This window comes from Nicotiana tomentosiformis, chromosome 3 (assembly GCF_000390325.3).
Source record: "Nicotiana tomentosiformis chromosome 3, ASM39032v3, whole genome shotgun sequence".
Taxonomy (NCBI): domain Eukaryota; kingdom Viridiplantae; phylum Streptophyta; class Magnoliopsida; order Solanales; family Solanaceae; genus Nicotiana; species Nicotiana tomentosiformis.
In genome coordinates, this window is record NC_090814.1 from 55,002,819 (window position 1) to 55,074,907 (window position 72,089).

A 72,089-nucleotide genomic window follows, 5' to 3' on the forward strand; every position below is an offset into this window, starting at 1 on the left:
ATTGTGATATGATATTGACGCGCATGCGGCGGTATAAGGCTTGGAGTTGATGTGCATACGGCGGTATAAGGTGGGACTTATGTGAGTGTTGCTTGTAGGAGAACTATGTGAAGCCACACGGTGTCATAAGGTGGGATAAAGTGCGTGTAGCTATTTCGGGAAAACTATTTTCAAAACCTATTTCAAATGTAAGGCTCACGCGGCGATATAAGGAAAGATTGTGATTGAAATTGAGAAATGTAAATACGAAGTGGTACCTCGATTTTGATTTTGTTACACACGAGATGATACCTCATTGTGATTCTTGTTATTTATTTCATGTTGTAAAGTGTTTTTGGTGGGAATATATCTTGTTGTTTCATTCTTTATTGTTCTAGCAGTTGTTGTTCGTACATGATTATTGTAGCTCCTTTAGTTGCTTCTTTTATGCTATTGTTGATTTCTGGTACTAATTCATTCTATCATCTTGTTCTGTATGAGTTGTTTCTTCACTTTCCATTACATATCTATATTACATTTTCATACTATCTATTTTATATCCTAATAGGTGTCTTGACCTAGACTCATCACTACTCTACTGAGGTTAGGCTCGATACTTACTGGGTACCGTTGTGGTGTACTCATACTACATTTTTGCACATTTGTTTTGTACAGATTCAGGTACGTCTGCTCGTGCCGGTCATTAGAGTTTGTTTGTAGCTGCTGCTTGGAAGACTTCAAGGTATACCTGCTCCACGTTCGCAGGACTCGGAGTCACCTTTCTTATTTTACTTCCTATTGTGTTTCTTTCAGATAGTGATGTATTAGATATTCTAGAATTATTCTATAGAGCTTATGAATCAGTTTCACCGATTTTGGGGAGCGTACTGTCGAGATTATGTTTTGATTCGGAAGGTTATATCTGTATCCATGTTGTTTTAGGATGTTGATAAATTATTTCTGCCAAGTTATTATTATTTGTTAGGCTTACCTAATCGTAGACTAGGTTCCATCACGATATCCTATGGAGGGAAATTGGGGTCGTGACATGTTGGTATCAGAGCTCTAGGTTCATAGGTGTTACGAGTCATAAACAGGTTTAGTAGAGTCTTGCGGATCGGTACGGAGACGTCTGTACTTATTCGAGAGGCTACATAACTGTTAGTAAAACTTCACTTCTTTGATTCCTTATCTTGCAAATTGATTGATTTTAAAAACTAAATCTTTGACTTTCTATTCTCTCACAGATGGTGAGGACACACATTGCTGGATCCAACGATAAAACACACACGCCCCCTGCTAGAGCCGCGAGAGTCCAGGGCCGGGACAAAGGTAAAAGAGGGGCACATGGTGCAGCCAAATCACCTTCCCGAGCTGCGACAGAGGAGCCACCAGTAGCTCCAGTGGGGGACAGACACCCGAGGTGCCTATTGCCACCCAAGCACTTCAGGAGACCCTCGTGTAGCTCCTGAGCATGTTCGGTACCTTAGCTTAGGTGGGGTTGAACCCACTTGCACTAGCCACATCTCAGGATGGGGGAAGAGCATAGACTCCCACGGCCTGTACCTCAGAGCAGCGGGTCTAGGTTGATCAGGTTCTAGAGGTTATACCGATATAGCCTGTTGCTCCGGTTCAGCCCGTGGTTAGGGCAGCAGCATCTGAGGAGGAGTAGCTTTAGGCTTGAGAGGTTCAAGAAGTACCACCCTCCTACTTTCAGTGGTTTGGCTTCAGAGGATGCACATGATATTCTTGAGGAGTGCCACCTTATCCTCCGCACTATGGGTATTGTGAAGACGAGTGGAGTTGCTTTTACTACGTTCCAGCTAAAGGGAGCGACATAACAGTGGTGGAGAGCGTACGAGGTGGGTAGCCCAACTGAGGCAGCTTCACTTACATGGGATCGGTTTTCAGAGTTTTTCTTGAGAGAGTTTGTTCCTCAGACCCTTCGGGATGCTTGGCGCTCGAAGTTTGAGCAGTTGCGCTAGGGTGCTATGACAGTGTCGGAGTATGCTATTTGATTCAGTGATTTGTCTGGGCATGCACCTGCTTTGGTTTCTACAATCAGAGAGTGAGTCCGTCGATTCATCGATGGGCTCAACTATGGTATTAGATTCATAATGGCTAGGGAGTTCGAGTCAGATACTCCGTATCAGCAAGTTGTTGAGATTGCTCATAGGTTGGAGGGTATGCGGGGTCGTGAGAGAGATGATAGAGAGGCCAAGAGGCCTCGTGGTCAAGCTGCAGCTACAACCCATCATGGTAGGGGTTATGTGATCCATCTAGTTCATTCAGCACTTCCAGCTTCTGGTGGTGCTCCGGTTGTTTTGAGGTCTCAGGTTGCACACTTTGCTCAACCACATTCTAGTGCACCTCTTGCATGGGGTGCCTTCAGCGGTTAGTCCAGCCAACCAGGCCCGAGCCAGTCCCAGCTGCCACGCCCATCGAGAGCTTTCTTGGAGTGTGGCAATACCCATCACATGGTCAGAGACTGTCCCAGACTCAGGAGGGATGCACCCTCTCACACTACTCAGGCTCCACGGATTCAGTTAGATCCACAGTTTTCTCAGGCCATGATTGTTGCCCCTGCCCCAGTTGCCGCTCCACCCACTCAGCCAGCTAGGGGTGGGGGACGGGTGGGTATAGGTCGCCCTAGAGGTGGAGGCTAGGCCAGATTCTATGATTTTTCGGGTAGGACAGAGGCAGCTGCTTCAGACTCAGTCATTACATGTATGGTTCCGGTTTGCCATAGAGATGTATCACTTGATTCCTTGAGCTATCATGTTTATGTGTCTATACCTGTGGGAGATTCTATTATTGTGGATCGTGTGCATCGGTCGTGTTTATTTGTTTTTGGTGGTTTTGAGACCAGAGTTGATCTATTATTACATAGTATGGTAGACTTTGATGTTATCTTGGGCATGGACTAGTTGTCGCCCTATCATGTTATTCTAGATTGTCACACCAAGACTGTGATGCTGGCTATGCCAAGTTTACCACGGTTAGAGTGGAGGGGTGCATTAGATTATGTTCCTAGCCAGGTTGTGTCATTTCTAATGGCTCAGTAGATAGTTGAGAAGGGGCGTGATGCTTATCTAGCCTTTGTGAAGGATGTCAGTGCTGATACTCCTACCGTTGAGTCAGTTTCGGTAGTGAGAGACTTTCCATATGTATTTCCAGCAGATCTTCCGGGCATGCCTGTCACGCCCCAAACCCGAGGAGCGCGATCGGACGAAAATGTGTTCATGTCTATAATACCAATTCATTTCCAATAGTTTCATCATTTTAAAGTCTCGAATGGACAAGTAATACAACCACAACATAACATAGTTTGTCTTTCCCCAGCACTAATACACAACCCACACTATGTCTACGGAGCCTCTATAGATAAATATGAGTACAATGATAATTCCGTCAACAAGGCCCCGACTATACCTCAAATAGAATATATAAAGAACAAAAGATACATGACCCCGGGATGAAGTGGGGCTCACCAAGTCAGCTGGGAAGAAGGTGTACTGCTATCACTGATCAATATCTCCTGCTGTGGAACCACCTGTATCCATTTAAAGATGCAGCGCCCCAGAAAAAAAGGACGTTAGTACCGTCGAATAGTACTAGTATGAAAACTAAACACCAATTTAAGAATTCAGAAATACAAGATGAATATGATGAACCAGTGCGGCAATAGAATAATATAGATAACCGTTTAAACCATAGCAAGCTTATTAAAAGCTATCAATAACATTTATAGGATTTAAGATGAGATCCTCTGTAACCATCTTCACTCAAAGCGGCCCCACCGCCTCACTCGATGTATGCAGGTGGAGGTGTACGCACAATACCATAACTCTAATCAAGCGGCCCTGCCGCCTCACACCAATGTATGCGGGTGGATGTATAACCACAGTACCAAGAACCTACACAAAGCAGCTATGCCGCCTCACCCCAATGTATGCGGGTGGAAATGTATCAACGATACCAATACCAACACAAAGCGACTATGCCACCTCACCCCAATGTATGCGGGTGGTGGTGCCACAACAATACCAAAACTATACACAAAGCAGTCGTACCGCCTCACCCCCAATGTAAGCGGGTGAAGGTGCAGTCCCACAATATCGTAATCCCTACACAAAGCGGTCATGCCTCCTCACCCCAAAATATATGCGGGTGGAGGTGTATCAAAATCAGAATCTCTATACCATAATCCCCACACAATGCGGTCATGCCGCCTCGCCCCAATGTATGCGGGTGGAGGTGTATCGCAATCACAATCTCTACACAACTTGGCATAATAACTTTCACATAAATCACGACTAGAAATTATAACATGTGGATATGTAATCCATAGTTTGGGACACATCCTCAATTTATAATTCAATATTATAAGAGCATTTGAAACATGAATTGAACATATATCTTCATCACAAAACTTATCGGAATACTCGATTTATAATCAACATCTCGGAACTTACAAGGATAATGGGAATTCCAATTCTTAAAGAAGAGTTTAGCCAACATACCTCAATTGAACTTCCTTAAACTCTAAAATGTTCTGGAATTCTTAGCAATTTCAATCTATTTTAGAAATATAACAAATTGAACCACAATTAGGAAGATGATTATGGTTCTAGCTCATTTGAGCATTTTGTCAATCACTAGGTGTGCATTAAGGTTTCAAGGCCCTTTTATGGAGGATTCCATCATCCCACAACCCAATCTTTACCATTCTTAGCTCAACAATATTCCTACACCCTTTTATAACACATGCATGTAAGATAAACAACTCTCATGCCCAAAGATTGTCTTGCTAATTACCCATTTTCAGATGATTTCGAAACTAGGATTTAGGGTGTAGAATCTTACCTCTAGGATGAAGACCTAGTGAGCTTCCCTTCTTAATCTTCCAAATCTTGAGCAAGAATTGAAGAACAATTATTGAAGAATCACCTTCTCACACTAGGGCACTCTCGCTCACTCTAAAATGTCAGATTATAGTTCAAAAATGACCCAAAGAGTGTTTTTAACGAAGTAGGGTCCGATTTTAAAAATTCAAAAATGAAGCTCCGGAACAAGGTATGTGATCGCATAACCGATATGCGGACCGCATATCGGTCGCATAATTGGTTACAAAATAGCCAAAAGAGTTGTCTGTGTATGCGGTCACTATGCGGTCTGCATAACTGTTATGCGGTCGCATAATGCATCGCATAACAGTTATGTGGTCGCATAGTCGGCCACATAGTTGCTTCCAACTGACCCAATTAACTGCCTCACTCTACGGCCATTATGCGGTCCGTAGAGTGGTTCTGCGGTCGCATAATGGACCGCAAAAATACACTTTTCTGCCAAAAATTTTCCTTTACTTTCTGGTGCATTGTTCAACCCAAAACGTCTGAGCCGCGGTGAGCTTTATACAATATTCAAATACGTAAGCCTAGTCCAGCACCATGAAACATTATTGTCTTTGCAAATTTTACCGCGCTTTACACTTAAGTACTTTAAAATTTTCCGCGCCCGACAGGGATATCGATTTTGGTATTGACTTGTTGCCAGGCACTCAACCTATTTCTATTCCACCATATCGTATGGCCCCCCCCGAAGCTAAGGAGTTAAAGGAGCAGTTGCAAGAGTTGCTTGATAAGGGATTCATTCGGCCTAGTGTGTTATCGTGGGGTGCTCCAGTCTTGTTTGTGAAGAAGAAGGATGGTTCTATGCACATGTGTATTGATTATCGTCGGTTGAACAAGGTTATAGTGAAGAACAAGTATCTATTGCCATGCATTGATGACCTATTTGATCAGCTACAGGGTGCCAGAGTGTTCTCCAAGATTTATTTGCAGTCAGGTTATCATCAATTGAAGATTCGGGATTCGAATATTCCGAAGACTGCCTTTAGGACTCGGTATGGCCACTACGAGTTCCTCGTGATGTCATTTGGGCTGAACAATGCCCCAGCAACATTTATGCACCTGATAAACAGCGTATTCCATCCTTATCTTGATTCATTCATCATTGTGTTTATTGACGACATCTTGGTGTACTCCCGCAGTTAGGAAGATCATGAGCAGCACTTGAGGATCATGCTCTAGACCTTAAGAGAGAAGAAGTTATATGCAAAGTTCTCAAAGTGTGAATTCTGGCTTAATTCAGTGGAGTTTTTAGGTCATGTGGTGTCGAGTGAGGGGATAAAAGTAGATCCAAAGAAGATTGAAGTGGTGTAGAGTTGGCCCAGACCGTCTTCAGCCACTGAGATCCGGAGTTTCCTTGGGTTGTCTAGGTATTATCATCATTTTGTAGAGGGTTTCTCATCTATTGCTGCACCTTTGACCAGATTGACCCAGAAGGGTGCACCATTCAGATGGACCGAGGAGTGTGAGGCGAGCTTTCAAAAGCTCAAGATTCCTTTGACTACAGCCCTAGTGTTGGTGTTGTCTGCGGGCTCGGGGTATTATACTGTGTACTGTGATGCGTCACGTGTTGGCCTTGGCACGGTGTTGATGCAAAGCGGTAGGGTGATTTCCTACGCGTTTTGACAACTGAAGACCTATGAGAAGAATTCTCCAGTCCACAACTTGGAGTTGGCAGCCATTGTTCATGCATTGAAGATCTGGCGGCATTATTTGTATGGTGTTCCTTGTGAGGTCTTACCAACCATCGGAGTCTACGGCATCTGTTCAAATAGAAAGATCTTAACATTCGACAGTGGAGGTAGTTGGAGTTACTTAAGGACTATGATATAACCATTCTATATCATCCCGGGAAGGACAATATGGTAGCTGATGCCTTGAATCAAAAGGTGGAGAATTTGGGGTAGTTTAGCATATCTACCAGTAGCAGAGAGGCCATTTGCATTGGAGGTTCAGGCCTTAGCCAACCAGTTTGTTAGATTGAATGTTTCGAAGCCTAGTCGAGTTCTTGCCTGTGTGATTTCTTGGTCCTCTCTATATGACCATATCAGAGAGCGTCAGTATGATGACCCCTATTTTCTTGTCCTCAAGGACACGATTCAACTTGGCGATGCCAATGAGGTTACTATTTGGGATGACAGTGTGTTACGGATGTTAGGCTGGTTATGTGTGCCCAATGTGGATGGTTTACATGAGTTGATTCTCCATGAGGCCCACAGTTCACGGAACTCCATTCATCTGTATGCCGCTAAGATGTATCAGGACTTGAGGCAGCACTATTGGTGGAGGAGGATGAATAAAGACATAGTGGAGTATGTAGCTAGATGCCTAAATTGTCAGGAGGTAAAGTATGAGCATCAGCGACCGAGTGGTTTACTTCAGCGGCTTGAGATTCCTAAGTGGAAATAGAGCGTGTCACTATGGATTTTGTTGTTGGGCTCCCACGGACTCAGAAGAAGTTTGACGCGGTATGGGTGATTGTGGACAGGTTGACCAAGTCAGTTCATTTCATTCCGGTAGTGACTACCTATTCTTCAAAGCAGTTGGCTCAGATTTATATCAGCGAGATTGTCCGACTTCATGGCATACCGGTATCCATCATCTCTGACCAGGGTACTAGTTCACTTCGCATTTCTGGAAGGCTGTATAGCGTGAGCTAGGCACACGGGTTGAGTTGAGTACAGCATTTCAACCTCAGATGGACGAGCAGTCCGAGCACAATTCAGATATTGGAGGATATGCTTCGGGCCTGTTTTATGGATTTCGGGGGCGCTTGGGATCAGTTATTGCCACTTGCAAAGTTTTCCTACAACAACAGCTACCAGTTGAGTATTCAGATGGCTCCGTATGAGGCTCTATATGGGAGACGGTGTCGTTCTCCAGTTGGGTGGTTTGAGCCGGGAGAGGCTAAGTTAGTAGGCACGGATCTAGTTCGAGATGCTTTGGAGAAGGTCAAGATGATCCAGGATTGGCTTCACACAGCCCAATCTAGACAGAAGAGTTATGCGAATCGGAAGGTTCGCGATGTTGCATTCATGGTTGGAGAGCGAGTCTTGCTTCGGGTTTCACCCATGAAGGGTGAGATTCGGGAAGAAGGGTAAGTTGAGCCCTAGGTATATCGAACCTTTTGAGATCCTTGAGAGGATTGGGGAGGTGGCCTACAAGCTTGTTTTTCCACCTAGTTTATCTGCAGTTCATCTACTCTTCCATGTCTGTATGCTCCAGAAGTATTATTTTGATCCGTCTCATGTTCTAGACTTCAGCACAGTCCAACTGTACGAGGATTTGACTTATATTGAGGAGCATGTGGCTATCTTGGACCGACAGGTCTGGAAGTTGAGATCAAAGGATATTGCTTCAGTGAGGTTTCAATGGAGGGGTCATCCAGTCGAGGAGGCAACTTGGGAGATCGAGAACAGCATGCAGAGTTGTTATCCTCATCTTTTCACCGCTTCAGGTATGTCCTTATGCACGTTCAAGGACGAACGTTTGTTTTAGGAGGGGGAGAATGTACGACCCGATTGTTCGTTTTGTGTAATTGCTCCCCATTTCCCCTTTTCATGCTTCACATATGTGTGTTTATACTTTTATTACTTGCGGGATTGGTTAGTTTCGTTCCGGGAAGCTTTCGGGTTGATTTGGACCCTTGATTCTTGACTTAGAGTTTAAATTTAAAAATTTTAACCAAACTTTGACTTTTGTGAAAGCGACCCCAGAACTGTATTTTTATGACTCTGATAGCTTCGTATCGTGATTTCAGACTTGGGCGTATGCCCGAAATTGATTTTGGAAGTCCGTAGGTTGATTTGTGTTGATTTTGCGAATTTTGGCAATTTAGAGTTAAAAAGTTTGACCGTGGGTGGACTTTTAGCTATCGAGCTCTAAATTTGATTTTGGGACTTGGTATTTAGAACTTGTCTGCAAAATTTGGTGTCGTTTGGAGTTGATTTGATAGGATTTGGATGCTTAGTTGTAATTCTAGAGGTTTTTGAAAATTTTCTTGAATTTCATACATTTTAAAGTTCAAATCGTATTGTTAGATATTTTTAGACTTGATCGCGCGAGCGAGTTCATATGATATTTTTAGACTTGTATGGCTATTTGGTTTGAAGCCCCGAGGGCTCGGATGAGTTTTGGATATGTTCTAGAGTGTTTTGTACTAAAAATTCAAGAAACTTGGTGTCTGGTGCTCTGGTGTCGTAATTGCAAACACCATGGTCGCATTTGCGATCTTAGCAAGGGGCCTCAGGTGTCGCAATTGCAATGCCAGGCTCACAATTGTGAAGTGGTCTGGAAATTGGGTAGTTCACAATTGCGACAAAATTGTTGCAAATGCGAAGGCAGCGGGGGTCGCAAATGCGATCCCATCTTCGCATTTGCGAAGAGCTTCCCAAGCCTTCGGTGCCGCATTTGCAAGGCTTTCTTCGCAATTGTGAGGGTTCGCAATTGCGAACCCATATCGTATTTGCGATAACTACAGCTGAACATAAGGGATGAAGTCGGGATTTATCTCTCATTCTCTCATTTTTGAACCCTAGACTTGGTAGGAGGCGGTTTGGAAAGGGAATTTTCACCTACAAAACCTTGGGTAGGTGATTCTAATCTATTTCTGATCATATTCCATTAACATATCTTAAATTTAAACATCAAAATCATGTGAATCAAAGTGAAAATTTGTGAAACCTTGTCAAGTTTTTGAAAAATAAGAAATAGAGTTTTGAGAGTTGATTTGGACTCGGATTTTGAAACTAATCACATATATGAACTCCTAGGGTCATGGGTAGATAGTATCTACCATTGGACCCGGGTTTTGACCGGACAAGCCCCGGATTGACTTTTATTGACTTTTTGAGAAAAGTGTAAAGATCTTAACTTTATCTATTGGAATTGAATTCCCCTAGCATTGTTTGATGTTATTGAGTCAATTTTGGTTAGATTTGAGCCGTGTCGAGGCGGATTTTAAGGGAAAAACTATTTGCAAGTGTTGAATTGGCCTAGTTGAGGTAAGTGTATTGCCTAACTTCGTGTGGGGGAACAACCCCTTAGGATTGGTATTGTTTGATTCAATTGTGCTACGTGAAATCCGTGTACGCAAGGTGACGAGTGGGTGCACGGGTTGTACGTGGTATTTGACCGGTTTAGGCTACTTAGACTATTTCCATGCTTTAATTAAAATGCCATATCATGTTCTAAATTCTCATAGTCAATTTATCCTTAATTGTGTTAGACTATCCTTACATGCCTTAATTGACTTGTTCAGTACTTGTTCTATATTCTACTTACCAAATTGCTCCCATGTTTTAGTTGAACTTGTTGCCTTTTTATTGTTACATTCTATCTCTTCGTTGTTAATTATCATTATTTGAAGTTATTGTTCGTGTTATCTCTTTCCTTATTGATTTTCGTTACTTGAAGTAATTGTTCATGTTATACATTTACTTGTTGATTTCTATTATTTGAGACTCATTGTTAAGTGTTATCTCTTTTATTGTGAGTTAATCCTATCTAATATCGTGGTTATACATTATTTCTCTCATTGTTGAGTTATTTGGTGTTGAAGTTGTGAAAGTCGTTAATACGTTGAGACGATGTTGGTTATTGTTGAAACATCTATCTTATTGGGCATTTTTCATTCATTGTTATTGTTGATATTCTTTTATACGTGGTGGTGAAGCCATGGGCTATTGTTGTAGAAATATTGATATTGTTATTGTTGGCAAGTTGTGATATACGGGCACTTGTGGTGCAAATTGTTATTGTGATATGATAATAACGCCCATGCGGCGATATAAGGCTTGGGGTTGATGTGCATGCGGCGGTATAAGGTGGGACTTATGTGCGCATTACTTGTAGGGGGACTACATGAAGCCACGCTGCGTCATAAGGTTGGCTAAAGTGCGTGTAGTTATTTCGGAAAAACTGTTTTCAAAACCTATTTCAAATGTAAGGCTTACACAGCGGTATAAGGAAAGATTGTGATTGAAATTGACAAATGTGAATATGAGGCGGTACCTCGGTTGTGATTTTTATTATACGTAGCGGTACCTTAGTTTTGATTTTATTATATACGAGGCAGTACCTCGTTATGATTCTTTTTATTTATTTCATGTTGCAAAGTATTTTTGGTGGGAATGTATCTTGTTGTTTCATTCTTTATTGTTCTAGTAGTTGTTGTTTGTACATGATCATTGTATCCCCTTTTGTTGCTTCTTTATGCTATTTCTATTGTTGATTTTCGGTACTAGTTCATGCTATCATCTTGTTCCGTATCAGTTATTTCTTCACTTTTTATTACATATCTATATTACATTTTCTTACTGTCTATTTTATATCTTAGTAGGTATCTTGACCTGGCCTCGTCACTACTCTACTAAGGTTAGGCTCGATACTTACTGGGTACCGTTGTGGTGTACTCATACTATGCTTGTATATTTTTTGTGCAGATCCAAGTACGTATGCTCGTGTCGGTCGTTAGAGGTGGTTTGTAGCTGCTGCTTGGGAGACTTCAAGGTATACTTGTTCGACGTCCGCAGGCCTCGGAGTCACCTTTCCTATTTTACTTCCTATTGTATTTCTTTCAGACAGTGATGTATTAGATATTCTAGAATTATTCTATTGAGCTTATGACTCAGTTTCACCGGTTTTGGGGAGCGTACTGTCTAGATTATGTTTTTGATTCGGAAGGTTATATCAGTATTCAACTTGTTTTAGGATGTTGATTAATTATTTCTACCAAGTTATTATTATTTGTTAGGCTTACCTAGTTGTAGAGACTAGGCGCCATCACGACATCCTACGGAGAAAAATTGAGGTCGTGACATGTACATAAGTCCGGCTGGTTTCGAATTTTGTAATTACCAAATCGAACTAATTGTGTCGAATTTTTAATTTTAAAGACAAAACCACATTGACAAAAGTCGGATTTTTCAATCTCGGATTTTCGATTTTTTCGGATTTTTTTCCGGTAAAGTCTTCATAACACAAAACATATAACTTTTGCTCCAAATATTTTTTAATCTTAGTAAGATACAACTATATAAGGTGTTTCCCAAGAAAATAATACAAAGTATGAGATAAAATAAAACTTATTGCTAATTAATAAGCCATAATAAAAATAAACATAATCTGAAAATACTAAGTCATACTAAAATAAGCACGACTAATAAATACTATTAATTAAATGACTAAACACTAAAGAAGAAAAAATAGGTCATGCATTTTTACCTAAATCATTGCAAAACTAAAAAAATAGATATCCAACACATTGTCATCCCTCGTGTTGAATTGAATATCTTTTGTTAGCATTAGTATTGATTTATTTTTAGTTTGGGCTTTATTTGAGTTATCAATATTTATGGGCTATAAAACTTATTGGAGCATTCAAAAGTTCTAATTTAAAACTTGAAATAACACGTTAAAAGATAAAACTATAAAAAAAATTAAAAATATTTATAAATTACATTACAATAAATATATTTTTTATTAAATATATTTAAATTTTCATTACATGTAATGTTAGTTTGGTTTGGTTTGGTTTCGATTTGACTTTTTTTAGTTAAAACCAAACCAATTATCGTCAGATTTATTTTCAACTCCAAACCAAATCAAACCCAACTATAGTTAGGTTTTTTTTTCGATTTGATTTGAATTATCGATTTGGTGCGGTTTGCCGGTTTCTTTTGTACGCCCCTACTTTTATCATATCAAGCGATACGTAAAAAAAAAAAAAAAAATAGCAAAGGTTGAGCGAAACCTTATTAGCATTCAACTTTTCATGATTTTTAAATGATGTAACTTATATACACTGAAACCTTATTTTTGCATGGACACTTATATGGCGTTAGGAATGGCTCTTACTTTCACATTATAGCACATTTTATGATGATCAATTCGTCATTATCGTTCACATGACATTTGGGTGGTCTTTGATGATTAATTATAAATGTTCAGCAACTCGTTGCGGGTTTATGAGATGAGTGTCGGGCACATCTCTATTTTGACAACAAAAGGATTAAAATAATAGAGGTAAGAATAATACCGTAAATCACAAAGGAGGTTAATATTACGAGACAAAACTTGAGGGATCTTTGAAATAGTGTTCTAACAATAGGAGTATTATCTATCCCAACAAAAAAAAGGGTCATTTTAGAAAGAAAAGAAGAGGAAAAAAGGGAAATATTGGATTTCTCTCGAAGAAAAATCTGCTGTTTGAGATTACATATCAGTCCCCCGACATTTTGAGTTCCAACTTCCAAGTTAAAATGAAAACAAAAACAAAAAATAGAAGAAGAGAGTTTTAAGGTTTTCCTACACTAGATGCAAGGATCTGCCAGAAAATATATACTCTATTATTTACAATAGATAGCTCGACTGTTAACCCACAACCAAAAAAAAAAAAAAAAAAAGCACAAATGGAGGAAGGAAGAAGATAGCCGAGTAACGTTGAGAATTCAATTACTTAAAACATGATTAAGGTTTTAAAAGCTGAAATAAGGAAATAATTCAGACCTATATCTTACTAAATTTGTAGTAGTTGCTAAAGTTTGATGTCACACTTTAAAACATTAATCAATTTGTGAATACCCATAATTAATTTTTTATTTGAAAAATTCCCTTGGCCCGTGCACCCCCAGCACCCCGACAACAAGAATGTGGCAATAATTTTTGCCTTTTGCTTTCTTAAAACAACCCATCAAGGTTAAGGTTCTGTCCTATAGAAAGAAAAACGAATCAAAGAAGTCATTAATAATCAAGATAATCAATTGATGGTTTGTGTTTAAAAGATGACCAACCAATACTTTTTAGGTCAGATTTAAAAGAGCAACTGACACTAATAGAGTAGAGCATCCAAACTAGATATCTTAGCTTTTTCAACGCATAAAATCGCTGGAAGATGCTTCAGTTGAAGCATTGATCAAAAGAACCCAAACAATGAAAAGAAAAAGAAAAGAAGCCGATGATGTACATCTCTCCAACTGTCAGATTCCAACTGACCATAATACTCCATGTTTTAGCCATTTAATTCGTGATGGTAAAGTTTTAATGACACATTACACATGGGTCTAATAGGAAGCCTAGGTGATAGGTTATTCTTGAATATATGTTTATGTTTTACTTCAATATCACACGAGAGCGGTGATTTGTGTAGTTTCCAATTTTTCGCATGCACAGATTATAGAAAGATCTGGTTCTTCTACGTGTTCCTTACACTACAGTTGCGGAATAGTAAATGCAGAAAGTAAATAACACAAGTATTTTTACATGAAAAATACCCGGCTCAAAAGGTGAAAAACCCGCGATACTACCCAATATGATTTTTCTCAAACACTTCACTACAACTCTAAGCCAACAACAAAGTTTACAACCTCTTGCAAACCTAAGAATTAACTCTAACCCTTGTACCAACCAGCCACAGGCTGTTGCGACTACTTCAAGTTAACTCTAACTTGAAAGATACAACTCCAGTTTATAACCTCTTGCAAACCTAAGGATTAACTCTAACCTTTGTAGCAACACGCCACAGGCTGTTGCGACTACTTCAAGTTAACTCTAACTTGAATAATACAACTCAGGTATCTAGTACAATTTACTTCTAAGGAAGTTGAAAGGTACAATTCAAAATGCCTACTACACTTTAAACTAGAAATAAAGAAAGACACATATAATTGTTTATGGAACTGATTCTTCAATTTGGTTCGTGTACCTTCAGGATCACACTCTTGAATCTCACAGGAATTGCACACAAAATACCTTGCTATCTTGATCTCAATTCGTGCTCTCACTTCTGTATGTGTGTGTCGCCTGTAAAAGAAAATAAAACTGATATTTATAGAGTTAGTAGAATAAGGGTTAGCTAGAGTTCTAATGCTTTACTCTTCCTTGGTGGAATAGTTCTAGTCAACTTCAACTTCTAATTATTCCCTTATCTTGGATAGAGTTCTCTGTAAGGAGTCATGCTCCTTGTCAAATATCCAAACTTTATGTTTAGGGATTATCAGAAATAACCACTTATACTTATCCCTTTCATATGCATGCCTTTTGTTTGATTATGTCTGTCACCTGTGTACACTGTCTATGGACCTGGTTCATGCATGTGCTCCTTTGTCAATCATCAAAACCAAAATCGCTCAGGTCAACAAATTTTCCCTTTTTGGTGATGACAGACTTTGTGCTTTTCAAAAGCATGGAACCTGTTTCAACTCACCTCAACATCAAATACAATGTCAGAACACTTTCTATTTAAAGTCATAAATCATCAATGACCAGGTTCATTAGATTATAAACATCATAGTCCAAAGCAAAAACACACCTTATCTTCCCCATTTTAGCATCATCGAAAACTTGCATAATTAAGTTAAGTAACCAGATTTTAACAAATATCACTCATGGCCATTGGGGCTACTTCAAATGCAATCATGGATTCAATTTTTTCTTTTTCAATCTAAGGATATTAGCTATCTAAGAAATATCAACAAACAATTAGAGCAAAAGCAGTGAATTTCATTGATTGATAAGATCCTACCACAAGGCAAAAGAAGAAATAAAAACATAGAACCATGAGCAAAAAGTAGAGAAATCCCATTTGGGTCACTGGTTACAACTGAGCAAGGAAGGATTTAGGACTGGGAAGGACCAGGTTCTTGGTTCTTGGCTTGAAGCAACCTCAGTGTATCTTGAGAATACTATCATTCTTCTCCTTTTACTTAGCAAGCTCACACTTGAGAGAGTCTCTCTCAGCCTCTACTTCAGCCAATCGTTTCTTCAACCTTTCAATCTCAGCATCCTTAGTCATTTTCTTCCACTATTTGTGTCACGACCCAAAATCTCATCCATCGTGATGGCGCCTATCTCAATACTAAGCAAGATGGCAATCTCAATAAACCACCATATCTGTTAAGTTTAAAAACATAATATCTAAATTTAGCGGAAGAAAAACTCACAAATACATATATAAACACTCCCAAAACCTGGTGTCACTGAGTACATGAGCATCTAATATGAATACAAGTCTAGAAATATGGTCTATAATAGTCTAAGACAAAATACAGTAAACAAAGAGATAGGAAAGAAGAGGCAAGGTCTGCGAAACATGACAGCTACCTCTAAATCTCCAGAAAAATCAACTACGCGAAAGAATCAACACCCGCTATGCCTGAAAATACCTGGATCTACACACGAAGTGCAGGGTGTAGTATGAGTACAACCAACTCAGTAAGTAACAATAATAAATAAGGAATTGAAGATAGTGACGAGCTACATAGTTATAGTTCACTTTCAGTAATTTCAGCAAAGAATAGACATGCTTTCAAATCCAGCAGTTTAAGTCAAATCAATTTTATACCGTTCATGTTCATGTAATCCGGATATAGAATCTTTTAGAGAATTTCACAACAATGACAGATAGCAAGTAAATGCAATAACAAATGAAAAGTAAGTACAGCCTCTCAGGGCAACAGTCACTCGACTCGTCACAACAGCTCAACTACTCGTCTCTCAGGCCTCAGCACTCACACTCAATGGGTACCCACGTTCACTGGGGTGTACAGACTCCGGAGGGGCTCCTACAACCCAAGCGTTATAATCTGCACGGACAACTCACGTGTCATAGTATAAATATCTGGATCCGCATAGACAACTCACGTGTTGCACGGACAACTCACGTGCTATAGTATAATATCTGGGATCTGCACGGACAACTCACGTGCTATAATATCCCGCACGGACAACTCACGTGCTACACAGACAACTCACATGCTATAATATAATATCTCATAATCAGGCCCTCGGCCTCACTCAGTCATAAATCTCTCCAGTATCTCGGGCTCTCAATAATCATGAAATCAGCCCAAACAACAATGATATGATGCATCAATAATGAACAATATAGAGACTGGGATAAAATAAATAAGTAAACTGTGACTGAGTACAAACATCAATTACGCAGGTAGTTCAACATGTACACGACCTTTGTGGGTCCTAACAGCACCAACATATAGCCTAAACATGGTTTCTAACATGACTTACAGTCAAATTTCCACAACACACATAGAGAGCACATAGCTAACAATAAGTTATTCAACTTTACAGTTTTCACAGGACGGACCAAGTCACAATCCCCTCGATGCATGCCCATACACCCATCACCAAGCATGTGCGTCACCTCCAAAATAATCACATGATACAAAGTCTCTCAGGACCAGATTTATAACTGTTACTTACCTCAATCCGAGAAATTCTTTATTCCAATAAGCCTTTGCCTCGCGAATTGGCCACCAAACGCCTCGAATCTAGCCATAAATAATTCGATTCAGTCAATAAAATTTATTGGAATTAATCCATATGAAAATATAATTTTTCCAATAAAATCTGAAATTTAACTCAAAAATCGCCCGCGGGGCCCACGTCTCGGAACCCGACAAAATTTACAAAATCTGAAAGCCCATTCAACCACGAGTCTAACCATACTAATTTTACCAAAATCCGACCTCAACTCGACCCGCAAATCATCAAATCTTATTTCCAAATCTCTAAGTTCAAATCTCTGATTTACACCTCAAAAATATGTAATCTAGTCAGATTATTCGATGATAATTCAATATTATGGAGTAGAAATGATTACAAGGGACTTACCTTAAATTTTCCCATGATTTCTCGCTCAAATATCGCCTCAACCCGTGTTTGGAATGTCCAAAAATGAGAAAATCACGGAACCCTCTGTTTTTGTACATTGTCCAGAGGTTCCGCACCTGCGGCCTCTTTAATTGCTGCTGCGCGACCGCTTCTGTGGATTTTCCTCGCTTCTGTGATCACCCACGCGTAGGTGCATGTCCGTACCTGCGAGATGCCTTCCGCATCTACGCTCCACAGTCACCAGCTCAGCCTCTGCTTCTGCGCATCTCAGCTAGCACCTGCGAGATCGCTTGTGCGAGTTTCCTGTCCGCTTCTGCAAACTTTGCGCACCTGCGATGTCCATTGTGCATCTGCGTGGTCGCACCTGCGAGCCAAGTTTCGCAGGTGCGATTGCAACAGAAGGAAGAAACTTCATATTTCTTCTAAGTCCGGATTTGATCCGTTAACCATCCGAAACTCACCCGAGCCCCCTAGGACCTCAACCAAATATACCAACAAGTTCTTAAACATCATACGAACTTAGTCGAACCTTCAAATCACATCCAACAACACTAAAAATACGAATTACACATAGATTCAAGCCTAATGAACTTTAAAACTTTCAATTTCTACAAACGACGTCGGAACCCATCAAATCACGTCCGATTGACCTCAAATTTTGCACACAAGTCATAAATGACATAACGGACCTATTAAAATTTTTAGAATTGGATTTCGACCCCGATATCAAAAAGTCAACTCCTCTATCAAACTTCCCAAAGTTCAACTTTAGCCATTTCAAGCCTAATTCCACTACGGACCTCCAAATAATTTTCCGGACACGCTCCTAAGTCCAAAATCACCATACCGAGCTATAAGAATCATCAAAATTAAATTTTGAGATCGTTTACTCATAAGTCAATATCCGATTAACTTTTCCAACTTAAGCTTTCCATTATGAGACTAAGTATCTCAATTTATTTCGAAATCTTTTCGGACCCGAACCAACTAACCTGATAAGTCATAAATTAACTGTAAGTCATAAATTGAGTAGTAAATGGGGGAATGGGTCTATAATACCCAAAATAACCGGCCGAGTCATTACAATTTGAGCCTCCTTGCTCAGGCACAATTGAGCCCTCTGCCTCAGCCGTTGTTTCTCGAGAATTCTCTTGAGAAGTCTTTCTCTTTTTGGCACTAGGTGTGGGTACTTTAAAATCCTCATTTCATCTTCAAGAACCAGGCTCATCTCCTCAATTTGAACTATTTCACTTGGCTTAGCAGCCTTTTCTTTTCTTTTCCAAGAGACTTTCTTGGCACTCTCAGCTAAGGCCCTTTATACATTGGCCTCACTCTACTTCTTTTGGCTCCTTGTAGTTCTTCCTCTTGTAGTAGGAGTTGCTACAGGGATAGAAGGAGCACTCTTTCTCTTAGTGCCACCCATGCCCTTTTCCTGCAGTCTTTCCAACTTTGCTCTTCCTTTTTTGATTGTAACTATTTGACACCTCTTGCAGCACATCATGACTCTTGTCTGTTTAAGAAAGAGAAGGAACGGGTTCATGAAACCATTTCCTTAACCTAACCAGCCCAGCCCATCCCATTTGTTACTCTTCTATCACCAGAACTATCACTTATGTCCTGTGATTCTATCCCCATACTTTCATTCATAGTCTCCTCATTATCACTAATCTCTTCACTCCAGACCATCATTGCACCTGTCTCCTCATTTAATCCATAACCAATGGGTGAATCAAGTCTAACCATTTGTTCTTTCACCCTTCCCCTCGCATCAGCCTCAACACCCTCGCTCTCTTTTCATTTTTAATTTTCATTTTTACCACCAATATCTTCAGTAACAACATTTCCCTTTTCAATACCAGTCATAGACCCAACCAGAACAAACCGATTCTTAAGATTTTCTGCAATTCAGAACCAAACTCAGAGGTGGAAAACTTAGAGGTTACCTGTCAGTTTAAGAAGAAACTAGTTCTTCCCCCTCAGTCGCACACCAGAAAGACTCATCAAAATTTTGTGATTCTTCTACTTAACTGGCTTGTAGCTTCTCATTCACTTCTTGGCTTGTTCTTTGCTTGCTACAGTTTTATGTGCAGTCATTTTGATATGCCTTTTCTTGGAGGTTTGGCTGGTTGAAAGTGTGAGTGAAGATTCTTTGGGTGGTGAGGAAGGTTTTCATAATTTTTGGGATTCTCATGAGTGTTTTCCATTTGATCAGTTCAGAAACTTGAGAGAAATGGAGAGAGTTTTGAGGTTTTAGAGATTTTTATCTTTCGAAAAAATTTGAGATAAGAGGGTAAGGTCGGATCAATTTAAAGATGGAAAAGGTTGAGTGTGTAACAAAAGCCTTTTGGAGGTTAGAAGTCTTTTCATCTTGGGATTTTCAGTTTGAAAAGGTGTCGGACTCTTCCCCAAAAATCTCGGCAATTATGGCACGTGGGGCTCTTGGTGAAACCGGTTCATTTGTAAATGATTGGTTCAAAAGTAGTTGGGGATAAAGTGGGACTCTTTTCTGATCATAACATTTGTAGTTATTTTAAATTATGCGGAGTGTAGAATACATACCTTAGAAGCTCGATAAATCAGGTTCTTCACTGAAAGTTATCTTGTGTAAGATTGATGTTTTCCAAGAAAATAAGATTGATGTAATATCATTAGACATCAGTGAGACATTTTAGCACATGACACAAGAGTATACTAATAAAAGTATGAGACTGAGCAATATCTAATCTGATTATTTACAAAATTCACAAATTATCTAACCAATCATTGAGTTAGAATCAGTTTCTTTTAGGTGATCTTAATCATCCCTAATTCTAACTTGTTCCTTTCAAAGTTATCTTTACTCAAATACTTTTGCTTATAAGTAGCACGAAATTCTACAGTGATCAAACCCTTTGCAAAGTTATCCCTTAGAAAATGATGCCCAACATCTATGTATTAGTTCTTTTGTGATGGACCGGGTTCTTGGTCATACTAATTGCACTTGTATTGTCATAAAAGATAGGGATACATTCTACATCAATTCCAAAGTCTGTTAATAGATGTTTAATCCATAACAATTGAGCACAACATGAAGCATCAACCACATACTCAGCTTCAGCTGTAGACAAAGCCACAGAAATTGCTTTTGGTGGCCCAAGACACAAGACATGAGCCAAGAAAGTGAGCCATACCTGAAGTTATCTTTCTATCCATAAGAAAACATGCATAATTAACATCAGCATATCCCACTAAATCAAAATTACTACTTTTTGGATACCATAGGCAAAGGTAAGTGGTGCCTTTTAGGTATCTTAAGATTCTCTTAACAGCCTTCAAGTGAGACTCCTTTGGATTTGCCTGAAATCTAGCACAAAGGCCTACACTGAAAATAATGTAAGGTCTACTGGAGCAAAAGTTGCATTATAGTCTATGCCCTCCTCTAGACTATATCCTTGAATCATCAATCTTGCCTTATTCCTTGAAACTGTTCCATCTTCATCAAGTTTGTTTCTAAAAGCCCATTTAGTGCCAGTTATTGATCTGTCCTTGGGTCTTGGTACTAGATGCCAAACTTGACTTCTTTCAAATTGGTTGAGTTCATCTTGCATTGGATTCACCAAGTCTGCATCCTGCAAAGTGTCAAACAATTTTAAGTTCAATAAGAGATAAAAAGCATACAAAACACAGATGTTCTCCAAAGAAGATCTGGTTTTGATTTCAGAGGTTGGATTAGTGATTATGTTCCCAATAGAATGAGAACTTTGATACTTGTAAGGTTTTACAACCAGGTGGTTTCCCTTAAATGTTCCTTCGGTGTTTTGTTGCTGAGGAACATGTTCATGGATAGGTTCCCTCGAGGTTTGAGGATAAGTTTCTCTTTGTTCAGCTCCCCCTGCCAGGTTGCCCTGGGTGGAAGGACCTGTTCCATCACACGTTCCTTCCTCTTGTGCATCTTTAGGCTGGGCTGTAGTTTCAGTTGAGTTTCTTACCAGCCCAATTGCTTCATCATCCTGTTCCTGCCTCTCAAAAAGAATGTTAGTTGCATCAAAAACAACATGTACACTTTTTTCTACACACATAATTCTTTTGTTATAGATCTTATAAGCTTTACTATGTGAAGAATATCCCAATAATACTCCCTCATCACTTCTGGGATCAAATTTTACCTAGGGAGACTTTTTCATTATTGTACGTAAATCACTTGTATCCAAATGTTCTAAGGTGGGATATATTTGGCTTTCTCCCTTTAAGTAACTCATAGGGAGTCTTTTCAATAAGAGATCTAGTCATGCACCTATTTATGATGTAGCATGCAGTGTTCATAGCTTATGCGCAAAAGCTATGAGGCAATTTACTAGCAAGTAGCATAGTCCTAGCTATTTCCTCCAATGTCCTATTCTTTCTTTTAACTACTCCATTTTGTTACGGAGTTCTAGGATAAGAAAAATTATGATCTATGCCATGCTCATCACAAAATTCAGAAAATTTAGTGTTCTCAAATTCAGTACCATGATCAGACCTAATTGATGCAAGTTGATTACCTAGTTATTTTTGAGTTTTTCTAATAAACGAAGTGAGCATGTCAAATGCTTCATCTTTAGATGTTAAAAACAGTGTCCAAGTAAACCTAGAGTAATCATCAACAAGCACCATAATATATCTCTTACCACCTCTGCTTAGTGTCCTCATTGGTCCTTACAGATCTATATGGACCAGTTCCATCAACCTGGTAGTACTTACCATTTTTTTGCTTTTAAAAGATGATCTTACATGCTTCCCCCTTGTACAAGCCTCACAAACTTTATCCTCCTTGAACTTAATGTTAGACAGCCCTATCACCAAGTCTTTGGAGACTAGTTTGTTGAGTTGGCTTAGACTTGCATGTCCAAGTCTCTTGTGCCAAAGGAGGGGATCACTATCCATGACACTCAAGCAAGTGAGTTCGTTATCTAAGAGTGTGGACAGATCCACCATATATATTGTTCACTCTTCTTCCCTGCAAGACTTTCTTTCCATTTCAACCTCCTTTAAAGTCCTCAAGTGAAAGGAACTGGTTCTTGCTTCCTGTCATGTGCTTTGAGCAGCTACTATCCATGTACCATATTTGGTTGCTCCCCTTCATTTGGACCTGCAATAGGAAATCAGGGGGTAGTCTTAGGAACCCAAACTAGTTTGGGTCCCTTTTTATAGGCAAAAGGATATATCAAATTCGTTTTAGCCCAACTTGGCAGCCAATTTTTCCTTAGAACAAATTTTTTGTTCTTTTGATCTGCCTTTTCTTTTGCAGTGCAATCACTCTTATAGTGACCAGTGTTACCATAGTGAGTGCAAATCTTATTCTCAGAAAGTGTTAGGTATTTATTTTTGGGATCCCATTTGGGTGCAGAATTCCCAAAGCCAAGTCTATTTCTATTGCTACTACGGTATTTTTGTAGCCATGAAAGTGCATCAGAGGACCTGTTCCATTTACATGTTCTATCAAGCTCATATTTAACCTTATTGAAGTCCTCATTCAAAAATCCTATCAGTTCATCCCTTTTGTATAGCTTATCTTTTACCTTTCCTAAATCTTTTACCTTTCCTAGTGTGAGTTGTGTGACACTAGCTATTTCTTTACCTGTTCCTAACTTCAATTTCAAATTATCAGATCTAAGTTCTAAGATAGTTGTGTCAAGTTCATGAACCTGGTTCTTCAAAATAATATTTTCTTTTTTAGTTTCACAAGCCCTAATTTCCAGGTTTTTGCTCTTTGCTTTTAAAAAGTTACACTCTTTTGACAACTGTTCTTTTTCAGAACATATATTCTTAGATTCATCAATTAAAGTTAGCAATAGTTTTGACAGTCTATCTTTATAAAGGAATTTAATTTTATCCTTTAGGTCAAGAAAACTTATCTCAGATTCTTTATCAAATTCATCTTCATACTCTCTGATTGCCATAAGAGCTCGTTCAGCATTATCATCATCAATGTCCTCATCTGAACTATCTTTCCCAGTAGCAACCATTGATTTGGATGGTCTTTTGTTGTAGTTCTTCTTGTCATGAACCTGTTCCTTCTTTCAGAGTTCTCCTTTTTCCACTTGACTTCCCATATATGACAGTTTTTGATCATGTGGTTCTTTTTACCACATTTGAAGCATCCATTAGTCATCTGCAAGTTATCTCTTCTCCTCTCCTTCCACAAAGAATAGTAGTGATCATTGAATAGTGATGGCCTAGTGTTGGATTGCTCTTTACAGTTTTCAGGTAGTGCACTCATCTTGATCTTTTCCTAAGGTGTTAGCCTCTTCAAGGATAACCTGCTCTGATACCAATTGATGCTTTGTACTTCAATATCATACAAGAGGGGGGGATGATTTGTGTGGTGTCTAATTTTTTCATGTGCACAGATTATAGAAGGACTTGGTTCTTCTATGTGTTCCTTACACTACAATTGCGGAATAGTAAATGCAAAAAGTAAAGGACACAAGTATTTTTACGTGAAAAATACCCGACTCAAAAGATGAAAAAATCACGACCTACTACCCAGTAAGATTTTTTCCAAACACTTCACTTCAACTCTGAGCCAACAACAAAGTTTACAACCTCTTCCAAATCTAAGGATTAACTCTAACCCTTGTAGCAACCAACCACAGGTTGTTGCGACTACTTCAAGTTAACTCTAACTTGAAAGATACAACTCCAGTTTACAACCTCTTGCAAACCTAAGGATTAACTCTAACCCTTGTAGCAACACGCCACAGGCTGTTGCGACTATTTCAAGTTAATTCTAACTTGAATAATACAACTCGGGTACCTAGTACAATTTGCTTCTAAGAAAGTTGAAAGATACAACTCAAAACGCCTACTACACTTTGAACTAGAAATAAAGAAAGACACATAAAACTGTTTATGGAACTGGTTCTTCAATCTGGTTCGTGTAGCTTCAGGATCACACTCTTGAATCTCACAGGAATTGCGCACAAAATGCCTTGCTATTTTGCTCTCAATGCGTGCTTTCACTTCTGTATGTATGTGTCGCCTGTAAAAGAGAACAAGACTGATATTTATAGAGTTAGTAAGGGTTAACTAAAGTTCTAATGTTTTACTCTTCCTTGGTGGAAGAGTTCTAGTCAACTTCAATTTCTAACTATTCCCTTATCTTAGACAGAGTTCTCTTCAAGTAAAGAGTCTTGCTCCTTAGCAAATATGCAACCTTTCCGTTCAGAGATTATTAGAAATAGCCACTTATACTTATCTCTTTCACGTGTATGCCTTTTGCTTGATTATGTCTGTCACCTATGTACATTGTCCATGGACCTGGTTCATGCATGTGTTCCTTTGTCAATCATCAAAACCAAAATCGCTCAGGTCAACATATGTTCAAATCAATAGGTGGGACATGGAGTAACAAAATTTTTATTGGCATGGTCCAAAATAAAATGTGAGATTCTGTTTTCAAAGTTAAATGATAATTTTCTTATTCATGCATCAATAGAGCAAAGAAATATATAAGTTTAATATACAAGTCAAATGAAGAAATGATCATTCCAAGAGATTTGAGGTATTAAAATCTTGGGAAAACTAATTAACAGATGACTATATCTATTCTTATTTCTTCTAATAAAAATATAAACTCTATCCAGATAGTTTTAATTATGCGGTCATATTAGATTAACTTTTTGACCCTTTTCCCAGACACAAAGACAATGATTGAGAATGTAAATTACCTAATCTTGGACAATATTTGGGATCTCTTCTTGTGGGAAAATTTTGAAAAAAAGTATGTGGAAGTTGATCATTTTTGTTTGCATAGTTTTAGCTGTCTTTGGAGATTTATGAGTGATTTTCTGAGTGGGAGTTTTTTTTATTGTTTTTGAAAACATTATATGAAAAATATTCTCGAGGAACAACCTTAAAAACTTTGAGATTTTTCTTTATTGGCCAAAACTTATTCAAAAACGAACAAGCATAAACTGGTGCCACATCACAATTCACTCTGCCTTAATCACTTGAGTATCCATCCTTACTTCAGCATAGGTTGAAGCCTCTATCTACTATTATATCCTTTTTTGAAATAACAACTACAATAACAACAAGAAGTTAAGTGTAGTTCCACAAGATCCTTTATGAAATCCAATGACTTATTTTCGCAAGTTTGGAAGATAAATTTCATGGAAAACCACCAAATATTCAGTTAAATGTGAAGCTGTTTTAAAGATTTTTTTTGAATAAAAAATTATTTGTGCAAATTAAGGCATTTTTTCTATCAACAACACTTATGTATAAAGGGTTACATTGGTAGTGTGGATAGTAACTTCTCGTTAACTTCCCCTTTCACTTTTACAAGAGAAGAAAAAAAGAGTAGAATGGCCTAGTGCTACCCAATTAAGAGATCCAAATACCAAATAATATATTTAAAGCTCCCACCACAAAATATTTGAGACCGTTAATTTTTTTGGAGGGTGATTCTTTGAGTAAAATAACCTATCTTGACTTTTGATATGGCCAATGGCATGGATGAGATTCGTATTAATTCCCTACTTCTTTAGGTACGTTATAACTAACATAATGCTTAGTGCTTACCAAAAAGCATAATACGATTAATTATATTAATCAACTTGCTAAGTAACGAACAAAGGTTGGGAAAATATTCTCTTGAAAAGTAAAGGACCGTTATTAGTTGCATGGTCCAAAGTAACAAACACTTTTGTGGTTGACTTGTTATTAGCTACTAGTAATCTTGTGGGCAAGGCCGTTTTCTAGTTAGATAGTTTTCATATTGCTATTGCTGGTGTGTTGTTGAGTTGTAATCATACATTGGATTTGATCCAAGATGCATTGAAGCGTAGCCATGATTTGAAATTTATCGATTATGAATTTTTCATTCAATTTACATCTCATTTTAGTTATTGAGTTCATAATTAAACAAAAATATATACATATTTTGCTAATAAAAATATTAATTCTAAGCAAAAGCTACTAAATTCTTTCAAATATGTACCTAATACTCTGGCTCGGCCGCATATGCTTCTAAGATGACTTCATCTTGCTTTTTATGCTTCTCATTCAAGGAAGTTGTTTCTTATTGTACAAAGTCTTTTGAAAATATTAGAAGAAAAAAAAAAGTCTTTTGAAAATCAATATAGTAATTTCGTTTTGCTGAAGAATTGTTGAAAGGTATCTAGCCCTAGCTTTATAACCTTAAATTGCTTATTTTTCTTCTTCCTTTTTTTTTCTTTTTTTCTTTTAGGGTGTGTGACTGTGTGTGGTTACATGACATTTTGAATCCCAATTACAGGGAAAATGTATAAGTAGGAATAAGCCTACTAACCCAATCAATCTCCTGCCTCTTTCAGAAAAAGGAAAAAGTTGGAGGTGACACGCTTCAAAAAATGTTTTCTTCCAAAGTTAAAGAATATTTTAGTGAAGCTCCTGATAATCCTTCCAATTTAAAATGGACAATTAAACACGTGTTGGGACTATATACTAGTACTACCATAGAGTCTCTTACGCAAAGGCTAATATAGACTCGTTGCGCATAATTTTGTAAATACCGGATTATCGTACCGAAACCGAAAATTTTGGTATTCGGTATTCGATATTTTGATATTCCGTATGGTATTTGGTTTAAGTTTAAAAAAATAATTAGTATTTGATATTTAAAAATAAAATACCGAAATACCGATACCGTACCGAAATATATATTATATTACATAATACACATTTTATTAATTATAACATAAATATAAAAAATCTAAAATTTTACTTTCCTTTATTCTCTAAGTTCATCAATTAACTCTAAGCAAGTAACAAGACATTTCTCTAAGTTTTCTCTCGCTAGGTTGGTATTTGTTGGTTTTGGATAAAACTTTTGTTAACAAACATTTTTAGTTTTGTACTTTTGAGTACTTTAATTAAGAATATTACCGTCTATGACTCTATGCACTAGTTAGTATTCAAACCGAATAAACTGAAGTTACCGAACCGAATAAACCGAAACTGAAAGGAGAAAAACCGAACCATACCGAATTTAATTAGGTACGGTATTGGTATAGCATTTTACGAAACCGAATACCAAAAATATAGAACCGAAATATTTAAATACCGTACCGTACCACCGACGAACACCCCTAACTGATTTACTAATTACTACTATATCCAAATTCAATACATACCTAAAAGATAAGTTTTAAAGAAATAACAAATTAGGGTCCAAAATTAAATAAAAAAGGCTTAGAAAGTATAGGAGTAGTATTCCCTTGATTTTATTTGTTGTCACCTTTTTCTTTTTAGTTTGTTCCAGTAAAAATTAGTATCTCTTGATATTGGTAAAGTCTGTATTTAAACTTCTCATTTTATCCTAGTAACTGATAACGAAATATCATAATATGTTTAATACCTAAATTTTTAATAGTACTTTTCCAACAAATGCGAAATTGACTAAAGAAGTTAGAGAAAGAAAATTACAAGACAATTGTATACATGAAGGTACATTAGAATTATGAGAATTAATAAATTAAGAAAAAGAGTAATAGATAGTAATAAATTTGTTTAGACGTTATTCTACTGAAGTATTCGACCTACTTTGATTCCTTAATTAAGTTTTCTTTCTCACCCCTTATATATTTTTCTTTAGTATAATTCATTCATACTTTTTCGCTTTTTCTAAAGTGTGGATCAAACGATACCAAGTTACCATTCATATATTGACAATGATCCATAAAAAAAAGTGGCAGGATCGGAACCTCAATCTGTGGCCGGCCTACCCTTGACTTGCTACGTTGGATGGTCAAATTAGCATCCCTCCCCCTAGCCCCACCACCCCCATCCCCTAGACCCGAGCTATCACCCCTCCTCCACCCTTACCTATTTTGTCTCCCAAATTTTTTTCTAAATTATATTAATCAAACATTTGAAAATTAGTACTACCTCCGTTCCAGTTTATTATGTGAACCTATTTCCTTTTTTATCCGTTCCAAAAAAAAAAAAAAATCTCTTTCTAAATTTGAAAACAATTTAACTCAAACTTAAACATACCCTTGACTTGCTATGTTGGATGGTCAAATTAGCATCCCTCATTATCTCTACTCGAAACAGATAGCCGCCCACCACCCCTAGCCCCACCAACCCCATCCCCTAGACCCGAGCTATCACCCCTCCCCCACCCTTACCTATTTTGTCTCCCAAATATTTATCTAAATTATATTAATCAAACACCCGAAAATTAGTACTAACTCCGTTCCAATTTATTATGTGAACCTATTTCCTTTTTGATCTGTTTCAAAAAGAATGATCACTTTTTAAATTTGAAAATAATTTAACTTAAACTTACAATTCTAAACTTTTATAACCACACAAATACTTTGCGCCTCTTTTTGAATTGTTTAGGACTACAAAATTTAAAAGTTTTTATTTTTTCTTAAATTCCGTGCCCGGTCAAACAGGTTCACATAAATTGGAACAGAGGGAATATATAGTAAAAACGCCACTTATTTTCAAATTTCAGGAAAATACCAAACACACCCTAATTGTGTGCCATTACCAATGACAATTGACAAGTCGTAACTTTCTTTCTTTTTTGACAATTTACTTAACCATAAAGGGAGGTGAGGAAACCAAATTGTGAAACAGGAAGAAGAAATTCTCCAGAATATTGACGAGGAGACAAATATATTCTTCTTGAAGCTACAGTCAGTAGCACCCCCACCAATTCTCTGAGCCGTTCAAAATCGGAACTATCAGTTCACTTTTTCTCCTTTCCATCACATATCCGCCTCAGCAGATTCTCCAATTCCATTACTCTTTCATTTCTTTCCCTCAAGCCAAGAATCTCTCATATTCTTAAACTCTCTTAGCTTTTTCAACAATGATGCCATTGTTCTTCTCTCTCCCTCTTTCTCTTGCTATTCCTTTTCAAGGGAAATCTTTGTGTATACATACTACTATAATTCATCTGCCTTCATGCCATGTCTTCTTCAAGTGTCAATCAGCCTTTCACATTTGGTATATGTTTCACTACTTCTTAATTGGGCTCGAAGCTATATAAATTATAGTGTAATCCTTTTTTGAGTATTTGGGATGGTTGATTTGTTGTGTGGGTCTGAGAAGATCACTGTGTTGTTTCTTGAATCGCAGGAAGGAAGTCAAGGTTTATGAGATGGCTGAGTAAGCTTTTCAAGGGTGGCTCAGCCAATATGAGTGTGCCAGCTGGACGACCACAGTTTCTTGGAGGGGAGGACAACATGGTTAGGCGATCACTGGTAACCTTCTTGTGTTTTACTTTTCTTGTACTCCTAATTAATTAACTAGCTGGAACAAATGTTTTGGATTGAGGATTACTAAAAAGCAAAAAATCTTCTTCATTCAGAATTGCGCATACTTGAGAATCAAAATAGTTAGTTTGGTAAAGAGCCTATGTGTATTTAATGGCAAATGCGGTCAAACAGAATGCTGGTTTTATATTTAAGTCTAGCCATGATAGGGTGTAGTATAATTCCATTTGCGTTTAAAGACATTCCCCATATAATCAATTAGCTAGCGTACTGAGATATCGTAAGTGCTTGAGAATCAAAAGAGTTGTTTGGAGTATTTCTATGTTGAACTTTCATATCTTCTTTGATGGAATGGTTTGCTAATGCACTATAAAAGATAACAGGACGATCACTCTAGGACCAGTAAAGAGAAAGAGGAACTAGACCGATCAATTGCACGCTCTCTAGCCAAAGATTCGAAGAGACCAAATGGTATTTATTTATATTTATATTTTACAAGCCTGTGGATCAGAGCATGTTCTATTCTTTTATTTGAGTGTGTTGCTCTTTTTCTCAGGACAGAGACGGGGGACTGGCAAAGATGAAGACCTAGCAAGATCACTCCATGATAACCTTAACTCCTCCTCACATGCTCCCTCACACACCCCTTGGGATTACAATGCCAGAGGTTGTAGGTAATTGTTTTATGTTTACAAGATTGAGATTTTGATTTTTGCATTTTATCTTTTGAGATTTGAGTACAATTAGCTCTTGATAATCAAATATATCTTGAGAGATGAGAAACTTGGAAACTAAAAAAAGCATGATATTTTTTAGTTTTAAAACCTTTCAACCTTACCCAAAATGTCTTAACTGTTTTCTATTTTTATTTTATTTACTCCATCTCCTCTCAAAACGAATGACAGGGTTCAAAGTATGATGGCTAAAGTCTCTAATTCTTCATATGAAACAGGATATGGATTCATTAATATTTTTATACATAAACTCTAAATACGTAGAAATTACAAAAAAAAAAAAAAAGGGCAGCCCGGTACACTAAGCTCCCGTTATGCGCGGGGTCCGGAGAAGGGCCGGACCACAAGGGTCTATAAATTACAATTTATGTAATTGAATTATTTAGGAAATGTTTGACAAGTTCTACTTAAAAATTGGTTGCGTGACACCTCAATATTAATAGTGCATATATTTGGAGAGAAAAATCTTTTTCCGGGTATTTGGAGTGATCATAGTTGACATTAGATTTATTTTATGATTAAAATATACTTGCTCATTCAAATTTTTTAATAATATTCAAAATATAGTGCACAATCACTTTTTTTTTCTTTCTAATAATTTATAATCAAAATAAAAAAACTTACTCATTCAAAACGTTTAAAATTCAAAATATAGTGCACAATCTATTATCTTTTTTCTAATAATTTATAAACCAAAATTTTTTCCTAAAATTGGTAAACATTATTTCATTGGAATTAGTGATTTGGTAACTTGCAATGACAATACAAATCAATTATTGTGCCTGAATCCGAAGCTAGTTGAGTCGGTTATATGAATACTCTATATTAATTCTCGTTCATTTAGATCCATTTTATTCCGATATTCAATAATTTATGTTTTAAGACAAATTAGGGGTTCTCTAACAGTAAAGGTTCTTTATATATCACATTTATCCTTACTCAGAGACACAAATCTTTAAACAAACTAAAAAAGACTTTTTGCAGTTTTGGCAAACACCGTCTCTAATGGAAATGTACCGATATGATTAAGCATTAATTCAACTAGTTGGTATCGCCTATATGGATCTTTTGCTTCATTGTCTTATGTTCCTCGCTAAATTCGTCAGAATTTTGAGAGATTGTAAATCTTTCGAGACAATTTCCCTACATTTGGTTTTAGGTCTACCTTGCCACTTAGAACAATATTGCTTTCATGAAATTTCATTAAATGTTAGAAATTAATCAACATTGACCATGCTTGTTTATCCTAGTTATGAAAAGCTAACCAACACAATATAATACAAGAGGAGGTCACTTGATGCATGCTATTTGCTGAGGACATTGTGCAAATTGACGAAAATAATGAGGGTGTCAACAACATCTTGAACTATGGAGAACCACTTTAGAGAGCGAGGATTTATAAGTAGAAGTAAGAACGAATATATGCACTGCAAGTTTAGCCAATAAAAGAAGAGTGAAATAGGTGAAATTTGCGGGGATCGCAATGCCTAACTGCAAACATTTCAGATATTTAGACTCGTTGTTTAGGAGACTGAAATGATAGATAAAGATTTTATAAATAAAATCAAAGTCGTATGGTTGCAATGGGGGAAGTGGTACAAGGGTGTTATGTGATAGAAGGATGCCTACCAAAGTGAAATATAAGTTTTACAAAATATTTATAAGACCAACAATATTATATTGGAATGATATTTGGGCACCACTTATACATGGACTAAAGCACCAACCACCAAGGTCCACTAGCTTTACATAGTGGAAAACTTCAGCCATGAAAGACAAATATGTGTTTATTTGTCTTTCATGTCTGAATTTTTCCACTATGTAAAGTTAGTGGACTTTAATGGTTAGTGTTTTAGTAGTTCATGTCAAAATAAGTGGTCATTGTTGGTGCATTTTAAAGTGTCTCATTAGTTGTGCTTTTTGACTTTTAGGTAGTACATCAGTTGAGCTTTTAGCTCACATTTTTTAATTGTATTAGTGTCGGTCCAATCAAATTGGATCAGTGTCAGAAGGATTCTGCCTCTCTACAACTAATAAGGCTTATTTGTTGTAGAGAGGAAGAATTCTCTTATCCTTGTAAAATATAGTGTGCTGAAATAACATATTTTTTTTCTAACTTTTCTCTTGCTTCTTTCTTCTATTATGGGAGATTGATTCTTAATTGAGTATAGAATATTAAAAATCACTGTAGGCGTGATTACCATAGTTTAAAGATTCTTGTTGGATAAAGACCAGACAAATTGTTGGCAAGGTGTGCCGTGTTAATGCTAGGCTAGGCAAACCTTCTAAAGAAAATTCTTTAGCTATCAGTTCAATAGAAATTCGCCTTCTCAGTTTTTGGTATTCTGCCACCTCGGTATTACACTCACCAATTGGTATCAGAGCCTAATACTTTTCATTTATATTTGCATAATATTGGCATGAGATAATATAAATGGATTAACATGGTCAATGAGTAGTGAGGACTCATATAGCCAACCCTAACTTGTTTGGGACTGAGGCCTAGTGGTGTTAGAGATTTATTAGCTTGTGCAATATTAGTTAGTAAGGTTTACTAACTTTATCAGTTATGTTCTACAATGTGAATCAATTTACATCAATCCAAAAGTCAGCTATATGAATTCTTTATATTCGTTAAAGATGATTTTTAGAATTTGACTATTTTTTATGCTGACCGTCAACATAACATACTGTAGTTGATTCATCTGTTCCTGACCAAGCAAAGCAGCTTTTGTGTCCACTGATAATGAAGCAAGAGATAAGATAAAATACAGAAATAATTGCTTCTTCTTCACTTATGGTGAATTTATTACATAAGATGCTGAACATCCTTTGTTTTGGTAAATTCTTTTGCCATCAGATCCAAGTAATTAATCAGAAAAGGTTGATCAATGTTCTGTCAGATGTTTGCTCAAATAGAGGACTGTGACGTGCTAAATGCCAGCACATGAAATATTCAAGCAATTCCTTGAGTCTTTGGTGAAATATACATAATTCAAACTTCAGGTGATGATTGGATCTGTTTGTACTTTACAAGTACATGTATGCATATAAGTCAAAAACCTGGTACTTAAGTGGAGAAGGGTAGAGAGGTGGACACATTATCCAACTGAGTTTCAAACCGTGTGCCACTGGCACTCGGGAATTTCTCGGTTATAAAGAAAAATGTACATGTATGTTATACAAAGAAAGCGACGGTGTATATTTTATCTTTGTTTTGGAGTACTGAAAATCCCAATTCCTTACTCTGGTAATAAACTGCTACTTGCATAACCAAACATGTAGATATCTCAGGGTGAGATAAGTTGATACATACGTACACTTGTCTTGAGGACGAACACTATATGATGTTATAACTATTTCTTCACTATGAAAGAAATTATGGGCATGCGTTTACTTTGCAGAAAATGTAGTGGCTGCCATGGGGATATTGGCTCTGGCAATTATTTGGGATGCATGGGAACTTTCTTTCATCCAGAGTGCTTTCTTTGTCATGCCTGTGGTCTTCCAATTACCGAGTACGAGGTACAATATTGTCCTTGGTGTTAATCATTTCTTCCAACACTTGAACCCTCTTCCAAATGTGAATAAAATATTGAACCGTGTAACTGAAAGTCTTGTACAAGCTAAAAGTGTTTGAACCCATTCTCATGTTTAGCTCATTGGTTTTCTTTGTTGATTCAAGTTTTCTTTGTCAGGGAACAAATCATATCATAAGTCATGCTTCAAGGAACTGACTCATCCCAAATGCGAAGTGTGCCACCAATTTGTAAGGATACACTGCTTCTCTGTGTGATTTTGTTACTGGAAGATGCTCATTTCAATCCTAATATGGTTCATGGTTTTTGTTCGGTCGCCATCTGTGGATTTAGACCCCTCTAGTATGTTTAGTTAGTGAATAGCATTGACCTTTGTTCCCACTTACATCCTAGGCCCTTGGAGTCAAATTGTATATTATGTGTTTATATTTATCAGAAAACATCTTCAATATTATTAATTTCTGTGCGGAAAGGCAAGAAGGGGAGCCTTGGCGTAACTGGTAAAGTTGTTGCCATGTGACCAGGAGGTCACAGGTTCAAGCCGTGGAAATAATCTCTTGCAGAAATGTAGGGTAAGGCTGCGTACAATAGACCCTTGTGGTCCGGCCTTCCCCGGACCCCGCGCATAGCGGGATCTTAGTGCACCGGGGCTGCCCTTTTTTTTGTGCGGAAAGGCAAAAGTGTCATCCTATCTTTTGTCAGTCATGTTCGCATAAATTATGAATTTGTAAATTTCTATTAGAAAACCATTGTCAAAAGTAGCGTTGTTCCTTACGGGATAATACATCTAATAATCATCTAACACTCATATTTGCAGATCCCGACAAATGGAGCTGGATTGATCGAGTATAGATGCCATCCATTTTGGTCCCAGAAATATTGTCCTTCACACGAGAATGATGACACCAAACGATGTTGTAGTTGTGAACGTCTCGAGGTAGGTATTTCAGATAATGGAAAATGTTGGGTTGCCTCTCATTCAACTTATATGCTTGTTATTTATATTGCCTCTTTATCTTCTTGAAGTCACGTAATACAAGATACGTATCACTTGGAGATGGTCGGAGCTTATGTTTAGAGTGCATGGAATCGGCCATCGTGGACACTGGAGACTGCCAACAACTTTACCATGCCATTAGAGACTTTTATGAAGGCATGAATATGACAATAGATCAGCAAGTTCCTATGCTGCTTGTTGAAAGACAAGCCCTTAACGAAGCCATTGAAGGGGAGAAGCATGTACAAATTATCTCTACTTGTAGTTTTCTCTGTTCTTCAGTCTGCAAATATTTATGTTTTTTTTTTTTAGGGTTTCCATCATATGCCTGAAACCAGAGGTCTATGCCTATCAGAAGAGCAGACAGTGACCAGTGTAAGATCTTCAGTCACTTAAATCATCCTTTCTAGTGAGATGTCCTATACCTGCTATGACATTTTGTTAGAACAAATCCAGATACTCAAAAGGCCGAGAATGGGTGGTCGTGGACTAATAGGAATCAGAACACAGCCTCAGAAGCTAACTAGAAAATGTGAAGTTACAGCTATCCTAGTCTTATACGGGCTTCCCAGGTAACATCTTTTTTGTGTGTGTATATATATATATATATATATATATATATATATATATATATATATATATATAAAAAAAATTATTCTCCTGACCTCATTATTGAAAACGATTACCAACCCCCTCCCCCCCCCAACTAGCACAACACTAGAAAATAAAAAAGGGAAGAGAAGATATTGACACAAAGGATAAGGGATTATAAGAAAAGAACTTTCTACAGCATTAAGTTCAATATTTCAATTTAACATGTATTAAGGTAGTTTTGCTCAGTAGGGTGTCAAAATTAGTTTTTTTGGGGGGATTCCAGCCTACGCATACTCCAGAAAAATATAGGGCTCTTAAGAGGCAGATATAGGAGTTTCTACATGAACTAAAAAGTTTTCTTGGATTTGGTTTGTGAAATGAAGTTTGAAGCAGATGAATAGAATCATTGATCTACATTTTTAGTGGATGGAGCAGACATATTGTCCTTTGCCTGCTTTCTGTATATACTGGTTGTGACAAAGTGATGATGGTGTACTTGTAGTTGTCCATTAATATTACTATTGGATTCTAAAGCATGTTAAGGCCAGAAATACTTACCATTATCTTTCAATGTGCAGATTACTTACCGGTGCTATTCTTGCTCACGAACTGATGCATGCCTGGTTACGTCTAAAAGGTAATTTAATTGCTGTCTTTTGACCGCGCCCGTGTGGGGCAAGGATTCTACAAATACAGGCAATCAAGCAAAGAAAGATTGCTAGATGTTCATCTTCAAAACTTCAAGATGGTTAATACTACCCGATTTCGGTTTTGAGGGAGTATATAGTGACCATAGTTTTCACTGAAATTTGCAGGGTTTCGTAATCTCAGCCCTGAGGTGGAGGAAGGAATCTGCCAAGTGCTTTCTCAGATGTGGCTTGAATCAGAAGTAATGCCTGGATCCAGAAATATGCCGTCCACATCCACTGCGTCATCCTCTTCGACATGGTCATATTCCAAGAAAGGTGGAAAGTCAGGTGTGGAGAATAAGTTGGGTGAGTTTTTCATGCACCAGATAGCTCATGATGCTTCTCCAGCGTATGGTGCAGGATTTAGAGCTGCTAATGCAGCCGTAAATAAGTATGGTTTGCGACGTACATTGGATCACATTCGGCTGACAGGAAGTTTTCCTGTATGATGCAATCATGATAGCTCTCTTACTTCATTTTGTCGATGATCATTTCCTCTGTGGCAAGCTGGAGGTCAATGAATCCTCCCATGAGGACGTGAGTCGATCATGCAAAACTGGATTAGCTCCCACTAACCTTTGGGTTACTGATAAAGAACAACTTGAAATATCCTAGAATTAGGGAGTAGCATATTTGGCAATGAATATTAACCAGAAAATGTGTCTTGTAATTGGGGGCTGGTGCATTTGGACTGCAAAAAGTTCACATCTGATTGCTCCGGGATCATTATCCAATGTCTCGGTCAAATGTTGTTTTGAACGAAATCCTACTTTTAGCTGTACCTGTTAACAGTTATCATTTTTGGAGTAGTGTACTGCAGAGTGAATCTAATTGTAGGAACCAAAGGGTGTTAGCCTTAGTCAATGAAATTGGTAGAGAACCATGAGGTCTCACGTTTAAATCACAGTGGAGACAAAACAATATTAGGTGATTTTGTCCCATATGTTACTTGAGTGGATAGAGTTAAACTGTATATATGTTAGTGAGTAGGGGTGACAAACTGGCGGATCGGGTCGGATATGGGTCGGGTCGAAAACGGGTAATGAAAAACGGATAAATTAGCTGACCCGACCCATATTTAATACAGATAAAAAACGGGTTAATCGGCGGATAATATGGTTATTATCCATGGCTTCATGAATATGATCATTTTTGGGAGAATTCTTAGTCTTCCAAACTTGAGGAATCCCCAATTTGAGGGTTTTACAAATATAAAAGTTAAACCCATTAGTTATCCATTTTCTAAATGGATAATATAGTTCTTATCCATATTTGACCCGTTTTTAAAAAGTTCATTATCCAACCCATTTTTTAGTAAATAATATGGGCGGTTAACTGTTTTCTTTTAATCATTTTGCCACCCCTATTGGTGAGAGATAGCAGGTACTCAGATGATTTAGCCAATGAGTGTGCAAGGTGACTTGGACACAACCGTTAAGTAAACTGAATTGTGTTCTTTAGCCAATGTTCAGAACAATGTTCCTACTTGATGTACCAACCAACGAACACTACAATTGTCTGATAATTTTAAAGATCTCTGTCGCAAACAAGCTCAAAAAAGGGAAGAGAAGAAGATAGCATTGAAAAAAAGGAAGAGAAGAAGATGGGGAGTATTGTAGAGGTTTTGGATGCCATTCAAACATGGACGGAATGTTCTCTGGCAAAATAATAGACGAGCACTGCCATAGAAACGAGTCTACACTGCTGAGCAGATATCATCCAGTTATTCACTGCTCCTCTTCCATTCAATGCTCGTCAATATATGTACTTTTTAAACGATGCTGAGCTTTAACAAATATATATCCTGTAACAACACGAGCCATCAAGTTTAAACTACTTTGAGAAGGGGCTTATTCCAGAGATTAGAGATGGTTTTGTATTGGATTCTGCCAATGATATCCAATTTACGTATATTCTGCAGTCTTGTGAGTAGTGTAGAGTCTTCAATCTAAAGTTTTGCAGACTTTTTCTTTTCTCTTACTTTCCCTTCTTTGAAGAGTCGGATGTAGTTATAATTCAAATTCTTTTTCCAAGTCAAACAACGACCAAAGGGAAGTTATCCTTTCTTTTCTGGCATAGGGGAAGGGAGGATAAAGACAAGGTAGTAAGTCTGCTCACACTTATAAAAGAAAAATAAGAGGTCCAAATGATCGACACAGATTTTAGATTTTCCAGGAATTATTTTGTTTTTTTAAGTCACTTTTCCAACAAGAAGCTTCAACTCATAGGCTTATCAAAGGCACCAAGAAGAATCATATCAATACATGAAATTGAATTGTACTTTAACTACAGCAATTGTGCATTCTTTTAACCATCTATACATGAATGGTGTGGGTTTACATCGACAACGACAGATTTAGAAAGAATTACAAACTTCTGGTATATGATCTTGAGGCGCCTTATACCCGTAAGTTCATTCTCCGATATCTCAAGTGAACACATCAGTCAATATCTGAGAGAATTTGTTTCATTTTCTCGTATGTCATAAAGACAATACCAATACTAGGCACAACCTTGTAATATTCGGGCAAAATTCCTCTATATAAACCACGCAGACCCTCTGTCTGGATAATACGATTGAATGCACCAACCAAACCAGTCTTGTAAATACGGGCCCGACCACCAGCTCCTTCCAATTGCATTCGCCTCCTCACAAGATCCAAAGGAAATGTTACTGCAAAAGCATCCATAAACATAAAGATGAAAGAACTGCAAATAATTAGCATTTCATCATGTAATCAACTTTTTCCCATCAGAAGCACATTTGGGATTCTCAATGCCCAGCTTTAGATAATGCAAAAGAGATAACTTATATCCTACTTCTGTCAAAAAACTAAAAACTGTGACAAGGTTGAAGTGATGACTTGAAAAGCAACTGATTCAATTATGACAATAAAGAATATCAAAATGAGAACGATGAAAGTGATTGCCCATCCACCAGGGCATCTAAATAAATTAGAAGCCAAAACATGCGCCTGTTAGTATTAGCCATCAAGTGGGATGCATTGAGAAGTGCAGGTGTGGTGCCTCATAGGGTGAACTATGCGACTTGAAAGAAGTGCTTGTTACAGTCGCATAAGTAATGAAGGCATGAGGTGTGAGCTTTGATCTGGATTTCTGTTGTACTTAAGAAAGAACCCAAATACAGAAATATATAAGGAGTCAAGATTTCTATCTGGAGAAAAAAAAGATGGAGAGGAAGTAGGCCTACGTGTGCTGCTACACTAGAAGAAAAGGTGGAAAGAAAACTAGGTCCCAAATGGCCTTTCACTTTCCTCCAGGGAAGTTCCTCTATCTTCTTTCTTGATGATTCAAAATTCATCATCACTATTTTGTGATTTAGTTTCTTCTCTTTCTCCCTCGTCCTGTAATTGCTCAGCTTCTGCCCCAGTCTGCTTTCTTTTCTTCATGTCCTTCATCATCCTCCCTGCTTTGCTCTCTCCTATTCCTTTCTTCTATTCTGGTATCTCTTCTAGAGCTGTCCTCTTATTTTCCTACTTCTTCATCTTGTGATATGACACTTTAACTTTATGCTTTATTAGTAGGCATTTTTAGTCGCAACTACAAAACTATGAACTGCACAGGAATTGGCAAGTGAAATTTATCAAATTAAATGAATTGAAATGGTTTTATCAGAAGATAATTAAAGACAGTGGTGGTCATTACATGTTTAATGCACGTTTGATCTGTATGTACGTTATATGTAGAAAGTGAGTTGGAAAAAATAAGATAGCTGTCAATATCCTATATTATTCTACATTGTCTACAGTGAAGCTGTGCTTCGTTCTTGCTTCTCGCCAATCGCACTTTTTGCTTTTAAAACACTGGTGCTAGTTGTACAGAATACATAAAGCCGACTGGCCTACTCCAACTTCTTTTATATCCCAATTTGAAATCTATATCAGACAGATATACAAGTTTCTATTCTTTAGCAAAATTGAAATAGCATAAATAAATTCTGGGTGATGCATACAGTCATCTGTAAGATGACATTAACAAAAAAATGCTTTGCAATGTCAAAGCCTTCTATCCCATATCAAAAGATGCATAACAGGGACTTCAGACAAGCAATGAAGAGGGAACAGGTTGCAATGATGAAGGAATAGATGCAGCCAAGAGGGAGAATCTCTTACGGAAGGGGTCAGTTTCATTTTTCATGCATGTTTCTTCTTCCATTAATCATTATTCTAGCGGACTTCTAATATGTTTTCTCCTTTCTTTTTGTTGATTTGTAGATTTTAGTAGGTGAGATTGCCATATCCTTTAGTTCCCCGGTGCATGCATATTCTTTTGCTGCTGTCTCTATCTTATTTTTGAGGGTTTCTAAGAAGCAGACGGAAATATCCAAATTTTACCCACAAAGACGAGTATAAACACAGCTAATTCTTGATGGTCCTACTATCAATTTTTGTAACATAACATTTTCAAGCCTAATTGAGAAGCATACCTCAACGAGGAAGCCTCTCACATTTTGACAACTGCAAAATACATATGGCTCACGTGCAAATATCCACCATAGTGGAGCCAACTGCATGTTTGGAAATCCAAGTTATCCAATTAAAGTATGAGACGAAAATTATGACTGACATTTCTAGTCAGAAACAAAACGTTAGTGCGAGAAAGACAAGCAAGCAATTTTTTTTTTGTTGGGGTGAGCTTCCTTACTAAATTCCAATATGCCAGATAAAGGTGCTTGGGCTCGGGCTCTAAGGGTCAGTCCAGTTAGATACTTAGTGAGAAGCCAGCACCTCAACCTGCTTCTCTGCAATAAAAGCAATGAGACAGCTACATGTGTTAACACCTACTTTCAAATACCATAGATTTGTTTAATATCATAATAGTTTAAGGCCTAATTCTGCATATCTAGAACTCAGTCAGTGCCGCACTGACTTTGAGGTGGAGAAACAGCTTGTTAAACACAACATCAGCTTTTCTATTTGTTCATCTATTTTGTAAAGAGTATTCCAATCATTGAATAACAGTTAGATATTCTGTTTGTTTTGATATCGAGAGCTACAGAACAGATTTATCAAAGCGGAGTATCATAAAGATAAAACTGCACCTAAGGTGCCAGGAGAAATAGCCGAGAGGAGGATAAACAAGGTTTTTTTCCCTCCCGAACACATTTATGAAATAGGAAACTTGTGGAAGTTGAAAGTTTTGGCAATGTAGATATGTCTCCATGTAGTAACAAGATGTTGAGATCAGAAAATTCAGAGACAACAGCACACTTAAATAAAGTGGTGACCAACACTCAACAAGCTGGGGGCATTAACCAAAATTCAAGAAACATAGGTAAGACAATACTTTTCTCCATCACTATTTCCTGTATAGGACATCAAACCAAAATTGGAAGCTCAAAATTTCTACCACCTTTCATGTACATCAGATCACTGACCTGTTGATGATGCAACACCTGAAAGACTTCCACAAGCAAGGCTGACCAAGACGGTTGAGTCTTCTGGTCTGATATGAAGAGGTGTGTTAATATAGTGCTATCTTGAGATGAATGCGCAGAGGGACAAACTTGAGAACTAACCAGTGAATCGCAGCACATTTCACCGATAGTTATCAAGAGGAAAAGAAAATGATGAAAAGAGAATAGACAGTACACTCTCATCGAATATTACCTACGAGACTGCCAGTAAGATCTCACAGTGTCATAAACTGAAAAGCTGATTGCCAAATTCGGGCCAACCCCCTTCATGAGATTGAGATATTCAGTCAGCACAAAACAGGAAAAGCACAATTCAGCAGGAATAGAATCTCAAGGACAGAGAGATACCAATAAAGTAGCACCCATTCCTTTATAAAGGCCGGCTATGCCTTCTTCCCTACTGATGGTTTGTAATGCATGCCAAATCCCTCTGTAATATATTACATTTCTCTGCAAAACTCAAAATGAGTAAACCTACCAAAAAAGGATCTAATGTCACAGAAAAGGAACAAATTGTTACAGAAATATGTAAGAGAAACCATAACCATTTCTGAAATTTCAAAACTATCTTAACTAAGAGTATAAATGAATCTGTGAGCTTTGACTTTCCAACAACTCTGGCATCAAGCAGCCACTCTAGACTAATGTTTCTTAATCTAGTAACTGGAACATTTGAATCTCACCAAAAGTAAGAATAATAGCACTGATTACTGAAAGCGTATGGTTCCGAGCTTTCAACCAAATGAATAAAATACAAGACATCATTTACAAGAAAGAGCAACCCCTTTATAAAATAACTAAGCCTGGCCACAGTAATATGTGTGTGTGTGTGTGTGTGTGTCAATGTAAAAGCAAACAGCTTTAGCATTTTTCCAGATTATGTACAGTTCATTTACTAGTCAACAACAAAAGAAGAGAGCCTCCTGAAGCTAGTATCTGTATGCTAAGTTGCTCGGACGCGGATGTAGGTGTCTGACACGGGTGTGGATCTAGAGGTCAGTCTTTCGAGACGTAAATTCTAGATTCGGGGATATGGATCCTAGTACTGATACAGGTGTGGGGATCTGTCTAAAAATAATTCAAAAATATAAAAATATCTCTAAATTATGAGAAATTTTGTGGAATACTTACATATAGCTTGTAAAGTGTGAATTTCTTTTTTATTCTCAAGTTGTAGATAAGTAAAGAATTGATTTCCTAAATAAGGTATGCTATTTCTTCAAATCTACCTAGTTTTGGTTTTGATTTCGGGAATCAAATTGTATCTTGTCTCGAACTTTTCCGTCCGTCGTGGTCAAAGTACCCAAAATTGTTTGACCAGATCCGGTACGGATCCCATATCCACACCCATACTAGTGTCGTGTCGACACGGGAGCGGCACTTAAACTACCGTGTCGGAGCAACTTAGTCTGTATGACCAAATTGCAATTAAATAGACTCGCCTAAGGTGCACGCTAAGCCCCGAAACTAGTTGGAAAACAGACTGAGCGCTTCGCCCCTCTTCGTAGGCGCTTTAGTGAAGTCACCAAGGCTCCAAAGTGTACGTATCATTGCTAATGGGTGTTATCCTAAACAGCGCAAAACTAAACAATAAATATTCCACTTTATTGTGAATTTTTGTTCATATAATTGTATTTTTGTATAATTATTATTCTTGAATTATATATATTTTTCTAAATTGTTTTCTCCCTTTGCGCCTTTCTTCATTAAAACCTACACTTTATTTGCGCTTTGTGCTTAAAACTCCAAGAGACCTTAGCGCTTTTCTCCTTTGATAACACTGATTATTAACCTTCAATGACCAACTACCCACATTCCATTCACGACACCTCCAGCCCCTCCCCTCCCTCGAGTCATCTAGGAAATGATTAATAAATCTGGTCTTAATGGAAGATGAAGCTGAAATCATTAGACTGAACAAATATTCAAATCCATCTAATTAATGTAATTTGTCCCCGGGAGCTTTGTTAAGTGGTAAGGATGCAACATGTGATTTCTTCGATATTGAGTACTCCTATGAGTAATTAGACAAATCACCTAGATGAAGGCGAAGGCAAATCAGGACATAATGAAAAAGGAAACTATATGATGATTGGAACAATAATAATACAACTTAACCAGAGCTTTTTATTGTTTTCAACACCGAACAACTTGGTTCATGTGATCAAGATCATAACTGTTTTAGTTACTGAACAAAAACTTTGTCCTAATACACCGATTAAAAGTAGGTCTTTTGATCCCTTTTCTTCCCCCTTTGTGTTGAGAATGGGATTACTTGAAGTTAAATGAGCTAGAGTTGAGTCTTAACTAGAGTTAGTGTAGAATAGTCATCAGTTAATTATGGTTGGGTTAATTAGTCGGTTAGAAGCAGTTATATTGTATATAGAGCCCGTTTGGATTAGCTGATTTGAAGTAACTGATACGCATTAGGTGCTGAAAAGCACTTTTAAGTGTTGAAACTGATTTAATAAATAAACAGTTACGTATTTGGATACAAATGCTGAAATTGATAATAAGTTGCTGCAGTATTTGATAAAAAAGTGTTGATAAGCTTTTTTTCTGTTAAAATGACTTAAATAATCTTAGAAGTGTTTACACATATAAGGGCGTAATATCTTCAAAATTTAAGATTCCAAATCGATCCAAATACAAAATATTCTATTTGTCATTTTATTTTAAATACAACTGTGCTTAGATAAGATAACTTTTATGATAAATATAATTTATTTTATGATAAGCATATAATCATAAGTTATAATAATTAATAAATTGATAAAAGTTTCTCAGTAAAAAATAAACCTAAATAGGACAAAATATTTGAAGAGAAACAAACATTGTCTTTATCACCACAACACTTAGAAAGCAACATACCAAAATTTTGATATGTCCTCATTTATTACATACAGTTCAAAGATTAATACACAATCACATAGATATAAATATGTAAAGGAATAGAGAATTTGCTTATCTTAAATAGTCAATGAGCATTGCAGACTTGAAGAGGCGGAGGGAGGGGGTTAGGTTGAAATAGTACTTGAGGCAGTGAGTATCGATGCAAGAGTTTTGTTCTAAAAAAGAATATTTTAAGGATAAAATAGTAAAAATTTTGGTCAAACTTAAAGTGCTTATAAGTTAAAAATTTATAAGCTGGGGGTGACCAGCTTATGGCTTTTGGCTTATTTTTGACTTATAAGCACTTGGCTTATAAGCACTTTTAGCTTAACCAAACGCGTAGATAAGCCGAAAAGTGCTTATAAGCTATTTTGACCAGCTTATAAGCTTAGCAAAACACCCTCATATACTGTAGCTACCCTGTTCAATAAGATTGAGCTCATTATTTTCATTTCATCATTTTTGCAACTCCACTGTCTTCACCGACTTTCTCTCTTTCAAAGCTTCATTAGAATAAACGTAGAGCTCAATCTATGGAAATTAATATGGTATCAGAGTAGCGATCGCTAGCTTGATCTTCGTAACTCGATCCCATGTCATCTCCCTCATCTTCTTCTTCAAGCTTATCAATGGCGACTGCAATGATCGACAACACAGAGCAAGAAAAGTTAAGCCACAATCATCCGATGTACTTGCATGCCACTGATATTTCAGGTACTATCCTAATTTCTCTCCAATTAACCGGACCGAAAAATTACTCAGTATGGAGTCGTGCAATGAGAATTGTGATCCTAGGAAGAAACAAACTAGGGTTTATTGACGACACATGCAAAAGGGAGAATTACGGTCCTAATTTGGTTGATTTGTGGGAGCGATGCAACGCAATTGTCCTTTCATGGATTATGAATTGTGTATACAGTGGAATTGTATATTCCTCAAGTGCATCGGCAGTTTGGCTAGATTTGAAGGAGCAACAACAACAACAGCAACCCAGTATAATCCCACTAGTGGGGGTATGGGAAGGGTAGTGTGTACGCAGACCTTACCTCTACCCTGGGTTAGAGAGGCTATTTTCGATAGACTCTCGGCTCCCTCCCTCCAAGAACTCCCCACCTTACTCTTGGGGTGACTCGAACTCACAACCTCTTGGTTGGAAGTGGAGGGTGCTCACCACTAGAGCAACCCACTCTTGTCCTAGATTTGAAGGAGCGATTTGACAAAATTGATTGTTCTAGGATATTCCAGATCCACAAAGAAATTGCTACTATTGGTCCGGGAACCAGCTCCATATCAACTTATTTTTCAAAATTGCGTTTGTTGTGGGCTGAATTTGACAGCGTAGCACCTATTCCAGGATGTGATTGTGCTAAGTCTAGGGAGTTTGTTGTTTTCATGGAAAGGTTGAAACTTTTGCAATTTCTTATGGGACTAAATAAGTCATATGAACAATCAAGGAGTCAGTTGCTCATGATGGTTCCAGTTCCTACAATTAACAAAGCCTATTCCATGCTGATGGAAATGGAAGTCAACGCAGTATGTCAAACAATTTGTGCGCAAATGAAAGAGGTGAAATGACAGGTTTTATCCCACACAATGAAGAGAGGACCAGGGCAAAGGCCAAAGAGAAACTTCAATTTGTACTGTGACTATTGCAAAATGAAAGATCACACTCGTGAAGGATGTTATAAACTGATAGGCTATCCTACAGACTTCAAGTTTAAGAAGAAAACCGGAGTCAATGCTGCAGCTCACAATGTTACAATTGAAGATCATAAAAGGCAGGACATAGGAGCAGGGAATATCAATGAAGCAGATAAGTGTTCCACTGATGATGCTGTTCGAGGTCCATATTTCACACCAGAGCAATATAATCAAATCCTCAAGCTGCTGAGCAAGGACAGTGTGGGTGAAACTTCAACTAATATGGCAGGTAACATCAAAGCATTTCTGGTAAATTCAAATAAAAAGGAATGGATAATTGACTCCGTATCTACAAATCATATGGTTTCTGATATGACTATGCTGAATAACAAACTTGAAGTAGAAAATTCTGACAGGAGAAAGGCAGATTTACCTAATGGAGGAACAACTAACATATCACATGTTGGTACTTGTAGAATACTCGACAAGGAAGTATTAGATAATGTCTTATACATACCAGATTTTAACTACAACCTGCTGTCCATATCTAAAGTCACAAAAGTTCTATGTTGCTCAGTATGTTTCTTTCCACATTTTTGTGTATTCCAGGACCTTTACAGCGGGAAGGTCAAGGGGATTGGTAGAGAAAGAGATGGACTCTACTGGCTCTCACAAACACCTGTTGAGAAGGATGATATTAGATCTAAAGTGATGAATGCAGAAAAAGAAAAGTTAGACATTGAGCTTTGGCATAAGAGACTAGGCCATGCCTCAGTCAAAACAATAAAGCAGTTGTTGTGCTTGCCCCAAGAAGAGTGTAAAATTATAGTTGACAAATGCATAATTTGTCTTGTAGCAAGGCATACTAGGTTACCTTTCAATATCAGTAATAGTAGAACTACTGAATCCTTTAATTTGTTGCATATTGATGTATGGGGGCCCTACCATGTAGGGGCTTTCAATGGAAATAAACTCTTCTTGACAATTGTTGATGACCATTCTAGAATGACTTGGTTATATTTGTTGAAACACAAGAGTGATGTATTTGTGGCACTGAAATTTTTTCTTAGAATAGTTCATACTCAATTTTGTAAGAATGTCAAAGTAATAAGATCTGATAATGGCACAGAATTTGTCAATTCAGAGTGTTCTCAATTGTTTCAATTTTTGGGAATCATACATCAAAGGTCTTGTGTTTATACTCCTCAGCAAAATGGAGTAGCTGAGAGAAAACACCGACACATTCTAGAAGTGGGAAGAGCTGTAAGGTTTCAAGGAGGAATTCCTTTGAAGTTTTGGGGTCATTGTGTGTTAGCAGCAGTGTACTTAATCAACAGAATGCCTTTTGTAGCACTGCAAGGAAGGACACCTTATGAGATGTTTCATCACAAAAGGCCTAGCTTGGACCACTTAAGAATACTTGGGTGCCTATGTTTTGCAAAGAGGCCAAATGTTTATGATAAGTTTGAAGCCAGAGCGATTGCAACAGTCATGATGGGATATTCAGAAGTAACCAAAGGATATATTTTATTTGACCTAACTAATCATGTCTTCTTTGTGAACAGGGATGTAAGCTTTAGGGAAACTATGTTTCCTTTTAAACATCAGAAGGATAATCAGTGTCCTTTATTTTCTCAAGATTGCTTAGTTGCTTCTCATCTTCCTGATTTGGCATCTTATGCTGCTGAAATAGAAGACATTCCTTCAGCATACATTGATGTAGCAATTCCACCAGATGCAACAAGTGATCCCACACAAGCTATTGAACCTCAGCCAAATGCCACTCATGAGTTTGATCCGCAGCATGATGTGAGTCCAGATAGTTCAGTTCCCTCAATCCCTGCTGACTCAGAACCTTTGAGAAGACCAACTAGGGACAAAAGGACTCCTAGTTGGATGACTGATTATGTGACAGCTAATGCCAACTGTGATCATGCATTGCCTTATCCTATGCACCACTCAATCAGTTATGCTAATTTGCAGCTTCATTACCAACAGTTCCTAGCTTCCTTCACCTCTATTATGGAACCTAAAAATTTTCAGGAGGCTTGCAAGGATCCAATTTGGGTAAAAGCAATGAAAGCAGAAATTCAGGCCCTAGAAGATAACAGAACATGGAAGCTGGTCACTCTACCACAAGGGAAGATGCCCATTGGATGTAAATGGGTGTTCAAAATCAAGTACAAGGCAGATGGATCAATAGAGAGATATAAGGCAAGGCTTGTTGCTAAAGGATACAATCAATAAGAGGGTATTGATTACAATGAAACATTCTCTCCGGTTGTGAAGATTGTGACTGTGAGATCTGTGCTTTCAATTGCTGCAACAGAAGGATGGCATGTACATCAGATGGATGTATACAATGTTTTTCTTCAAGGTGATCTACTTAATGAGGTTTACATACAATTGCCAGAGGGCTTTGCAAGCCAGGGGCAGAATACAGTATGTAGGCTTGTCAAATCCCTTTATGGATTGAAACAAGCAAGTCGATAATGGAATGTAAAATTAACAGAAGCCTTACAAGCACAAGGATTTACACAAAGCAGTCTAGACTACTCTTTATTCACACAGAAGCAGGGAAGCAATATTGTGATTATTCTAGTATATGTTGACGACATGTTGATCACCGGAAACAACCTCAAGATCATAGAAGCAACTAAGAAGAACCTGCATGCAGCTTTCAAAATAAAAGATCTTGGAGAGTTAAGGTACTTTCTGGGAATTGAGTTTAGCAGGTGGAGGAGAGGAATCTTAATGAATCAACGAAAGTATGCATTGGAACTCATTGGAGATTTAGGACTAAGTGCATCCAAGCCAGCCTACACTCCACTGGAATACAATCAAAAACTCACTGATAAAAGGTTGGATGAAGTTATAGGAGCTGAAGGTGATGACCTCTTAGAAAACAAGGGAAAATATCAGAGACTCATTGGTAAGTTGCTATATCTGACTCTGACTAGATTAGATATAGCATTTGCAGTCCAAGCATTGAGCCAGTTCATGCAACAACCTAAAAGAAGTCATTGGGAAGCTGCACCAAGGGTAGTGAGATACATCAAAAATGATCCAGGATTGGGTATTTTGATTAGTGAGAAAAGAAATGTACTAACAGCCTATTGTGATGCAGACTGGGCATCATGTCCCAACAGAAGGAAGTCAGTGACTGGATTTCTCATTAAGCATGGAAATTCACTCATATCATGAAACTCAAAGAAGCAAAATACAATCTCTAGAAGCTCAGCTGAAGAAGTGTATAGAAGTATGGCCTGGACAGTTGCTGAACTAGTTTGGTTGGCAGGATTATTCAAGGAACTTGGAACATAGGTGAAACTGCCAATCAGTGGCGGACCCAAGTGGTGTATAGCGGGTTCAACTGAACCCGCTTTACAAAAAAATATTACTGTGTATATGTATAAATTAGGATTAAAGTTGTGTAAATTTTGCATGAATATTTTATTTGAACCCACTTGATAACTACTATTTTACTACTAAATTTATATACTTCTAAGATTGAACCCGCTTGCACAAAATCCTGGGTCCGCCACTGCTGCCAATCAACCTATTCTGTGATAGCAAGGCAGCACTATAAATTGCAGCTAATCCAGTATATCATGAAAGAACTAAGCATATAGAAAGTGATTGTCACTTTATAAGGGAGAAGATTCATCAAGGGTTGATCAAAACACAACATGTGAATTCTAAGGATCAGCAGGAAGACATTCTAACCAAAGCACTTCTGAGATCACAGCATGAGTACCTACGTTCCATGCTGGGAGTGTCAATATTTTCACACCTACCAGCTTGAGGGGAGTGTTGAGAATGGGATTACTTGTAAGTTAAATGAGCTAGAGTTGAGTCTTAACTAGAATTAGTGTAGAATAGTCATCAGTTAATTATGGTTGGGTTAATTAGTTGGTTAGAAGCAGTTATACTGTATATATACTGTGCCTACCCTGTTCAATAAGATTGAGCTCATTATTTTCATTTCATCATTTCTGCAACTCCACTGTCTTCACCGACTTTCTCTCTTTCAAAGCTTCATTAGAATAAACCTAGAGCTCAATCCATGGAAATTAATACTTTGAACTTTGTCTCCACGGCATTTTGGGAATGATACATTAATTAGCAAATAAAGATGTTTCCAAAACCAAATCAAACCAGCTGAATTCCACTCACCTGAGCTGCAAGACGTGTCCTAACAAGATCCAACGGATATGTAACAGAAGCAGCAGTTATCCCAGACAAACCACCACCTACAAGTCGTATACAGAGGTCTGCAGTTATATTCTCTCCTTGGCTTTCAACTCCCAAAATCAACTGCAACACCTGTATTTGCATTTAATAATATGAAAAACAATTAGACAGACAAGTTCCAGAAACTATTGGCACTTTAATAAAATCGAATTTCACAGAACGTTTGTACCAACATTCTTGTAGCGTTCAAATGCATAAAAGCTGATAGAGGAATATGGAAGGCGGTGAGCAATTGTGACCAAATTCCCCTTCCAAAATGCCCGATACCCTTCTTCACGTACAATACGTGAAGCCTCTTGCCATATACTCGCCTTTTTTAAGCTACCAGCATCCGCGTGCATTCCTTGCACCTATAAACACGAATTAAGTTTCACTTAGAATTATAATAATCAGTTTAAAATATTAGGAAAACATAAATTAAAAATTTGAACCTGAAAGAGGATAGTAAGGCGAGCAAGGGGCGCAGTGCAAGTCTTGCTGACGGCACCGGCAACTCCACCGGCGAGAAGCTGAGGAACAGTTCCGATCTGAGACTGCTGACGGCGCTGCTGCGTGATCAATTTACGAGATGCTCCGCCGTCCACAACCACTGCTCCGCGGCCACATCCTCCACTGCCGCCGCTTCCTCCTCCATCCACAACCACTCCTACTCTGGCTTCAGTCTGCATCGTATTCGCACCCAATGGATTGAGCCTTCTCTAATTTTGAGAGGTTACCAGTTTCTGCAGAGCTATTGGTTTTCAGTCGATTGTTTTGCTAGCGTGGTTTGGACAAAGATTAACACTAACAGAACGACGTCGCTGGGACTCAGTCTGGTGACTGAGTATAGTATATAATTTATTTTGATGAAGAATTAAAAAGAGGAATTAATGGGTATGACTAAGCATTAAAGTGAAACCCAATTGTTAGGTTTGCTTTTCCCAATAAAACCCAATTTACTTACTAACCGACCTTAACGTGCTCTCAACTCTCAAGTAATTTACATTCCATAAAGATGTTCAAATTATATTTGAGCTTTGTTTTCTCCTTTTTCTTTTTAAAAAAAATAAATTAAATCGTATTTAAACTTTGTGATTGCATTGTAAAAGAAAATAAGAAAAGAAAAGAAAGAAAAAAGCCTAAAAGGATTTTGTTAGTGTTTAATGATACTACTTAATCCGGATGGCATTAACAACACTTCACTCTTGAGTGATTTGGTGGCAGTTTGGTCAATTTTAAGAGTGAAATTTTATTAAGAAAAATGATAAGCTTGTTAAATTAAATTAAAATAGTTAGAGTATATTTTTGAAAGATGAACACATCAAGAAAATTAAATTCTAAAATTTTAATTTACTAAAATTAGCTCAATGCAATTAATTTGAGACTATAGGTGAAATATTTTAAACATTTTAGGAAAGGTAGAATAAAACTAATCGAAATTTTATTCTTCATTCTTCCGTATCATACAAGGGTCATGTATAAGTATGTATACTTGTTTTGACCCGTTACAATCAAAAATAATATTTAATATTAAGCATGAATTAATGAAGAAAGACACTATATTTTATTAATTTTTATTTAACTGTGTGAAAGGACTTTCTTCTTCTTCTTCTTTTGAACAAATGTCAAATTTAAGTTAAAAGCGGATTTAAGGTAGGTCCCAAGTATTCAATTGAATTCGAATAACATATATGTATTATTGAATTTTTTTATTTAGTGACTTAATATTTAATAAATTGTTACATAGGCTGCTATCATGTAACGTTGCGACCGGTCATTTTGAGCATTTGCATTTTTATTCAGTAGTTTGAAGTCGTGAGTAGCTTCATACGACGTATTATGACTTGTGTGTACGGTCGATTTTGGTTTTCGAGTGACTCGGGATTGATTTGGAAGAATGATTCTCATTTTAGAAGTTTTAAGTTGGAAGAGTTGACCAAGTTTGACTTTTGTGAAATTGACCTCGGATCGGAGTTTTGATGGTTTCGTTAAGTCCGGATGGTTATTTTGGATTTGGGTGAATGCCCGGATTTGCATTTGGATGTTCCTCAGAAGGTTTTGGCGAAAATTGGCAATTTGAAGGTTTGAAAATTTCATAGGTTTGATGGGGAGTTGACTTCGATGTTATCAGGTTTGGATTATTGTTTCGGGAGTTAGAATAGATTCGTTATGTCATTTGGAACTTGTATGCAAAATTTGAGGTGATTCCGAGTTGTTAAGACGTGTTCGGTGCAGTTTAGAATTTAGAAATTTGAAATAGTTCATTAAGCTTGAATTGAGGTGCGATTCGTGGTTTTGATATTATTTTGTGGGATTTGAGGCCTCGAGTAGGTCTGTATTATATATTGGGATTTGTTGGCATGTTCGGACGAGGTCCCGAGGGGCTCGAGTGTGTTTCGGATTTATTTTGGACCATTTCTCTCATGTTTGCGTTGTTGGCTTTGCTTGTGTCAGCTGTGAATCATGTTCGTGGGGGTATAATCTCATTCGCGAATAAGGAAATTGGACTGGGGAGATTTGTTCTTCGGGTTCACGGGTGGAGGACCGTGTTCACGAAGGTTGTTAGTTTGGCTGGGTACTTTCCCTCTTCGCGTTCGCGACGAGGAGGTCGCATTCACATTGGGGAGCTGGGAGCTAGTGGAAGTGCCTTCGCGTTCGCGAGGTCAATGTTGTGTTCACGAAGAGTTGGCATCATTGTGCATCACGTTCGCGAGGTAGGTGCCGCATACGCGAAGAGTGTTCTGTGGGCAGTAAAGTTTTGTGCTTTGCGATTGCGAAGGGTTTACCTGGAGGAGAGTTATAAAGTTCTATTTTCGGACTTTGAGTTCATTTTACTATATTTTGAGGTTGGGAGCACGGATCTAGGCGATTTTGGAGGGAAGTTTTAATGCTTGGATTGGGGTAAGTATTTTTTATTCGAATTTGATTATTATACATGATTCCATCTTTAATTTTGACATTTGATTCATGAATCTATAAAAGAAATTGGAATTTTTGTTAAAACTTTTCTAAAGTGAATGATTGAGTTTTGAACATCAATTCAGAGTCGGATTTAGAAACTTATATGGTTGGACTCGTATTTGAATGTGTTATAGGAATTTGTGAGTTTTATCGGGTTCCGGGGCACGGGCCCGGGGTTGACGTTTTGGATGACTTTGAGTATTTGATTAAAGATTCGACCTTTATCGTTTGGGTTCAATTCCTATGGCATCATTTGATGTTTTTGAGCTGCTTTTGGCTAGTTTCAAGCCGTTCAGAGGTCGATTCATGCGTAATGGCGCTCTAGAGTATCGATTTGGCTTGCTTGAGGTAAGTTTCTTTCCTAGCTTTGGTTGAGAAAATTTTTCCTAATTAAATGATATTGTTTGCTACTTGCGGGGATGTTGTATATGCAGGTGACAAACGTATATGCATGTGCTGGGATTATCCATGCTTGGGGTAGATTACATGATGCTTTGTCCCTTGTTGGACTTGGTGATTTCCTTGCCTCATGCTTTACTTGAATTCTTTGATAGTGTGAGGCTATGTGCACAATTTCAATGCTAGAGACCATACTTAAGCCTACTATAACTTGATTAATAGCCTGTTTGGCGAAGCTTCTTTTGAGGCAAAATTACGTTTTTTGGCCAAAAGTGTTTTTTTGTAAAATTAAGGTGTTTGGCCAAGCTTTTGATAGGAAAAAAAGTGTTTTTGAAGAGAAGCAGAAGCAATTTTGGAGAAGCAGAAAAAGCAGCTTCTCTCCAAAAGCAATTTTTTGAAAAGCGCTTTTGAGAAAAATACACTTAGAAGCAATTTTTTAAAGCTTGGCCAAACACTAATTACTGCTCAGAAGTATTTTTTAAATTAATTATCCAAACACAAACTGCTTCTCACTAAAAGTACTTTTGAGAAAAGGACTTTTGAGAAAAAACACTTCTCAAAATAAGCTGATTTTTGCAGCTTGGCTAAACATGCTATAAAACAAGATGGATCCTTTGTGAAACTGTTTGATGTGCTAAATTCTGTCATAACTATACCTAAATCACGAATATACTACAATGTCCGTTATTCTTGAGATACTTACGTTTCATACTCATATTGAAAATCATGTTTGAGTTTTGTTGAGTTGGACAATGAGGTTCTTAAAGTTTATTAAATTGTTTATTGGTACAAGAGTTGTGATTGTCGTTCACGTTGTGTATTTTGCTTAACCACTCTTCTTGATGTTATCCATGCTTCCTATCTTGCTTGTGGTTGATGTATATATGCTTGGTGAGGAAGAGTGTAAAACACAAAGGGTGATGTCGTGCATTATTTTTACATTACCATGTGAGGATGAGAGTAAAAGCATGAAGGATAATGTCGTGCCATTGTCTTACATTATCATGTGATGATGAGAGTAAAAGCACGAAGGGTGATGTCGTACCATTGTCTTTACATTATCATGTGAGGAAGAGAGTAAAATCACGAAAGGTAATGTTTGCCATTATTTTAATAGTATAATGTGAGGATGAGAGCTCATCGCACGAAGGGTGTTTTCAAGCAGGCGAGGACATGAGACATGTGTTATATTGTGTTATCTTTTCCTTGTGTGAACATTTATGCCTTTATACTGGGTTGTTATTATTGCACCTATGCTTTCTATGCTGCTTGTTGTTGTCACGTCTTTGCCTTCTACCTGATTTGTTATTGTTCTACCCATGCCTTCTATCTGCTTATTTTGTCACATTCATGTTTTTGTTCTTATTTGTTACACTTACATCTATGTCTTCACTCATTGGTCGTTGTTTTATCTAAACTTTCTAACTTGTTCGTTATTGAAATCTATGTTCTCTTACCTTATTTGCTATCATTACTTTTGTGCCTCCCACCTTGTTTGTTACTGTTATCCATATGCTTCAGCCTTATTTGTTATTGTTATCTGTGCACCCTCTACATCGTTGTTACCATTATTGACATTCCTTCTATCTGGTTGGTATTGTTATACATATGCTTGGTGAGAATGAGATATATGCACGAAGGATGTTGTCGTGTCATTTAATTTAACATGCATGCACATGTTTGGTGAGAATGAGGTAAATGCATGAAGGGTGTTGCCATGCTAATTGATTTGATATCTTGAACACAATCCTCATATTATGAAGATTCATGAGTTTACTATGTTGCTTTAGTAGTTATTGCTTTAACCTCATGTCTTGAGCTGTGAGAAAATGATTGGGTATGATATTGAGGAAACTGTCCGCGATTCTTTTAGTTAATCATTTACTACTTCTCTTATTTGTTCGTGTAATCTTCTTTGTTTATTTCTGGTATTGTTTCTATTGCAAATTTAACTAAGCATGTTTTATAGTGAGTATCTTGTAACTTAAAAACCTTATCACTATTTCACCGAAATTAGCCAAGATACTTACTGAGTATATGGAGTTAGTTATACTCATACTACACTTCTGCACTTTATGTGCAAATCTTGGAACTGCATAACTGTGGAAGATGAAACCTTACATTGGAGACGTACCAGTGTACCAGATTCATGCTATCTTCTTATTTATGGTAGCTTTGGATTTTATTTCTATTTATGTAGCTTTCGAACAAATGTTGTATTTATTCATTTTACCAGCTTGTAAATCTAAATCATAGTGGCTTATGACTTATACTACCAATCCTTGGGATATTATATGGAAGTTCAGTTATTTCATTTATTGATTATTTATAAATCTCTATGAGAATTGTGTTATCTATTGTCTGGCTTACCTAACGGGTTGGGTTAGGTGCCATCATGACTAGGCGGGTTTTGGGTCGTGACAAGTTGGTATCAGAGCCCTAGGTTCGTAGGTTCTAAGAGTCATGAGAAAATATCTAGTAGAGTCTTGTGAATCGGTATGATGATGTCCATACCTATCTTCGAAAGGCTAAAGGTCATTTAGGAAACTTCCCTTCTTTTTATCCTTATTGTGCAATCTTGTTTTAGCTTGAAGCCTGCAACTTCGATTTCTTCCTACTCGTCTATATGTGATGTTGAGCGCCAAGTATCATTGTGCACCGACGAATTATGATGTTATGGATGGACTACGAAGGGCTATGGGTGCTTGATTATAGTTGCGTTATATCATCTAGTCTTGGAAGTGGATGCAGTGGTAGACCTTTCGGTTATTCATTTATGGGATTCAACCGATTCTTGTATCTTGTTGATGAGTACAGACTCGGGAGGATTAATTGGTTACCTAGTTATTATGACCATGGTAGAGTCATGGGGAGATGTTGATTTGAGGCTAGGCGATGGGATTTGAGGTTGTGTGGTTCTTATGAGGCTTTTATTTAGTGGAATGCATATACTACCAATTTGGAGGGCTTAAGGAAGTTGGCTTGACTGTTGTTAGTGTTAGTATGCACTTGGCAGAGTCTTTGGAATGTTTTATGACAAGAGTCACATGGATTTATGAAGTATTCCACTGATTAACAGTGCGAGACCATGACAACCACAAAGGAAAGGTGCTATGGGTCACAGACGATGTGTTCTATGGCTTCGAGCCAAGTGGGGAATTCTGCTATCGATGATCGGATTGCATGATCATGCGTTATATTAGTTCTTGGACTGTGCTTGCAGATTGGCTATGATTTGAGAAAGGTTTCATCGAGGGTGATTTAAAGCAAGGTGAATGACTTTCGAGAAGGTTCCAACGGGTTCAGGACTCATATGTGGTATTTAAGGATTTTTGGATTTGCATATGGTTAGGACTTGGGGCTTACTTTGGATGGTGCCGAGACTTGCGCTGCTCTATATCATTGGTGATTCTATATTTCAGTATTAAAAGGTATGAGGATTAGTTTCAAATTCATTAAAGGGTCTTTCAGTGTAGGCATTTTCATGTTGAGGTACTCTGGCTCTTAGCTGTCTACGTGACTTAGTTGATTTAGAAGGATTTAATTCTAATGTTTTGGTTATGTGCAAATGGGTTTCGAAGGAGTATGTTGCGTGTTGTGATTTCATTTAGATGAGGGTCAAGTGGAAGGTTTCTAGTTGACGAAATATGTATCCTGCTTGTGATTCAGGGTTAATAATGGGGTTCTCATATTTTCATATAATGGCATGATAAATGCGGTGCGATGTGTGGGATTGAGGTTTGCATGTACTAGGTTGAGGTTCCATCCGAAGGGAAGGTCATGAGTTCTAAACAACATGGACGGGTTCAGATGCTTAGAAGAATGCTGACACTATCTGGTATCACCTAAGAAGGGTGCATATTTCAGAAGGCACACTGTGTTTTGACTTGTGGATACTTGACTGGTATTACGGTAATTGCCTAGTTGACCGATTGTTGATGTTCAGATTTTGCTATATGGCACGGAAGAATTATAAAAGTATATCTCGTGAGATAATTGTATATAAAGGACGTGTCAGTCATTTGAGTGGTGGAGTTGGGATCGGATATGGATATTCATGTATCCTCGAGGTTTGGAGACTAGGAGATCTTAGAGACAGACTATTCCTTAGTTGTGGACGATAAAGGGATGTTAAGAGGTAGACAGTTGATGGTATGTGTTATGGATAGGTTATTATATACTTTTCGAAGGTTATTTATCTATTTCGGGAGGATTTAGAATTGATTTGGGGGCCTATTGGCAGACCTAATGAGAATGTGTATTCTATATCAGATCATGTTTGTTTACTCAGCACAACTATTGTTGAGGGGTGTGTCATTGGCTAGAGTTGACCTTATTTATGTTCTGGTATGTTTCATGTGTGATCTCTTATGCTACGACAGGTTGTGAGACTATTTGACTTTTCACCCGCCTGATGTGATTATGTTTAGGCCTTGTGGCGGAATTCGAGCGAGAAGGCTCTTGAGGTGTTGGATTATTTATCACGCCTTGGTTATGGTTTTCCTGTCTAGGTATATTGTGCTATGCATTTCTCCGTGGTTATGGTCATGCATTTTGCATTATTGTTGCTGGTACACATATGGTTGTTGAGTGTGAACATTATGGCTCGATGAGTATTTCATGTGGACCGATATGTTTGAATCGGGTCACGCAGCGCAGCAGAGCTATGTTGGGATACGATCTTTATGCTTGTTTCGTGTGTTTTGCTTCTCCCTTATGACATGTGTTCATAGCGTTGTTCTTTGTGGTGGTATTAGTTGAATCTATTGGGTGGTTCTCTTATTTGGTTCATCTTCTATCTCTAGTTATATTTGAGTTGTTGCTTGTCGGGTGCGGATTGCGTCATATGTGGCTATGAGTGGCACTGGGTGTGGCATGTTGGTGGAGCAGCTTATTCCGGGTGATATGAGGTTATTGGACCTGGAATTAGAGCAATCGGACTTGGATAAGGTATGTTTGGATAAGAATGTCATTAATCAACTTAGAGTTTGGCAATGGTTCTTGTCGGGTGAGAGAACTCCACGACGTGTAGATTTGATGAATGGATATAAGTTTCTACATGTCTCTTGTATCATTAGGAGTGTTGTGAAGGTTTGGAACAAGGTTTTACTTGATATGAGATAGGTTACCGGTGCCGGGTTTAGTAATGGGCGACTAGTGTGGTAGCAAGATATTACTATGAGTAGATGAGCGATGAGTTACGTTGTGTGGTTATATCTTGAGAATATATTTATGATTTTCTACAGCTTGTTTAGACTTATACAATGTATAGATGCAAGAATCAGGTCTTATAATAAATTACAGATGTTGGAGATTGGGTTCCAAGGTTTATGGACTAAGGTTGAAGTAAGGATTTTCAGTTAGGTTGGGTAGTCGGGCTTATATTGGTTGGGGGGTAACGTGAGATCACCCATGGGTATGTACACGGCGAGTTTATACAGTGATTTGATCGCTTTGGAATGACTCTTGGCACGTTCAAGGACGAATGTATGTTTAAGTGGGGAAGAATGTAACGACCCGACCGGTCATTTTGAGCATTTGCATTTTCGTTCAGTGGTTTGAGGTCGTGAGTAGCTCCATATGATGTATTATGACTTGTGTGTATTGTCGGTTTTGGTTTTTGAGCGATTCGGGATTGATTTGGAAGAATGATTCTCATTTCTGAAGCTTTAAGATGGAAGAATTGACCAAGTTTGACTTTTGTGAAATTGACCCTGGATCGGAGTTTTGATGGTTGATCCACGTCCAATCCACACTCAATAGTGAGTGAAAACGGTCATTGGAAGAATAGTACCCAACAAGAGTCGGGGTCGATTTCCACAGGGAGTTTAATATGGGTGTTAGGGTGTACACTTGATGAGAGTAAATGAAATAACTCAATTGCACTTCCAAACAAGGGATTTTGTTTTTCACTTCTAAATTAACACTAACAATTATAAACTAATGGGAAGAAACTAGAAAGTAAATAATTGTTTTTGTTGTTTTTACCAAATGGTTAAAAGGCCTAGGGATGTAACCTTCACCTAGGTGTTCGCCTAATGGATTTAGTACGTAACACTTGTTTTATTGATCGGGGTGTATTATAGCTCTCAACTATAAGTTACCCACTCAATACCTCTCAGTCATAGAGTGATTTTGCCAAATTTGACTTTCTCAAGCCCAAATGGGTATCACGCTAAATAATTGATACGAGCTCAAGTCGGGTTTTCCCTATCTCTAGTTCAAACCCTTTAATTAGGCTAGTCAAATCCTCAACTAGCCCAATTTCTTGTTAGCCAAGTTTTCCTAGACTAGGTCCCTCTTTCTCAAGTAAAGATCAAGTCAAAAAGGCATGAATCAATATTTGCAACCATTAATTCTAAAATTAAAGCATAAACAAGGCTAAATAATCAACACCCAATCATAAACAAATATTAAATTAAATACTCATAAGGTTTACACACTAGTTTTGGGTCACAATCCTAGTAAATATCTAGCTACTCATAGTAGAAAATAAAGAAAGTAAAGAATAAATACTAATTAAACCCATAATATAAAATTAAAATGATAAATTATGATGTTTTTATCCCCAAAATGATCACAAATTTCCTAAAATGGAAAACTACAATGGCTACACCTGCTGGGACTTCAAAACTTGATCTAAAAATGTGATTCCTATCTATTTATAGTGGCCCAAAACTTACAGACAAAAATGCCCCTCGGATGGTGATTTTGGACTTGGACGTATGCTCGAATTTGCATTTGAATATTCCTAGAAGGTTTTGGCGAAAGTTAGCAATTTGAAGGTTTGAAAAGTTCATAGGTTTGACCGAGAGTTGACTTCGTTGTTATCATTGATTTGGTGAAAGCTGGGAATTTGAGAGTTTGGAAAGTTCATAGGTTTGACCGGGAGTTGACTTTGATGTTATCGGGTTAGGATTATTGTCTCGGGAGTGGGAATAGGTTCGTTATATCATTTGGAACTTGTATGAAAATTTTGAGGTGATTTCGAGTTGTTTGGACGTGTTCGGTGCAAGTTTGAAATTTAGAAATTTGAAATGGTTCATTAAGCTTTAATTGAGGTGGGATTCATGGTTTTGATATTATTTTTTGGGATTTGAGGCCTCGAGTAGGTCCGTTTTATGTTTTGGGACTTGTTGGCATGTTTGGACGGGGTCTTGAGGGGCTCGGTTGTGTTTCATATTGATTTTGGACCATTTCTCTCATGTTTGCGTTGCTGGTTTTTGTTGGTGTCAGCTGTGAATTGCATTTGCGGGGGTATATTCGCGTTCGCGAATAAGGACATTGGACTGGGTAGATTTGTTCTTTGGGTTCACGGGTGGGGACCGTGTTCGCGAAGGTTGTTTGTTTGGCTGGGTACTTTCCCTCTTCGCGTTCGCGAAGAGGAGGTCGCGTTTGCATTGGGAGCTGGGAGCTAGTGGAATTGCCTTCATGTTTGCGAGACCAATGTCGCGTTCACAAACTGTTAGCATCGCGTTCGCGAACACGAAGAGTGTTCTGTGGGCAGTGAAGTTTTGTTCTTCACGATCGCGAAAGGGTTTACCTGGAACATAGTTGTACAGTTCTATTTTCGGACTTTGAGTTTATTTTACCATATTCTGAGATTGGGAGCTCGGATTTGGAGGATTATGGAGCGAATTTTCACAGCCTGGATTGGAGTTAGTATTTTTTACTCGAATTTAATTATTATACATGATTCGATCTTTGATTTTGGCATTTGATTCATGAATGTAAAAGAGAAATTGGGATTTTTTGTCAAAACTTTTTAAAAGTGAATAAGTGGGTTTTGAACATCGATTCAGAGTCAGATTTGGATGAAACTTGTATGGTTGGACTCATATTCTAATGAGTTATTGGAATTTTTGAGTTTTGTCGGGTTCAAGAGTGCAGGCCCGAGGTTGTCGTTTTGGTTGACTTTGAGAATTTAATTTAAGATTCGACCTTTATCATTTGGGTTTGATTCCTATGGCATTATTTGATGTTTTTGAGTTACTTTTGGCTAGTTTCGAGCCATTCGTAGGCCAATTCGTATGGAATGACTCTTCTAGAGTATCGATTTGGCTTGCTTGAGGTAGTGCCTTGCCTAGCTTTGTTGAGGAAAAATTTTCTCATTAAATGATATTATTTGCTACTTGTGGGGGTGTTGTATATGCGATGTGACAAACGTATATGCATGTACCGGGGTTATCTATGCTTGGGATAAATTATATGATGTTTTGTGCCTTGTTGTACTTGGGTGATTTCCTTGCCCCATGTTTTACTTGACTTCTATGATAATATGAGTACAATTTTCAATGCTAGATAGCATGCTTCATCCAACTACAACTTGATTAAATATGATGAACCCTTTGTAAAATTGTTGATGTGCTAAATTCGGTCATAACTATACCTAAATCACGAATTGTCACGACCCAAAATCCAACTAGTCGTGATGGAACCTAACCCAACCCACTAGGCAAGCCAGTTAACCACTAACCAATTCCAATAATAATAAATAAAGCAATTAAGTAAAGAAATTATCTGAATCTGATACATTCCCCAAAAACTGGTAGTACAAATCATGAGCTTCTAAGAATAGAATTTACAAAGCTGAAATGAAATAAATACACCGTCTGTTTGAAAAGTACATAAACAGAGTTCTACAGATCTAAAGCTACCACGAACAAGAGGCAGCTATAATCGGGATGCACGTACATCTTCAATCCAGCTCCCATCGATCACAGCAACATCATCAACCAACATCTGCACGCAAGGTGCAGAAGTGTAGTATGAGTACAACCGACCTAATGTACTCAATAAGTAACAAACCTAACCTTAGGTTGAAAGTAGTGACAAACTTGTACCAAGGTTGGGTCCACACCAAAAGCCAATAATAGTCCATAACAACTTAAAGCAAATAATACAAGAAGTAACTCAAAGATAAAAATGTTCAGCAAAATCATGATTTCTGAAAATGGTTCTGCCTTTCAAGTACATCAGTGAAAACCCAAATCGTTTACCGAAGTTGCATAAAATATGAATAAGTTTGAAAATAATATTTTTTCCAAATATCCTTTCCACAATAAATAAGATGTTTCATTTTCTTTCCAGATAGCAAGTGTGAAATATATACCTCTCTATGCCCACATATCAATGTGTGTAAAAAGTCATGAATGACGTGATACCGTACAACATGAGGAAACATGCATCTCTATGCATGTATGTCATGTGTGCATGCCAATGCCATGTATCTCAGAGATGAATCATGTACTCACACTCTCAGAGTACTCAATCTCACTGTCTCACATTCCCTCTCACTATGCTCAGCACACTCAATCACTCAGCGCTGTACAATACCCGTTGCGGCGGGCAACCTGATCTATATATGACCATAAGGCCCATTGCGGCGTGCAACCCGATCCACATATATATAGTCGACTATGCTCATTGGGGGTGTGCAGACTCCGGAGGGGCTCCTTTATCCCAAGCGCTATATAGCTGCGGCGTGCAGCCCGATTCCATAAATGTAATCAATACAACATGTTGCGGCGTGCATCCCGATCCCAAAATATCAGTATAACATGTTGCGGCGTGCAACCCGATCCCAAAATATGTAATCAATACAACCTGCTTCGGCGTGCAGCTCGATCCCAAAATAACACTCACTCAGGCCCTCGGCCTCACTCAATCATCAATCTTTCCAGTCTCACTCACGGGCTCACAATGTCATGAATCTATCCCAACAACAATGATATGATGTATCAATAAATAATAACTAAGTCTGATATATGGTATGAATGCATGGATATGACCGAGTATGAAATATCAATGAAATTAGTGAGATAACAGTAAGAAACGACCACTATGGGTCCCGACAGTATCGGCATAAAGTCTAAACATGATATCTAGCATAATTGACAGTTCAATTATTTTATCACATGGTAAAATCACGGATATTAACAAAATAAGGCCACTATTCAGTGCCATGGAAACAACGAAGTCCCAACCTCACAGTCCACAACCATGAAACAATCTGCTCCTGAGAACTCCTAGCCTCCAAATCCATAAAACACACGAATCACCATATCTGATTTCATCTCCACCGCCCGAATGTCTAACACATCCCTCATACACAATCATCCCATAAGGAATACTTCTAAAATTCTTCCGTGCTACCTAGAAATATTTGAATATCAGCAGTCGATCAACCAGAAGAGTGCCGCAGTACTCGTGAAGTACCCATAAATCAAAACATATTACCCCTTATGAAATGTATACTCTCATCAAGCCATACCGATTAGTAATATCAGTTACCTAGTCATCTGAAACCGTCCATGCTGCCTATGAATCAATGCCTTTCCCTTCCAAACTGACCTGTGACCTTGCACATGCAAATCTCAATCCCACACAACACCGCATCTACCATGTCATCCTGTGAAGAGTACAAGAATATCGTAATCAACTATGAGTCCCAAGAAGAATGCATACCCGATCAGTCAGAAGCCTTCCATTTGATCTCATCCCAGAGAAAATCCCAATACGCAACATATTCCTCATGCCAGTAAAAAATATACTCCTCGAACCGTGGTAAAAACCACTGAGAACTCTTCGAAACCCATTTGCTATCAGAATAGAATCTCTCTAACTCACCTAGACATGCAGGTCGCTAAAACCCAAGAGCATTGCCACGAAACACCTGCGAAGACTAGCCACATCATAAGTACCCAAAGAACCGATTATATCTATCACTGTACTGATCCAACCTACTACCATGCTGTCTTATTTCTCCAAGTCCCTTCCAAATTGCCTTCAAATTGATACTTCTCCTTGCTGGAACACTACGATCCTAAACCAAAATTCACTACACAAGAGACCCTAGTATAAAACCACAACGCCCTAAGGCCCATAAGCCGCTGACTTCCCTCTTAAGCACCCCAAGGCACCACAACCGAGACACCCACTCTAAAGAGACCTTATGTGAACCTAAAATTGTTTCCTTCACCTTCTTGATACTGAAATGCACAATCCACAATGATATAAAAATGCCACAAGTCTCGACACCATCCAACGCAACTCCCAATTTCTAGCCATATACAAATCTTGAAAATTTCAAATCGCTACATATGAATCTTGAATCCATTAGAACCATTCTCGAGAGTCATGCACTCTACTCAAATCTCAATTGAACCGACCAAACGGACCAAATGATCGGTGCCCCATTAGTACACCAACACCCAAGGGAGTAAAGAGTAACCCACACTCCTAAGCAACCGAGCAAATTCCTACTCCATGTACACTACATCCTTCGCGAATAACCACTCAATTATTTTGTGATTCTCATATACCCATAGAGTGTAATACAACCTGTATCCAAAAATTCCTTTACCCGAGTCATCCTCGATCTCGACCTCTACAAGTCATAACTGATTCACCAGTATACCCCGAACCGAAACTAATACAACACATAACCGTACAATCAACTCGTCAATAGAAGACTCCCCCACTTGGCTCAAAGCCGTGGAATAAAACAAACTGACTACTTACAATAACCATACCCAATTTCTACCCTAATACCATATTGATATTCCATTAAATCCTTCATCCGCTCATGCAACACAAACCAACTAGTACCTCAAATCATCTGCAAATCTCGCGTTCATCCTCGTGGTGGTTAAGCCAACTTCCACAGGCGATCCAAACTCAAATTGCAACATATATCATTTACTGGTAAAAGAGAACTCTCTACAAAATATCTTAGGGATCACACAACCTCAAGACACCTTGCAGGGGATAACCCACCTGCTTTGCCTCAAACTGACATCTCTATAAACCCTTCCACAGTCACGACTACTACGCAATCACTTAATCTTCCTAATTCTGAATTGGTCAACAAGACATAAGAATCTACTTCACTCCACAACTAAACAACATGAGAGATCCCTCCATACAACCATAACTCGAGACCATACGCCAAATCAAGACAGAAATCAGACACCTCATAGCCTTTTCTACATCTCAAGAAAACTCTTCTCGTCACATTCGAACAATCTGAACACACCCCACAGTCACATCATACTCACCACATAGTCATCCAATCACAAATTCCACTAATAGGGACACCACCGGACATATAAGTCCCAAAATCACGTGCTTACACAATCGAAATCTTCGTGCTCAAGCTACAGTCAAAACCCTCAAGTCCTCCAGACTGGCCCCTCATCAGCACACAGAAATCACATCTCGTACCTCATCCATGGAATCACAAGCCGTCGGCGCACAGCCGATACCGAGCGCTCACATGTGCATACGAATGCGTGGAAGGAATTCAAAGATTTACGCTTTAAGCTGAATAAATATCTCACAATAAGGAAAGAAAGATGTGAAGTATATCCTAAATGTCTTGTAGCCTCTCGAAGATAGGTATGGACGTCATCATACCGATCCGCAAGACTCTACTAGACACTTGCTCATGACTTATAGAACCTATGAACCTAGAGCTCTGATACCACCTTGTCACGTCCCAAAATCCAACTAGTCGTGATGGCACCTAACTCAACCCGCTAGGTAAGCCAGTTAACCACTAACCAATTCTAATAATAATCAATAAAGCAATTAAGTAAAGAAATTATCTAAATTTGATACATTGCCCAAGAACTGGTAGTACAAATCATAAGTTTCTAAGAATAGAATTTACAAATCTGAAATGAAATAAATACATCGTCTGTTTGAAAAGTACATAAACAGAGTTTTACAGATCTAAAACTACCACGAACAAGAGGCAGCTACAACCGGGACGTAGTTACATCTTCAATCCAGCTCCCATTGATCATAGTAACATCAACAACCAATATCTGCACGCAAGTTGCAGAAGTGTAGTATCACTACAACCGACCCCATGTACTCAATAAGTAATAAACTTAACCTTAGGTTGAAAGTAGTGACGAGCTTGTACCAAGGTCGGGTCCACACCAAAAGCCAATAACAGTCCATAATAACTTAAAGCAAATAATATAAGAAGTAACTCAGAGATAAAAATGCTCAGCAAAATCATGATTTCTGAAAATGGTTCTGCCTTTCAAGTACATCAGTGAAAACGCAAATCATTTACCGAAGTTGCCAAAAATATGAATAAGTTTGAAAATAATAATTTTTTCAAATATCCTTTCCACAATAAATAAGATGTTTCATTTTCTTTCCAGATAGAAAGTGTGAAATACCTCTCTATGCCCACATATCAATGTGTGTAAAAAGTCATGAATGACGTGATACAGTACAACATGAGGAAAAATATATCTTTATGCCTGTATGTCATGTGTGCATGCCAATGCCATGTATCTCAGAGATGAATCATGTACTCACACTCTCAGAGTACTCAATCTCACTGTCTCGCATTCCCTCTTACTATGCTCAGCACACTCAATCACTCAGCGCTGTACAATACCCGCTGCGGCGTGCAGCCCAATCCATATATGACCATAAGGCCTATTGCAACATGCAACTCGATCCACATATATATAGTCAACTGCGCTAACTGGGGGTGTGCAGACTCCGGAGGGCTCCTTCAGCCCAAGCGCTATATCGATGCGGCGTGCAGCCCGATCTCATAAAATGTAATCAATACAACATACTGCGGCGTGTAGTCCGATCCCAAAATACCAGTATAACATGCTGCGGTGTGCAGCCCGATCCCAAAATATGTAATCAATACAAACTGCTGCGGCATGCAACCCGATCCTTAAATATCACTCTCACTCAGGCCCTCGGCCGCATTCAGTCATCAATTTTTCCAGTCCCACTCATGGGCTCACAATGTTATGAATCTAGCCCGACAACAATGATATAATGTATCAATAAATAATAACTGAGACTGAGATATGGTATGAATTCATGGATATGACCGAGTATGAAATATCAATGAAATCATCGAGATAACAGTAAGAAACGGCCACTATGGGTCCCAACAGTATCAGCATAAAGCCTAAACATGATATCTAGGATGATTGACAGCTCAATTACATTATCACATGGTGAAAACACGGATATTAATAAAATAGGGCCACTATTCAGTGCCATGGAAACAACGAAGTCCCAATTCACATGGTGCACGCCCACATGCCTGTCACTTAGCATGTGTGTCACCTCAACACAAATCACATAATACGTATTTCGGGGTTTCATATCCTGTGGAGATTAGAAGAGTTACTTATCTCGGACAAGCAAATACCAATACCGAGTAAGCCAAGCGATGCTCGAAAGATGCTATCACGCGCGTTCCGACCTCTAAACGGCTCAAAACTACCAAAAACAACTCAAATACATCAACCAATGCTAAAGGAACCAATCTCGGTCGAAAAGGATCAAATCTTGAATCAAAAGTCCAAAATCGGCCAAAAGCCCAACTCGGGCCCGCACCTCGGAACCTGACAAAAATTTACAAAATCCAACAACCCATTAAATTTTGAGTCCAACCATACTTCTTTATCTATTGTAATTGGTTTCTCTTGAATTGTTTGATGTTATTAAGTCATTTTTGATTAGATTTGAAGAGTGTGGAGGCGATTTTTAGGGAAAAAGCTATATTCGAGGGTTGATTTGGCCTAGGTGAGGTAAGTATTTTGTCTAACTTTGTGTAGGGGAACTACCCCTTAGAATTTGGGTTATTTCTGTTAATTGTACTATGTGGAAGACGTGTACACAAGGTGACGAGTTTGTACATGAGCTATATATGGTATTTTGACTGGTTTAGACTTTTAGACTTCTTCCATGTATTTTATTGAATTTGTTATAACATGTTGCATCTTTCATCATTAAATTTACTCTCACGTGCTCTAATTGACATTATTAGCACTTGTTCTATCCTTTATCGTTGTAATTGCTCTTATATGCTTTAGTTCAATTCGCTATCTCCCTTATTGTCTTGTTACCCCTTTTATTGTTGAATTACTCTTACTTGAAGTTGTTATTTTGTGGAATATCTTCTTGTTGAGTTATTGGTGTTGAAGTTGTAAAAGCCATTATCACATTGATGTTGAAGTTGTTAGTTGTTGATGTATCTCTTCTTGTTGAGTATTCCTTATTCATTTTGTTGTTATTGAGATTCTTGTACACATTGTAATTGAGCCATGAGCTATATGTTGTGATAATTTTGGTATTGTTGATTTGGCAAGTGTTGTGGCATATAGGCACATGTGGTGCGAGTTGATTATTTTGTTGTGATATTGATAGCATGCGATGGTATAAGGATAGGGGTTGATATGCATGCGGTGAGATAAGGTGGAGTTTATACGCGTATTGCTAGTAAGAGAATTATTTGAAGCCACGCGGTGAGATAAGAGGACTAAAACGCGTGTAGTTATTTCGGGAAAATATTTTTACAAATAATTGCAAGGCTCATGCGGTGATATAAGAAAAGATTGTGATTGAAATTGTGAAATATGGATATGAGGCGTGGTACTTCGGTTGTGCTTCTTGTTGTACATTCCTATGTTAAAAAGGCTTATTGGTTGAACAATTCTTGTTGGTTTCTTCCTTGTCTTACTTGTTTTTGTTCGTATTTGATTACTTGTGGTTCTCATTATGTGTTCTCTTCCTGTTGCCTTTTTGGCCTTAAATTCTGTCATTAGCCTACGTTATTATACTGCTTTGTTATTATTTATTTCCTCGTTTTTCGTTATTGGTCTTTATTATACTCTGTTCTGTTTATCTTGTCCTAGTAGGTATCTTGACCTGGCCTCGTCACTAATTTACCGAGGTTAGGCTTGATACTTACTGGGTACCATTGTGGTGTACTCATACTACGCTTCTGCACATTTTTATGCAGATCCAGGTAGATCTGCCCGTGCCGGACGCTAGTGATCATTCAGCTATTTTCGGAGACTTCAATGTATACCTGTTCGACGTCCGCAAGCCTCAGAGTCACCTTATGTTACCTTCTCATTGATGTTTATCCTTTTATCGGACAGTGTTGTATTAGAAATTTTAAAGCATTTTGTAGAGCTTATGACTCAGTTCCACCGATTTTGGGAATTATGTTGTCGATGTTCCATTCTGGAGTTATTATGAGCTTAACGGTTTATTTTATTATCTCAATTTTGTTATTTCTATTAAGCTATCCGTGAATGTTAGACTTACCTAATCTTAGAAACTAGGTGCCATCACGACATCCCAAGTTGGGAAATTAGTGTTGTAACAGATTGATGAGGAGAAGAAAATATTGGCAAGTATATTTAAATAGAGTGGTATAAAGGAACAAGCTATGAGACAAAAGTTTAAAGCTAGCTGGATTGCTAGGGGGGATGCTAATTCTAAATATTTCCATGCTCAACGAAAATTAGAACAAGCAGAAATATTATAGCATCTATCTATAATGCTTGTGGGGTTAAATTAACTAATCCTGAACAAGTTAAAGCATAATTTATTACTTTCTTCTCCAGCCTTAGCCCTTTTGGGAGACTGCAATGCTCAAATGCCCTAGCCTAATTCTGAGGTGACTATGTCTAACCCAAAAACAGAAATTAATTCTCATTCTAGAGAGAAAATTTGAAAAACAATCAGGGGTATGCTAGCTGATAAGTCTCCTAGTATGGATGCATACCCAGTTGAATTATTTACAAGCAACTGAGGGTTGGTTGGTAATGAAGTGTGTCAGGATATTCTAGACTTCTTTGAAACATGAAAGCTCATGAGAGCTTTGAATTGCACATTCATTACTTTAGTGCCAAAGGTAGCCTCTCCTACTCAGATCAAAGACTATAGGCTTATTGTCTATTGTATGACCTTACATAAGATTATTCCAAAGTACTGACAATGAGAATTAAAGCCATTCTAAGGAGATCACTTTATTTATTGTTATTGCCATGGAATACCTGCAAAGACAGATGGCTCAGCTTGCTCTAAATAGCAACTTCAGTTTTCATTTAAGATGCAGAAAGCTTAGCTTGGGATGATTTATATCTGCTTTGGAGATGATCTGCTCATGTTCTGTAGAGCTGATCCCATAACTGTAAGATTGCTGCAAGGTGTATTTCAGAAGTTGTCAGTTGCTTTCAGGATTGCAAGCAAATGTAGATAAGAGTGCAATTTAATTTATGTGCAAGCAATTGTGGAATATTGCCCTAAATAAATTGTAGATGGGTTCACAGTTATTATACAATATCATGAATAAGCCATTGGAAACAGCCACCATTTCCAAGAATGTTGCTTGGCTGGTGAGAAAGACCTGGAAAGAAGACTGGGTGGGATACAAATAAAGAAAAAATTGTGATACACATTGCATGCTACTATAGACTAGCCACGTGCAGTGGATAGGTTACACAAGATTATATTGGACTACTGGCTAGATATTTTTTTAGGTACTGACTAAAAAGAAAAGAGTATCACATAATTAGGGCACATGGAGTAACATTTAGCAACTCTGTTGACAAAAAAATATTTGAATAAAAATACCCCTAACTATTTCCAGGAACGATTACTAGAGTTTAAATATTTATCAGTTCAAATATCATGAATTGTTCTTGGAGTTTGAAATATACAATTCGAACTCCAGGAATAATCCATAGAGTTTGACCCTTTATTAATTCAAACTCCAGGAATATTTTCTGAAGTTTGAGTTTACTGTTTCCAACAATTAAGCACAAACCACCCAGATATTTCATTAATCTCTCACACCTTATTTATCCAAGAAACACAATGGTGACATTAAAGTAGTTAACGACGCCGTTACAATTTAAAGTAAAAACAGCAAAATAATGAGCCCGTTTGGATTGGCTTTAAAAAATGGCTTTTAAGCGCATTTTTAGCGATGAGACTTGTTTTCTAAATAAGTAGTTATACGTTTGGATAAAAGTGAAAAAAAAGTTGTTGAAGTGTTTGGTAAACAAGTGCAAACAAGCACTTTTTCTGTTAAAATCACCGAAATATCCTTAAAGCTGTTAATACTAAAAATAAGCTTATTATTACAACATCCTTAATGTAAAATTAACTCAAATACGGACTAATTTATGTCTTAATTAACACTAAATTAAATTAATTAGATAAGATTATATATCTATACTATATTAAAAACACGAAGACCTTTAAAATGTCGTTTGCCTTTTTTACCCTTTTAAAATAGAGTTCACATTAGACAAAATAGTTATTTAATTATTCTCCTAGCTAATATTTAGGTATTTGAATCAAATCAAAGTTATTATTTTTAAATCTTTCCTTATCTGAATGAAGTAAGAAGTCCTTATATTTAGGAT

General features: G+C 37.7%; 2 protein-coding genes across 8 annotated transcripts; one reads left to right on the forward strand and one right to left on the reverse strand.

Annotated features, from left to right (window-relative positions):
* Positions 1–29,081: 29,081 nt before the first annotated feature.
* On the forward strand, positions 29,082–37,107 carry LOC104108340 (protein DA1-related 2-like). Its single transcript, XM_009617353.4, has 12 exons — positions 29,082–29,483; positions 29,616–29,740; positions 30,136–30,223; positions 30,309–30,426; positions 33,891–34,011; positions 34,172–34,255; positions 34,843–34,962; positions 35,052–35,264; positions 35,335–35,397; positions 35,479–35,594; positions 36,195–36,253; positions 36,432–37,107. Exons 1-12 carry the CDS (start codon positions 29,447–29,449, stop codon positions 36,752–36,754), a joined length of 1,467 nt encoding a protein of 488 aa, XP_009615648.1. The 5' UTR covers positions 29,082–29,446; the 3' UTR covers positions 36,755–37,107.
* Positions 37,108–38,543: 1,436 nt separating this feature from the next.
* On the reverse strand, positions 38,544–51,367 carry LOC104108352 (uncharacterized). 7 transcript variants are annotated; one of them, XR_689004.4, is made up of 9 exons: positions 50,961–51,362; positions 50,703–50,879; positions 50,452–50,601; positions 42,091–42,192; positions 41,936–42,006; positions 41,704–41,771; positions 40,971–41,067; positions 40,753–40,833; positions 38,544–38,979 (listed from the first exon to the last, which is right to left on the reverse strand). XR_689004.4 is itself a non-coding variant. In XM_009617381.4 (9 exons), exons 1-8 carry the CDS (start codon positions 51,195–51,197, stop codon positions 40,802–40,804), a joined length of 1,002 nt encoding a protein of 333 aa, XP_009615676.1. In that variant the 5' UTR covers positions 51,198–51,365; the 3' UTR covers positions 38,842–38,979; positions 40,753–40,801. The 7 variants fall into 7 exon arrangements, 6 of the variants coding, with proteins under 6 accessions (XP_009615663.1, XP_009615676.1, XP_070053081.1 ...); XM_009617381.4 differs by having other exon boundaries at positions 38,842–38,979; positions 41,704–41,839; positions 50,961–51,365; XM_070196980.1 differs by lacking the exon at positions 40,971–41,067 and having other exon boundaries at positions 38,842–38,979; positions 41,704–41,839; positions 50,961–51,366.
* Positions 51,368–72,089: the final 20,722 nt, after the last annotated feature.

Coding starts and splice junctions, on each gene's coding strand:
- LOC104108340 (XM_009617353.4), top strand. CDS start 29,447: ATGTCTTCTTCAAGTGTCAATCAGCCTTTCACATTTG. Junction 29,741..30,135: donor ACATGGTTAGGCGATCACTG/GTAACCTTCTTG, acceptor AAAAGATAACAG/GACGATCACTCTAGGACCAG. Junction 34,963..35,051: donor GTAGTTGTGAACGTCTCGAG/GTAGGTATTTCA, acceptor ATCTTCTTGAAG/TCACGTAATACAAGATACGT.
- LOC104108352 (XM_009617368.4), bottom strand. CDS start 51,197: ATGCAGACTGAAGCCAGAGTAGGAGTGGTTGTGGATGGAGGAGGAAGC. Junction 50,602..50,702: donor CATTTGAACGCTACAAGAAT/GTTGGTACAAAC, acceptor ATGCAAATACAG/GTGTTGCAGTTGATTTTGGG. Junction 41,772..41,935: donor TCTTACTGGCAGTCTCGTAG/GTAATATTCGAT, acceptor TCTTCATATCAG/ACCAGAAGACTCAACCGTCT.